Source organism: Panthera tigris, chromosome B4 (genome assembly GCF_018350195.1).
Source record: "Panthera tigris isolate Pti1 chromosome B4, P.tigris_Pti1_mat1.1, whole genome shotgun sequence".
Classification (NCBI taxonomy): Eukaryota; Metazoa; Chordata; class Mammalia; order Carnivora; family Felidae; genus Panthera; species Panthera tigris.
Window position 1 is genome coordinate 43,937,791 of NC_056666.1, and position 72,089 is coordinate 44,009,879.

Genomic DNA, 72,089 nt, shown 5'->3' on the forward strand with positions numbered 1-72,089 from the left:
TTCTAACTTGCCCTTTAGCATTTTCCTCACTGTTCCTTCCTGAATCTAAATGAGTTTAATTAATTTATTTTGATCCTGAACGTGAAAAATTCTAATGTTTCCTTCTCCTAAGAATCAATATTTTTATAGAGTTTTTTTTAAACTTTATTTATTTCTTGAGAGAGATAGAGACAGTGAGAATGGGGCAGGGACAGAGAGGGAGAGTATCCCAAGCAGGCTTCGCACTGCCAGTGCAGAGCCCGACGCAGGGCTCGAACTCATGGAACCGAGAGATCATGCCCTGAGCCGAAATCGAGAGTTGGACGCTCAACTGACTGAGGCACTCGGGTATCCCAAGAGCCAACATTTTAGTCTATAAACAATTCATTAACTAGTTATTGCTTTAGTCCTTCAAGAATTTTTTAAGGACCAAATCAGTGTTTGTTACATATCGGAGGTTAAATTTGGAGCTGAAAAATATTCAAAATGACATAATTTGATCTGTGAGAGGAAATCTATAATCAATCCCAATTTGTTTACCCAAAATGTTTTCTTGGAACCTTTTGTCCCATTTCTTTAGTTATTTAATGCATATGTTTTGCATCTGTGATAAAAGATGTTTTGTTTTGTTTTGTTTTTTACTGTTGACTTTTATCCCCTTAGCATTAATATTTCTCTGAGTGTTAGCCTACTGTAGGATCTTGTGACTCTGGCTTAGGTCAAATTCTTCCTGACATTTTCAACCTCTTTATAAACATATGGATCTGAACGAGATCACGATTGCTTTCCTGTAGCCCTATCTACAGCGGCTTTGGTTGTACTGGGTCAAGCACGCCTCTCTATAGGATGAGCAGAGTCTGGGCCACCATGTGCATCCTACTATTCTTTGAGTTGTATCTTGTGTCACTTGTGGTGTCTGTTCATTATTGCACAATTGGTGCCCAACATGGGATGGAAAATACTGGTTTCCGACATACGGCCTTTCGGAAGTGGAACGACTGTTTTGCAGCCACTTTGGAAGTGGGGTACATCTTCCTTTGGGGGAAAAATGGTAAGCATTCACGGGAATGGGATGGCCAATGATAGATAAGTATGGGAATATAACTTGGGGCTACAAATCATGAAGCAGAGGATCTACTGAAAAAAGTAGAGATTCGAGATAATAAATTTGCTCGAAATCTCAGCTATGGAAATAGTTGGAGGAATCAACAGATACCACATCCACAAGGGGACAGATTTATCCTTCTCAAACCATACAAGCCTTAATGGAAGAAGTAGAACAAAGGGGGATCCTGAAAGTTTATTTCAGGACTTCAGTTGGTGCCTGACTGAATACTCCTGTGTTCTTTGCTTGACTGAAGACTTTCATGTCCTCAATGAGAAGGGGCCACCATAGCTCCAATTAGGCTGGCCACTGCAACCTGAACTAAGTGCCTGTTGTCACTGCCAGGATGTGGATAAATTGAAAAGTGGCGCCCCAGTAGGTGCTGGGTGGAGCTGGGTGGCTCCATTGGTTAAGCGTCCAAGTTCAGCTCAGGTCATTGTCTGACAGTTTGTGGGTTTGAGCCCCACATCGGGCTCTATGCTGACAGTTCAGAGCCTGGAGCCTGCTTCAGATTCTGTGTCTCCCTCTCTCTGTCCTCTTCCCCCTCTCACGCTCTGTCTCTCTCTCTCTCTCTCTCAAAAATAACTAAACGTTAAAAAGTTAAAATAAAAGGGGCACCTACTAAAGACATTGCCTGCTTTTCACTGCATGCCTCCCAAGAACAGCTCACCAAGATGGATGAACACCGTATACAATTATAAGGACAGTAATTTGAGAACATTTTTGTGCTTTAAGATGGCGTCTGGTATTCACACATATCAGAAAAGCCACTCTTCGCTCGTGTTTTTCTATGCTTTCAGTGTATTGCAGCTCTAAAATTATGGGAGGCCGGCTCAGTTCTTATTCATATGCAGACACTCTCCTATCTTTCCTGAAATTTCTTTTAGTGCTACCATAGTGACTTCTAGGCTTTTCTTGAGCATTGAGTTAGGGTAAAGGACCAAAGACTGGCCTTTCCAGAGGGACCTGATCTCTTTTAGAAGTATGCGAACTTATCTGAGTCTGGGAAGCAGGGAGGGGTTAAAGTGTGAGTAACTTTTCCTTTCTTTGTATTTCAGGTATGGATAGGTTGTCCTAATCAGTTCTTTACTATACCTATAGGCAATACTCCTGAGTGAAACCTAGACATCCTTGTGGCTAAAATTTTTTGCTCCTTAGAAGGATATGTTGACTGTTTAGCTTAATGTAAAACTTAAGAAACCTATAAATCATAGCCCACCCTTCCCCCAAATCATTCCTTTTTTGTTTTTTGTAACTGATACTTTGTTACAAGTAACGCATCAGAAAATCGTTGGGTACCTGTCAGAAAGATTGAGCACAGCAGTTGGATCTTTCTGATTAAAGGTAGACTCGTCTGTTTGGGGAACAAACTAAAAGTCTATTTGGCCTTCTCTAATGAAAATAATAGTTCAGGATTCTTGACTGAATTTTAGGCGTTCTTGGTATAGGCATTAAATACAAGGAAGCCCTTCTGGGATTGGATCACACATTTCCTAGTAACAGCTCAAGGCCCATTTGAGTAGAGGAGCCGAATGAATAGTTACACCTCAACTGTGGAGGCCAGGGAGTTTTCAGTGCAGGGAGCGGGGGAGGGAGGTCTTCCCACACCGCTCTCCCCCCTACCTCTATCTTAAAGATACAATCAAGTAAACAGCTAAGATGTCATACAGTTCTTGGGTGCCTCAGCCTGTTGATCTACATTCTTACAGTTTGCGTAACGGAATAACAACACTGAACACGGCCTCTCTTCTCCCGACAGCCACTGCAGAGACTAAGAGCATGAGCCACATTTAAATGACTTGGGAGAAAGTAAACAGAATACAGGCCATTTCTGTTTCTTTTTAAATTTCCAGCTCTCTGAATGTGCCTATAACCAGGAAAAGTTCATATTATGCAAGTAAATCATAAAGTGTAGTATATATAATGTAAGAATTCTTGATTATCTTAAGGTTACAGGAAAAAATCAAATTCTTTATCACTGATCAAGTTTTTCTCAACCGAGACATAATTTATATTTTCTAGTTCATGGCATGAAGCAGAGTTACCAGACCTAAACTCTACTGTCTTTTAGCATGCTGGATGCATCTTCTTATGTTATTAATAAGTTGTGTTATAATTTTCTACTCTTCTGATTAGACAGAGATCTCAAAATTAGAGATAAGATCTATTCACATCACTCTGTCTGCCTGGGACTTTGTAAACATGATATTCACATATAGTGAATATCTGTTACTGACAAGTTATACTGTTTACTTTGCACTTATGTCTTTTTGGTCGTATCATATTTGTCACCTCTCCCACCACACACACACACACACACACACACACACACACACACAGTAGAAAGAGGGAGCAGGGTAAAATCTTTTTTTTTTTTCCTCTGAAATCTAACTTCAAACAAATTCAAAAGATTTAAAAACAGCCATCCACCTTGGTACCAATATTCCCTTCAAGTGAATTATTTATATCTGAAAGTATCATTAAGTTAACAAATGGACATTCGTGTGTATATATATATATATATATATGTATATATTATAAATATATATGTTTCTTTGAAGATAGAAGTCATGAAAGAAGGGAAACCAGAAAACAAAACATACAGCTAAAAGCTATAAAAGGTTATACAACGTTTTGGTGACAACTTAGTTTAATGATCTGTTGAAATCCAGGTTTTACCTGCATAAAAACAAATGGTACATAGTCAAGTATGTGTGGGTGCATGTATTTACATATCTTTATATTTGATAAATATTATTAAATATATTATTAAACATTATTTATACACATACACAAACATATGTTATCATTATATAATAACATATAATATATATACATCTGTGGTTATTTAGGTACCTAAAAATTGAAGATTCAAAATAACCAGGACAGTCGAGGCAAAATAATACACATCATCTTACAATTATGCAGTGACTCTACATTTTGATCTATTCGAGGTACACAAAGCTTAGTGAATCTCAGCTCAGCTAATTAACCTGGAACCTATTTCCCTTGATAATCTCTGTGTTTTCAACTATGTAATTTAAGAAATGATGTAACCAATAACACAGGGTTTATGAAGGTTAAATATGGTAGGTTATGCAAAATATCTAGTCTGGCATACAGTAAATTGAAAAAAATATTTAACTGTTTTATAATCATTAAATATAAAAATTATGCGCAACATATTACGAAAATTTTGTGAATTTGAAGGAACACTAAAGTGTTAGGTATCCTAATCATTGGTGTTATTAAGGAATGAGGAAAATGATACAAATAGAAAAACCAGAATGTTAGAAAGGTTGGAGACTGAGTCTAATAGTTTCTGTAACGGTTTCTGTGCCAACCCCATAATTTTTCTTTCTTCCTTTCTTCTTTCTTTTTTTCCTTTCTTCTTTTCTTTCTTGCCGAATTTATATGCCACCTAAACTATTTACTTGTTTTTGTTTTTGTTTTGAGAGAGAGAGAGAGAAAGTGAGCAGGGGAGAGGCAGACAGAGAAGGAGAGAGAGAATCTTAAGCAGACCGCATGCTGGGTGAAGTGGGGGATGGGTGTCTTCATCTCACAAACTGTGGGACATTCTTGTGTCACATCTTTGGTCAATATGCATGATTTAATTTGTAGCTATCAGTTCAATTGCAACTGTAAAATGATAACTTACTTATCAAAACAACATTGTAGTATCTAAAACCCGTAAGTATTTTTTACAAAAGTTAAAAGGTGAGGTCTGCAGACTGACAGATTTGTCCCCATCTGAGTAATCCCCTGCCTGGTACTCATACGTCTTACTATTCTTAGGAGATTCTTTTACTTCCCCTGTCTTTTCTTTTATAACCAAGTTTCATCAACAGATACCGACCATAGGGCTTAACGATGCAGATATTTTTGTCTAAAGGTCAAGAAGGAGGCTCCGTGCCTGTAAAAATACTTCAGTTTTAGACTTTAGAAGTAACCAACTTGTCACCTTTGGTGTGTTACTTCAGACAACCTCAAGACCCACCCAACAGGCTCACCACAGAGAAACTATTTCCATCCACATGAGGGTTGACAAGCCACAGCTGCAGCCGACAAGCTCCCTGCAACTTTCACGTGAGGTCTTACACTTAAGTCTCCCGTGATGGGACTTATTAATACGAGAGATGTACTTTAAAGGCGGAAATTAAGAAATTTTGCAACAAATTGCATATATTTTTTCATTCTGGTTTCACAAATCCCTCCCTGCCCTTAATAATCACAGCATGTTATTATGTTATCAGATATATATATAAAATATATGTTATCAGATAGGACATTATTCTGAATGCTGCTTCTCCCATGTAGACATCTTACTTTATAAAACAGCTATTAGGCAGTGCCTCATGCAGAGAAAGATCTAAACACTATATCCAAAACTTTCACTATATCCAAAACAGCGTTCTGTTTCTTTCATTTGAATCTGAGTAAACTCATCCTCAACCAGATGCAGAGTTGGTTGCTGCTTTGGTTTTGTTGCTTGTTTATCTATTTTTTAAATGTTTATTTATTTTTGAGAGCGGGGAGGGGCAGAGGGAGAGGAGAAAGAGAATCCCAAACAGGTTCTACGCGGTCAGCACAGAGCCATGCAGAACTGCACACAGGGCTCGATCCCGCGAACCAAGAGACCATGACCTGAGCTGAAATCAAGGGTCAGACACTTAACTGACTGAGCCACCCAGGCATCCCTATTTCTTTTACTTCATGGGAAGAAAGGGGAAACATTCTTGTGTAACATCTTTGGTCAATATCTGTAATTGGATTTGTAACTGTCAGTTAAATTGCAACTGTAAAATCATAACTCACTTGTCAAAACAATAATACAATATCTAAAATCCATAATATAATCGCACAGATACTGGGTAACAAATTGGAGATCAAATGAAAACAATGTATTAAATAATAACTGGAAAAAAATCATTTCTACTAATGGCAAATATTTCCTCGCTTAATGGAGCTACAAGATGATCATCTCTATTACTTGGAGAAGGCCAGAGCAAGACCCTATAAAGAATAATCTTGGTCAACTCTTAGGAAATATCTATTAGTAGAACTGAATGACCAGTAAGAATCTGGCTAGTCAAATTTAAAAATGTCAGAATCTTTAACTCTAGGACAAGAATATTCAAAGGTGGGAGAAATTTAAATTATTTCCTATTTCTAGGTATACTTGTGTGATTTTTACATTGAAGAAAAGACTGGATAAAACAGAATTTCTGGTGTATTAATAAATTTCTACATCAATAAAATAGTAGAAAGCCAAAATATTTCAGTAGGATTAAATATACTGGTCCTGGTAAATGTGTCCTCATACACTTAATAAGACATTTAATTAAACACTAGAATAGGCATGTGATATGTGCTCAATAAATGTTAAAATTTCCCCCTACTAAATCAACTCATTAAAACGAAAATTGGTTGGGGCGCCTGGGTGGCTCAGTCGGTTGAGTGTCCAACTTCAGCTCAGGTCATGATCTCACTCATGAGTTCGAGCTCCACGTCAGGCTCTGTGCTGACAGCTCAGAGCCTGGAATCTGCTTTGGATTCTGTAGCTCCCTCTCTCTCTGTCCTTTCTCCACTCATACTGTCTCTCTTTGCCTCTCAAAAAAAAAAAAAAAAAAAAAAGAATAAATGCGAAAAAAAAATCTTTAATAAAAAAATGAAAATTGGTCAACGAAGGAAAAGTTCTAGTCATTTACCTTGCCTTTTCTTTAACAACCAAACTTCACAGTAACAAAATAAATGGTGGAAATTATTTTCTAAAATATGAAAACAGAGATTATATGATGGTGGTTGCACAAATCTATACACAAGACAACATTGCACGCAGCTATACCCATACACACACACTGATGCAAATAAGTGCATATAAAACTGGTGAAAACTGAATAGTTTATGGATTGCATGAATGTCAATGCCTTGGCTTTGATATTGTACTCTAATTATGTGAGATATTGTCATGGGGGAAACTGAGTCAAAGGTCCAAGGGAACTGGCTGTACTGTATTAATTTGGCAACTTTTTGTCAATTGACATTCACTGCAAAATAAAAAGTGAAAAAAAAAAAGAGGTTAAGAGAAGATAGTATATTTATTGTTTTGATATTAGCACTAGCTACGTTCATTTCCCTTTCTTTCTTAGGTCCCAGCTACGTTGTCCTCTCACTAAAGTTAAATTCTGTTAAATTCTTGAACAAAACATTTATTACACATCAGGAACAGTAAATTCAGAGATGGTGGATGTGCTGTTTTCGATCAAAGCTCATCGAAGTCATTACTCATCTGGTATAACACGGATTCTTGATGAATCTGGACTTGACTTGGTTACAATTAGTACATGAGAAGTTCACTCATCTTTTCACTGGGCTTCAGAGTGAACTTTCACGTGTTGATCAGTGGTGGACTCATTCACAAAGACCTATTCCAAGGGGCAAAACAAGGAAATGAAACAAAAAACCAACAAAACATATTGACAGGGGGCAACGATTTCCCAAATGTCATCTTTCGAAGTTTACCTTCTCAAATTTCCTTTAAATGAATCACCACTATTCATTTTGTTTTGAGTAAAGTTGACCCCGCTCCGGTATTCAAATTGGACCCCAACTGGTTTAAATCAACTGATGTGTCTTATCCACCAGCTGGAGTAGTTTGCACCTGGCCCAGTCAGTGTCAACAAGATGGAAAGGAGTCCTTGGATGACTCTCTCAAGAACTTGAGGAAAATAAGCTAGACACAAAAGAGTTTAGATTGTAGTGTTCAGTTATGTACATTTCAAAACCAGAAAAAAACAAATGATCAGTTAGTTCACCTTAGAGGTCAAAATGGTCTCGGAGGTCAAGCTGGTGGTAATATCTGGAAGGAGAAAGAGAGTAGCAACAAGTCTAAGTGAGGAAAGATTGTGAGGGTGGAGGAAATGTTTTATTTCTTGATGGGGGTTGTAGTTGCAGGTATAGCCACTGATATTTAATTAGGAATTTTGCTTTTATTTCTTTCCAACATGGATGGTAAATTTTATTTTGAAAAGATGGGAAGAAAATACGTGTGTTGGACTTTTTCTGTCTTATTTGGATTTTGGTTGGAGGCATGTCTGTTATCTATTTCTCACTTTGCAGTAGCCACAGTGCTGTATTTCCAAGTCCAATTTATCCTACAAGATCATGCTCAAATTTCAATTTTAATAAGAGTGTTTTCTTTCTGAAGTTGTCTCCTTTCTCTCTTCTGTTCCAGAGTGGACTGGGAATACATTTAAAGGGCTACCTCCTTCAGAACGAAGCACAAATGAGAGGGAACTGGGGTCTCCTTTGATTGTCATAATCTTAGTGTATTTCAGTTAGAGAGTGAGACGAATCAGTATTTTCTCAAATGAAGTATCATACATTTTCCTTTGGGAGATATTGAAGAATACTTCAAAATTAAGCTGAACACTTTCAATTTGATTGTTAGACATTGAGTGAACTTTCAAGTTCTTTTTTATTTTCTTTTTTATTTGAGAGAGAGAGAGAGAATGTGTGAGGGAGGGAGAGTGGCAGAGGGGGAGAGACAGAGACTCTCTATAAAGCTTTTTTTAATGTTTATTTATTTATTTTGAGAGACAGAATGAGCAGGGGAGGGGCAGAGAGAGAGGGAGAGAGAATCCCAAGCAGGCTCTGTGCTGTCAGTGCAGAGCCCAACTCAGGGCTTGAACTCAAGAATGGTGAGATCATGACGTGAGCCAAAGTCAAGAGTTGGATGCTTAACCGACTGAGCCACCCAGGCATCCCATAGAGAGAGATAATCTTAAGGAGGCTCCCCGCTGAGATGCAGCACTCATCCCACAACTCAGGGATCACTCACTGAGCCTAAATCAGGAGTCACATTCTCAACCAACTGAGCCACCCAGGAGCCCCACTGAATGGACTTTTGGATAAATTATCTGGTTATTTATTGTACCCTAAAATACTCATTATAAAACTGACATAAAGTATCTTAACAAATTTCATGAATAGCCTAAAATTCAGGTTTCTGGAGACAGGTTATGAAACTCTCAGGAAAATTTACAACAAATAAAAATAGATCTTTATTAAATAATAAAATACACACACCTGTGTTTCTGTGAAAATAAAATGGCTTCAATCATGAACAAAAATATGGATTCAATGTTCTTACCATGTGATGTTTCATTTAAATAAAGTTATTAGGTTCATGTTTTGTATTTTAGGTGATTGGAGATAAAATAGGCAATCATAACTTTATTACGTGGCTTTAAAATAGAAGAGAATTTCATCCTCATCCATTGTTTTATTCAACAATCAAACTCTTGCTTGAATCAGAACAATTTTAACTCATTTCTACCATTTGTTTAAAATAAGGTAGTGTTTTCACATCTCTGAAATAAGGTGGAACCATATTAGAGGTATGAACGCAAAAATAGTCCATCCTTTTAAGAAAGAAGTTCTTCTTATGGCTGCATTTGAAACTCGTGCTGACCGTACAAACTGTAGGACATGCCCAAGTGCTTTACCCACAAAGTTCTGTTGAATTCAGATGTCCAAGGATGGGATGTCTAACGATTTAGGAAGGAAGCGTTGCTTAATACCTTTGTGTGCTGATGTCTCGTAAGATGAGTACAGTTTGGCGGTGATTCATAATCCATAAGAGAATGGGCAAAGAAAGCGAGAGAGTTAGAGGGAGAGGGAGAGAAATGAGTCATGTGATTACTCATTTATTACAACAGAAAATGATTTGGGAGCAGGAGGTTAAATAGCTGAGTCTGGTGGCATGCATTTACTTTACTCAACATGCGGTGTGCCCAGAGCTGGATAGGCAGAAATAAATAGGTGACAGTTTGTGTATTTGGGCCCGCAGGGACTGGGATTTATTTTACACATTTGACTGTGTTTCTAACTAGCGCATTATGGACTCCCTACCATTTTAGGTCAGACATTCACTTAGCACCTGTTTTCCAGAGGATGGCTCTGTTTTCTCCCATAATCTGTTACATGTCTGGTGGTTCTGCTGCTCTTCTGAAGTCTTTTTTTGAGTTTAACCTGAGGTAACACCAAGGCAATTTGCATTTCATAGCATTTTACTAAAGGTAAAGCCTCAGGCTATGACATTTGAGACAAGAAAACAAAGGAAACAGTATAACAATTCATCTCCACGCAGATTACCAGTATGCTCAAAGGATGAAAACCCCAAATTTCCCATTTTCCAAATGATTTTTAAAGACGTCTTTGATGTTCATATGTTTAAAAAAAAATCCCTCTCATTTTCTTTTATAATAGTCAAAGCGTTTGCATTACACACATATGGTGAGAATTTCCTGTGTTGTGTTTCCGGAAACATTTTAGAAGTGATTTTACTGCTTCTTGTTCATACTATTCATTCACCAATAGAAGATTCAAGAACTGCCCGAATATATCATTTTTCTTTTCTTTTTTTCTGTTAAGTTTCTTCATACATGACTTTTGAATTCTTTAGCATCCAGCTCGGCTCCGTGAACCAACACAACACCATTCTTCTTGATTAAGCACAAATTGTGCTTTGCCAGCGTCGACACTGGAACATTCCTTATGGCAGGTATGTGAGGCCCAAGTCATCGCATTTTTAAAAAAGAAATTAGCCAGAAAGGGTGTCTCATGGACATGGCTAGTATCAGGGCGGTGCTTTTAGGGAAAAAAGTGGATGTTTTTAGGCTTTCCAGGTATCAGCACTTTCCAGTTCTGATTCTTCACCTGTAACCTAGAAATGATTTTTTTGGAGCTTTTCCAGCAGGTTTAAAGAGTGGCTTCTGACAGGGATAGCTCTAAACTCTAATGCGAACTGATAAATTATGAACAACATAACGCTGGTACAGAAGTAACTAGAAAATGCCACATATTAAGGACAATGCTTACAAGTGTTCTTTTAACACTTGTTAAAGTGTTGAGGTTGTGACACCTCAAATCACCTAGATTAATAGTTTGGCACATTGGACTGTTTGTTAGTGACAATACTCTTCGAGAGGATGCTAATGTTAATGCCAAGTCTCCCAATTTTAAATTGTTTTAGCCTACAATGCCCAGAAGCAAGTAAGTTTTGATAGGAGAAAGTGTAATGTTGTTGCAAAAAAAAAAAAATGGTTGTTTATATATTATAATTTAATGTACGGTGAAGTGAATCCAGGTCACTGAAGTATTACCCATGCATTGGTTGGGGAACCCCCTTCCCCAGCCTAGGTCCAGAAGGCTCCTGTGTTCCCTTACCTATAAAATCTCTACAAAGCTGCAAGCAGCCAGACATTTCTTCGGCAGAGAACACATTGAGATGAATAGAAGGGCACATTTCCAAGTCCTATTGTGGGGGTGATCAAGTATGCTGGGTAAAAGACGCTGGGCCTAGCCAAGCTTTCATTGGCTTTCTGACTTAGATACATGCCCGCTTTTATACCTCGAGACAAATAACATTATTAATGGATCTTAAGTTTTCTCACCTACTTAATGGGACTCCTATTATCTTGTGGGTTTTGTTGAGAAAAGCAACACAAGCATCTGTTACGTAAGCCCATAGAGCACAACTTGATGCTACTTGATTTCTTCTTACCCCAAATGCCTAAGCTTCTTTGCTGAATTAGGAAATAAATTGTAAATCCACTTTACTGAGACAGGACTGGTAAAGGAGAAGAGTTAACAGATAATCTCGCTAAAGAATAAATTACACCACGTAAAGCTGTTGCTATTGGCTGGAGTTCTGAATGCGATATTCTCATTCTCCTGTTTCATTGGCGAGATGATTGGGCTACCAAATGAAAGAACTTCTTGGAGTCTCTCTCCCTGTGTTGCTTTTAAGAACTTCACCTCCCGGGTTTGTTTTTTGAGTCATCATTGGACCTCTCCTTTACGACAGCTTCTCAGATCAATCCATGGAATTTGATTTCCGGCATCTTAGGAGTAATCTGCCTTTCCTTGATGGCTACTACGGGGGTTTTGCTGAAACATTGTAAGTTTTCTTTTTTTTATTAATTTTTTAAATGTTTATTTTTTTTTGAGAGAGAGAGAGGGAGCAAGTGTGAGTGGGGGAGGGGCAGAGAGAGAGAGGGGGAGACACAGAATCCGAAGCAGGCTCCAGGCATTGAGCTGTCAGCACAGAGCCTGACGCGGGGCTGGAACTCACCAGCCGTGAGATCATGACCTGAGCCAAAGTGAAGTCGGATGCTTAACTGACTGAGCCACCCAGGGGCCCTGAAAAATTGTAAGTTTTTCCAGACAAGTTTTTATAAAGACCACAACTGTGATGAAACATTTAACTAAAAGGCTTCATTTTTAAAATTTTATTAATAATTTTATTTATTCATTTTATTAATGTGTAATATGTCATTATTTCATAAACTTGCATCTAAAGAAGTAAATGTCTAATCATTTCTTACAGTACTTACTAAACAAAGTATTCAGTCAACAATGCCAACAATGTCTCCAGGACTAACCACAGAAATCCAGAAAGGTAGGTTTCATACTTTGGAAAACTTTAGTGTTGGTAGAGGACAGAATAAGCAGTTTCTTGTTTTTTTCACACAGAACATGATGTACACTTAGTAATACAAGTTTGCCTGATAATTGTAGGATAGTCACATTTCATTATTCTCTAATGTAAAAACTGTTAAATTACATTGAATGTGCATACTTTACCTATTTAAGCAATAAGGAAAATATTAGCCTAAATGACATGTTTTTCCTATATAAGTGCTCATGTTACATTAGTGCTGTAACAAATCAAAACTAGATTACGGTAAATACTACAGTTAATCCTAATCGCCTGCCGGTTTGCTCATAACCCATACTTTTACATCTCTTTGACTTTGCTTCTGCTTCTTACCTGACTCACAATAGAGTGCACATGTTTCTGCAATTTTAGTCCCTACTTATCCAGGGAAAGCCAGCTCAAAGTCCAATTTTTTAGGTATTTTTTCCAAACGCTCTCCAAACTGTCTCACCATCTTCTGTGATCATGTAACACTTAATTTACCTTTTTTTCTTCCCTTAGCATTTTTGCATCCCTAATGAGATTCTGACATATCACGTTGTGTAAGGTGAAAGTATAGGAGAAATTGATCTGATACACACATATGTTGCAATATGTTACTACCATAACATTAAGTAGTACCTCTATCATGTCACATAATTACCATTTCTTTTTTTGTGGAGAAAACATTCAAGATCTACTTTTTTTTTTTTTTAGCAACTTACAAGTATATAATACAGTATTTCTAACTATGACCTTAACTCTGTGCATTAGATCTCCCAGACTTATTCACCTTCTAACTGGAAGTTTATCCCCTTTGACCAACATCTCTCCATTTACCCCACTCTCCAGCTCCTGGGAACCACTACCTTTCTCCCCTACCTACACTTCGGCACCACTCATTTGAAAAAGATTTGAGTGCCTACCCTGTGTCTTGACTTTCATCACCGAGGATAGCAAATGTTCAAGACGCTATCACTGTCCAACTGTAGGAGTAGACTTCAAGCTAATTGTTTCATTTATCTTTATTTTGAGAATAAGATATCCCAAACACTGGAATTTTCTCCCAATGTGCCATATTCTTTTCTGACTCAGGAAATAGTTTCCTTAAATACCTCTTTCATCTAGTTCACACAGCGGAGCTCAATTATGAGTCACATCCTCGAAAGCTCTTCTAGCCACCCTGCAATTTACACTCTGCTACCCAATATTCTAACATACTTACTTATTCTCTTGCATACTTACCTAAGTTATCATGAAGTATAATTGACAAATGATTGGAAATGACAGAGTTCCGACTCTATCTCTAGAATATAATCGCTTTTAGGAAAAAAGGTTAAATCTGACTTGTTTGCATTAACGTCCCCTGAACTAAGGTAGGCATAGTAGATTCTCGAAGAATATTTGTGGGAAATGGTGCATAAGTAACAAATGATTTTTGGGTGGGTAAATAGCATTGAAAAAATTGAATGTCATTACGTATGTTTTGGTTTTTTTCTCCTAGAAGCTGACTGTTGTTCTTGCCAAGAAAAGTGGATTGGGAACCAATGCAACTGCTACTTCTTTTCTACTGAATTAAAAACTTGGGAAGAGAGTCGTGATTTCTGTGCTTCTCAGAATTCCAGTCTACTTCAGATGCAAAACACAGATGAATTGGCATGTATTTAATTCTGGTTTCCTACATTTTTTTTTTGATGTATGAAAATATGCTAAGTAAGCGGTATACTTAGATTTATCTTGAAGTGGGTAGTAAATGGATGGTTATATTTGAACTAATGACTTAAATAATTCGCGACACCTTGAACCAATCATTATAAAACCTACATAAAATTGATTTATATCATAGGAATAAATATCAAGTTAGAGTACAGATAAAGTACAAGGAACTTTTTGGAGAGAATTCAAAGAACAAATAAAGGCCATTATTTTTATGCAAAGACTAATAAAACAAGTTTGTAAGTTTTAGTTTGTAAATTGAATTTATAATTTCTTTTGTAATATATGTCTTTTGTCATCATTCCGAGATATAATGTGCAATAAGTACGGAAAGTATGATAAAAAAATTACTCAATTTAAGAAAAGGTGAAAAACTTCTCAAGCTGCATGAAGAATCTGTTCCGAATATAAGTTGAGTCAAGTATATCTATGAAATTTACTTCTCAAGATACTGTTGATGTGGGATTGAATTTGATTGTAAATCTTCTGTGAAGGAGGTGTTCCAGGAAAACTCTAACTTTTTTTCTAACGTTTTTTATTCCTTTGAGAAGGAATATTTAATGGTATTTGTTTATCAATCACAAATGAATGGGCCTGATAAGGAAGAAAATATGAGGCAAGTGCCTATACTTTTTAAACTGGACACTAAGAATGATCTCAGTTTGTGTGATTAGAAGTGTCAATCTGATGCTGCCACTTTGTTAAAAGTACATTATTCCCAGAGTAGATTCAGATTAGATTAATGTGTTTGTCTCTGTTTTCAATCAGCATTTTATGAGGTCCAGTACAAGCTTTTACTGGATTGGGCTCCGTTACAGTGAAAAACATCGTGCCTGGTTGTGGGAAAACAACTCCAATGTCTCCCAAGATCTGTAAGTTTCTGGCAGTCAAGGTCTTTTTAGTTCTTTGTGCGTTTATCTGTAGATCTCACCAGAGAATGTGACATTCGGGAACACTGTAGCAAGGATAACCTGTCTAAGGCATGCAAATACAGAAAAGAGAGGAGATATAACAGAACGTGAATTTTAGCTCCATCTAGAACATTCAAATTTATGCTCAAATGTCATGAGGTTAGTGTATTTGTGACCATGAAACAGCTTTCAGCATTTTTCTTTTTTTCTGCCTTGTGTAAGCATTCGGATGTGTATGTGCATCTACAGGTGTTCACATTCACAGAGCTGTCCAGGGAAAATAGTATATCTATTATTTTCTATTCTCTTATTAAGCCCGATATTCTCAGCATCCTCCCATATTTCAAATATTCTGAGCTTATTTTCTGTATATTTGTAAGCTTTGGATCTCATTTTCATTCATAAGTATGGGTTTTGCAGCATCAGACAGTGACAAATTTTATGCTTGGATTTGTTTTCCTGGACTACATTAGCCAGTACATCTCTAAACAAAATAGAAGCAAAGTATATTGTATATCAAAACCATTAATAACAACAGCAGAAAGAGAAAATCTTTGGCCTCAATGCTGTTGATTATAGGGACAACAACAGTTTTTGTAATATTGTGCTCTGGAATCGTGAAAACGGGGCTTCTGAGTAAAAAAAAATGGGCTCATTATGTTAATATCGCATTCAAGTGCTTTTAAAAGTTCTGTCATTTAATTAAAAACACTACTCCTGAATATTATTCCCTTTTCTAATATGCTAACATTTTATTTTTTGTTACAGATTGCCATTAATTCAAGATTTAAATACAAAGAAATGCGTAGTGTATAGCCCAAACCTAAGAGCTTTGGATGAACCCTGTGGAAGTACATATCGTTTTATATGTAAGCAACAGCTGAGGCGCCCGGGTGGCTCAGTCGGTTGAGCCTCCGACTTCGGCTCAGGTCATGATCTTGCCGTTTGTGAGTTTGAGCCCCGTGTCAGGCTCTGTGCTGACAGCCCAGAGCCTGGAGCCTGCTTCAAATTCTGGGTCTCCCTCTCTCTCTGCCCCTCCCCTACTCATGCTCTGTCTGTCTGTCTGTCTCTCTCTCTCTCTCTCTCTGTCAAAAATAAATAATCATTAAAAAAATTTTACATGTAAGCAACAGCCTATTTAGGTGTTTCTTGGAGTGGAAGGGGTGGGTAATGAAGGTTCAGCAGTACTAAGAATATGACTTTACCTCTTGTATTGTTGCTAATTATCTGCCTTAGGGATCTGTAAAATGTTTCAAGTCATGTCTTATGACACAATTTCCATATATTTGAAATCCTGTGTTTTAACACTGATGAAATTCCCTATGACTCAGCAATTGCACTACTCGGTTCTTGTCCAAGGGATACAGGTTTCGAAGGGACTGTTTCGAAGGGACACGTGCACCCCAATGTTTAGAGCAGGGCTGTAGACAATAGCCCAAGCATGGAAAGAGCCCAAATGTCCATTGACAGGTGAATGGATAAAGAAGACGTGGTATATATGCCCAGTGGAGTATTACCCAGCAGTCAAAAAGAATGAAATCTTGCCATTTGCGACGATGTGATGGAACTAGAAGGTGTTATGCTAAGCGAAATTAGCCAGAGAAAGACAAATATCATATGACTTCATTCATATGAGGAATTTAAGATACAAAATGGATGAACATAAGGGAAGGGAAGCAAAAATAATATAAAACAAGGAGGGGGACAAAACATAAGAGACTCTTAAATACAGAGGACAAACAGGCTTGCTGGAGAGATTGGGTGGGGGGGATGGGCTAAATGGGCAAGGGGCGTTACGGAAAACACTTGCTGGGATGAGCACTGGGTGTTGTATACAGGGGATGAATCAGTGGAATCTACTCCTGAAATCATTATTGCACTATATGCTAACTAACTTGGATGTAAATTTAAATAAATAAATAAATAAATAAATAAATAAATAATAAAATTGATGAAATTTGTGCACCTATACCTGAAATTATAAAGCATCAAGGTCTAGAAAAGAATATTTTGATTTAATACATATGTTCAATATTACATGTAATATATTTTTATGTGTATATTCTGGTAAATTTTCTCTGTAGAAATTCAAATAAAATAATTCATGTCAAATGATATATATCACTGTCATTTCAGTTCTTTGTAAGGTACACTGAATTGGAAAGTCCTATCTTCACCTTACTTTTCTGGAACTTAGTTCTTTCTGGATATCTATATATCTATTTGTTTTAATTTAGAGCTTAGAGTGTCATATGACATCTTTCTCATGTGTATCATCCGACTTTAGAAGGGAACATATTTGTGTTTCTTCTCTTGATGGTCTTGAGCTCTGCAGAACAATTTTGAATCTTTGTCCAAATAGGTGATTCCCTATTTGGGAATCTATGGCTTTTAGATTTTGCAAGGGTAAATAGAATCTAAGCCCTGATCACATAAATTTGCAATACTCATTTTTTCACTCTACAATCTCCCTTGCCTTATGCTTATCCATCAGTAAAAAGTCACTCAGGTGTACATTGAAGATATTAATCTTTAATAAATCCCAAACCTTTTCCCTAAAAGTTGTGTCAAATATTGAACAATTCCCTTTCTCTGTGGGGGAGGAACAAACCACTTAACTGTGGGGATTCTGAGTGTGCCAAAGAAGGGGTGAGAACATAATAAGGCCACGTATCTATGACCTGGATGGGGTTTTCCTAATCTCACACATATAAAAAGACAATTCTCTTTTGTAAAACTATTGTACGTACATCTTAAAAATTTTATACTGACATGTCTCTTTGCTTTCTATTTTTATATTTCAATTGAATTATAATAATTAAGAACCTCAAGTTGATTTTTAATACAGTCAGGGAGAGAAAAGGGCCTTGTGTGTTTTAGTTCTTAAAATATAAATATAATAAGACAACAAAGTGAACTTTTCACATTCTCATATGAAGATTAGGAGAAGTGTGCTTAAGTTATATTATGAAAAAGACAAGATGATATAAATCAAACATGTAACTTGGACTAGGAGAACACACACTGCCCTCTCTGGGTATTTAAAATGTTTGGGCTTTGTTTTCCATGTAAATTCAAAAAATTCAATTACATTAAAAATAGCATAGATAAGCTAATAATGAAAATCACTAGTTTTCTGTCCCAATATCCCACCTTCCTCTCCTTCTCCCATAAGGCAATTTCCTCTGGGTTTTTTGTTTGCTTTTCTACTTAGAGTGGTTTTCTCTGTAGTGAAGCAAGGATAGTCTACTTTTTATACTTTTGTCCAGGATGAATCTGTGAAGTGCCTAGAGCTCAATTTGCCTTTTTACTGAGAACTCACATATATTCATTATGATTTCAAGCGCAATGAGGAAACAGAAGGTGCTAGATATGATGGATGGGATCTAATTTCAGAGAGTAATCTATGTCAAGAATTGTCTCTATTGAGATGGGAAAATTCCTGTAGCCTCCCGATTATAGCTCAGGTGTTCTTTTCAAACCCGATATCATTTTCGGGCCTTATGATGGAAAGGAGAGTGCTAGTCCCCCACAGTAGTATGTCTTTCTCATAGCATCATCCTATCATATTGGTGACACTGAGTCTATGACCGTCAGGCACACACTTTATCTATCTATCATATCTATCTATCTATCTATCTATCTATCACCTATCTATCATCATCATCTAGCTATCTATTTTTACTTTAGAGAGAGAGAGAGGACAAATAGGGGAGAGGGGCAGAGAGAGAGAGAGAGAGGGAGAATCTTAAGCAGGTTTCCCATTCAGCTCAGAGCACAATGCAGGGCTCCATCCCAAGACGCTGGGATTATGACCCAAGCCCAAATCAAGAGTCGGACGCTCAGCTGATTGAGCCACCCAGTTGCCCCAACCACATTTCATTTTTACTATTCTTCCTCCCACTTTTACCTGCAGGCTGCTTTCCTTCGTCCTGAAAATATCTTTGTCATCACTGGGATAGGAAAGACTTCTTTTATGTAAAGGTCTTTCTACCAAACATCTCTTTTCCCTTCTAACATGTAATTTCTGATATATTTGGAGGGGGGGAGACACATTATTTTACTTTTGTTCTCTGTTTTTTTGTTATGAAATGGGCTAATGCACATGGATGGATCTAGCTGAATAAATATCTCAGGGTTGAATGTAAAACTAATGAAAGAGGGCGAGGAAATGTTCAAAACAAAACCCCACAAAATAACAATATAATATGCCAAGAGTCAGCTTATCCTTCCTTAATTTTATCTTGGTACCTAGGTGTATTGCCCTCAATATGTGTAATACATGTTACATATTGTTGCATATCAAATTATGGTAGATTTAGAAACTTGAAATAGCATATGTTTGTATGTCATAGTATCTATGGGTCAGGAGCTGGGCCTGGCTTAGTCCTTAGTTCAGTGCTTCACAAGGCTGGAATCAAGGTCTTGGCCAGGCTGCATTCTTATCTGAAACTCAGAGTCCTTTTCCAACTTTATTCAAGCTGGTGGCAGAATTTAGTTCTTTTCTGTTGTAGGACTTAGGACTTAGACCCTCACCCCCCAGTGGCTGCCCCCTCCATAGACAGTCACTCCGGGAATGCTTACTTCTTCAGGCCAGAAGGTGCCCACTCCTCTCTCTTTCTCACCTCTGGAGGCTTTTTTTTTTAAGTATTCAACTAATTAGGTCAGGTGTACCTACAATATTCTCTTTTGACTAACTAAAAATTGACTAATTTGTAACCTTAATCACACCTGAAAAATAGCCAAATCTTTCCATTTAGTGTAATCTAATCACAGAGCAACCCCCCCATCACCTTCATAAATCCCACTGAAACTCGAGGGCAGGGGACTGTATAGACATACACCAGGTCATGGGAATTTGAGAGTCATCTGTCTACCATACGAACATTCCCTAAAATATACATTGTAAGTGCTGCTACATAGTTTATTGCATTTAAACATTACCTTTTGATTCCTGGTGAGATAACCAGGAATCGAATTCATAAAAGTGAGGACAAATAATACTTTTTAAAAATTTTTTTCCAATATATTAATTCTTAATTCCTCCATTACTGACATTTAAGTTACCTATTAAAGACGGAGTTTTTGTATAGCTGGCTTGAGACAGCTCTTTGCTTATCTTCAGAGATACTTAAGAGTTGGTGGTTTTTCGTTTGTTTTGTTTTGTTTGAAATGGGCTCCACATGGGGTCTGTACTCAGAACCCTGAGATCAAGACCTGAGCTGAGATCAAAGGTTGGATGTTTGACCCACTGAGATGCCCAGGTGCCCCTAAAAGTTGGTTTTTGACTCTTAGCCATGATTAGGGCAGTGAGTTAGCTACCTAACTAAATAACTAAGTTAGTTAACAGAAAAACTAACAGAAAAAAAAACTTATGGTAAGTTTTTTTTAAGTTCAAACTTCCTGTGTAGCACCTAGAACCAATTTGTTTATTTATAACTTATACTTGAGATAATTGGTTAGATATCCTGTCTCCGCTATGTAACCAGACTCTGCAGTAAACTTCTGCCTGAGCTCTCCTAAAACCAAGTTTTGTCACATAAATACCAGCACAAATATCAGCAGTTTCATTTGGGTATGAATCATACCTTTGTGGAAGTAAGAACACTGGGGAGTTTGGTCCTGCATGTTTTTTTCGTCCCAAATTCTTACTTGAATTCCCTCCTGTTGTATTATATCATTTGCCTTTTTTAAAAGCTTTATATGGGTATGCTAATTGAAGCCTTATGATTTCTTTCAGTTACCTAAATCTTTGGGATATCTCAATCCCCGTTTTCATTTCCACAATTTTAGGCCTTTTGAATTTTTTCTCTTTATATCTTAGTGCAGGAGTTAGAAAACTTTCTCTGAAGAACTGGGTCGTAAATATTTTCAACTTTGTGAACGAGTCTCTGTGGAACTATTCAAGTCTGCCATTGTGGTGCAAAAGAAGGCATTGATAATACATAAATGAATGGTTTGGCTGTGTTACAAAAGAACTTCATTTCCAAAAACAGATGGTGGGATAAATTTGGTCTAACAGGCCATAGATTGCAAACCCTTGCCAAAGTGTCCAAAAGGAAAATATGTAGGCACCAATCCTACTTTCCTTCTTGCCTTATCACATCTTATTAGTAGTAAATGTACTTCTAAAATTTGCCGTATAGAACCAGTTGTGTCTTGGGGTGCTTGGGTGGCTCAGTTGGCTAAGCATCCCACTTGTGATTTCGGCTCAGGTCATGATCTCACGATTTGTGAGTTCAAGCCTCACATGGGGCTCTGTGCTGACAGTGCAGAGCCTGCTTGGGATTCTCTCTCTCTCTCTTTTTCTCCCTCTCTTTCTTCCCTGCCCACACTTGTGCGCTCTCTCTCTCAGAGTAAAATGAATAAACTTAAAGAAAACAGTTGTGTCTGATATTATGCGTTCATTTTAAAAGGTGAAAATCCATAAAGTATGTGTGTTAGCCAAACTACAAGGTATCTGCCAGTGATACTCAGCTTCTGGTGTACCTACTTTTACATAATTTCCTTCTACACTGTACCAGGGTTGATCTGGGTCATCAATGGAATACAGCAGAAATGAAAATATGCCACTTCTAAGGCTAGATCATATAAGATAGTATGGCTTCTTCTCTTCTCTCTCCCCTATCACTTGATCTGGGGGAAGCCAGCTACTGTATGATGAGAAACTCTGCTGATAGGACCATATGACAAGGAACTGAAGCCTCTTATGGACAGCCAGCAAGCAAGTGAAGTCCAACTGCAAGTAATGAGACCTCTTCTTTAACAGCCTCTGACTCTCCAGCCCTAGACAAGCCTTCAGAGGACACAGGCCCAGCCAGCCTCTTGATGGAAACCTCACGAGACACCATGAGCCAGATTCGTTCTTCTGGGTTGTTCAAAGATTCCTAACCCTCAGAAATTGTGTGATATAATACCTGTTTATTTCTAAGCTACAAAGTGTTGGGATAATGCATTACATGGCAATAGATGATTCAGATTTTGGCACTCAGAAGAGAGGAAATACCATAAAGAAAAAAATAAGCTGAGTGCTTGAACCATGGCAGTGGATAGAAGCTGAAAGGTCTAGAAAGACTGAAGGCTTCTACTGAAGGCTTACAGGGACATGAGAAACATGTTAGAAAAAGGAGATGATGATGACTGCCAGGCTACCCTACCGTCACTGTTCTCACTGAGGCTGGATTATACTGGGTGTCATCAGCACTCTGAAATAGGCTAGACAGAATCCGGTCATTTGGGTGGCCCCGGGAAAAGTTAGGGCATTTAGACACTCAGTCTACCCCCTCCCTCCACAGGGAAAGCTGAGAACTGGGAGTTTCCTCCTGATTGAATAGATTTGAACCAGGGGTAAACATTATGACAAGAGGGTGTCTCAGTTTTTCCTGCTGGCTTCCAAGTGGGTAGTTTTGCATTCACCCAGGCTGCATGAAACCTCTCAGTTTTAGAATTTCTCACAAAGGGATTTTGCCTGTGAATTGTTATTGAATTGGTGGTTGGAAGTAGGGTCTGGGATTTCCTATTTTGCCATCTTACTGATGTCATGTGGTTAATTTTTTCCCCTAGAAGTATAAATAAAAATAAGCATATTATAGATTTATAATTTACATGCATTTATATATATATATATATGGCCTTAAGTGATATAAAATAGAGATTAATTCACTCTATCTCTAACATATCTAAATCAGATTTGAATTACACTCAAATGCAGTTTAACTGGATTTAAATGGACACAAATATCACCCTGTGTGAGTGTAAGAATTACGGCTGGATCCATCTCATGACTGGGAGAGGGATTGCCATTGTAAACAGTGCCATAAAACAGCTTCTTATCGCACTAGCTAGGGCTTTTAATATTCTCTAATTACCTGCTGAGGTTTTCTGAACAATATTCTTCGAGATGCTTCTAGCTCCTACAAAGCCTATGTTGCAGGGGCGCCCGGGGGGCTCACTCGGTTGATCGGCTGACCTCCGCTCAGGTCATGATCTCACGGCTTGTGAGTTCGAGCTCACGGCTCGTGAGTTCGAGCCCCACGTTGGGCTCTGTGCTGACAGCTCAGAGCCTGGAGCCTGTTTCGGATTCTTTGTCTCTCTTTCTCTCTCTCTGCCCCTCCCCCACCCTCACACATGCACTCTCTCTCTAAAAAACAGAAACAAAACAGACAAAAACATTAAATAAATGACACAGAGGTACCGCGAGAGAGCCAATGCGTACATGGAGAACTTAGTGACTTCAGGTTAACATTTTAGAATTGCTTATTCACTGAAAACGTAGGAGTCTCCGTGCAGGCTGTTACTGGATGAGAATATGAGGTGCATTTTAGAGGAAGGATCTAAAAGAAAGGGTGGTTTCATAAACACACTGGCTAAGCCTCCAGTTTCATACTGCAAGGACACTGCCTGATTTCAAACACCCCCATCCCTCCCACAGATACATAAAATCAATAAGAAAAGCCAATGCAACCACGCAAGACCCATGCCCTTTCAGCATCGGATGGTTCAGAGCACCACCACTTTCAAATCAGCTGTACGTAGAGAAAAGAAATTTAACAGGGCTCTTTCTCCAGCCTACTACTTAATGCAAATGGTGCAGCGCCCGGGGGATTCGTCCTTAAAATATTCTATGAAAAAGACAACAGAAGATGTGGATGAAGCACAGACACCATCAATCCAGGAAGATTAAACTGCACTCATAAATTCCAGGGCACTTCACGTAGTTTGGGACTTGGTCGTTCATAAGGGGTTTGGAACGTAAGACATGTGAGAAACTTGGAAAAACACTTTTTTTTTTCCTGTTGAGAGAAAGAAAATAAAGAAGAGGCGATGCCTCTTAGAGATGTGACTGAAAGTAAAAAAGAAGAAGAAGAAGAATTCTGAGGATTTAAGGATCCCGAAGAAAGGAGAAAGAAAAAAGACCTGTCTTTGCCTGCCCCTCCCCACCGCACCTTGCACGTCGACATCCAAAAAGGAAACTGCACGGAAAAGCACAGAGCGGACAGAAGAGGGAGCTCTCTAACTAGGAAACTTAATCATTAAATGAATAAAAATGGAAAAAAAAAAACAAAAAAAAAAAACAAAAAAAAAAAACCAGACTACATCTACATGAAACCTCTATAACAATTCAAGGATGTGATTAAAGGATTGTTTTTTTTTTTACCTACAAAAAGTCAATATCTGAAAAAAGAAAACAACCACAAAACTGATAAAAACGGTAGTGCCACCCTGCACATTAACTACAATATCCTCACACGGTCATAAAAGAGAACAGAAATACAAAAAAAAAAAAAAAAAAGGGTGAAATGAAGCAGAAGTCGATGAAACTCAGAAAAGCAGTAGATTGCCCAAAGTAAAGTGATGAACAGAGATTTATAAGGCAAACGGAAGCAATAAGAACGCAGGTGCTGTGAACCTTGCTCAGAGGTCTGAACAGAGGCAAAGAATCACGTCTAAAGAGGATTCCGTGAAGCCAAAAAAAGACACTTTCTAGTCTTAAAGGATACATGCTACTCTGAAGATTGAACAGTTATGAGTCTATTCAGTAACAGTGACTAGATCATATAAAAATGACAATAAATGCAAGAAGAAATAGTAGCACATTGATAGAAGGTGATTTTAACCGGCCGCCCTTAATATAAGGCAGCAAGTTTGAACACAAAAATAGGTTAAGCTACAGATGCTCTAAATGATTCAGGGTGCTACTCTTTCTCTGCACGTTTTTACCTGACCCTGCATTAGGATTGTTAGACTTGCGCTTTTTCAGCTATTATGGGCTACGGTTGTTTGTTAAAACAGCAAATTGGGGCGCCTGGGTGACTCAGTCGGTTAAGCGCCAGACTCTAAATCAGTATGGTAGGTATTTTAGATATGCATTGACTACTATATAGTGATAGTACAAAATATGCCTTCTTTTTAACCGCATTTGAAACCTCCACAAATATTGGATATCTAACATTTGGAAAAAGTAGAAATGTATGGATACTTTCTTATCTGGATGAAGTACATACATATATTTATGCATGTGTATGTATATATGTACATGTATCTATGTGTTTGTGAGGATTCTAAAGGTTTTACTTTGCAGAAAAAGTCCTAAGGTATTTCATTGGAATTATCTGCACTCCTTATTAACAGTGTGCTGGTGGTATAGCCAATGTACCTAGGCTAAAAACTATAGATAGAAAGATATATAATACACACACACACACACACACACACACACACACACACACATATTTAGATGCTCTAAATAATATATGTTTAATAATATATATAATATATATTCTTTAATATATATTAATTAAATATATGTTAATTAATATATTGTATATATTATATATATTTAATAATAAATATCTGTAATATAAATATATATATTTAACAATAAATATCTATAATATAAATATATATTTAATAATAAATATCTATAATATATATTTAATAATAAATGTATATAATATATAATATAATTTTATTAAATATATATTTATATTATAGATATTTATTATTAAATATATATAATATATACAATATATTAATTGATATATTAAATTAATTAATATATATTAAAGAATATATATTATATATAATATACACAATATATTAATATATATTAAATTAATATATATTAAAGAATATATATTTTATATTTATATATATTTAGAGCAATCTAAATATATATATTCATATTATATATATTTAGAGCAATCTAAATATATATATATATATACTCTTTGTATTTGCACATGTATGATAATATACCTAAATAATATGAGAAAATTGATGATAAACCTAACTCCTCTAATAATAAGAAATAAAAATAAGTTAACAGGTTGTGGAGTTAATATGCAAAAATAAACAACATTCCTTTACACAAATAAAACCAGTAAGAAGACATGATGAATGAAAAACCCTATTTACACTAATGACAAATAAGATGAAATATCTGGGAATAATTTAACAAGGACTATTCAAAAATCTATACAAAAAAATGTAAAACATTCCTGGGAGACAAAAAATATACTTTAAAAAGGTAAGGACATCTATTTTGGGTTAAGATCTTTTCTTTTTTTTTAATTTTTTAATGTTTATTTATTTTTGAGAGAGAGAGAGAGACGGGGGGAGAGAGAGAGAGAGAGAGAGAGAGAGAGAATGACCAGGGGAGGGGCAGAGAGAGAGGGAGACACAGAATCCAAAGCAGGATGCAGGTTCTGTGTTGACGCGGGGCTGGAACTCACAAGCCATGAGATTGTGAGCCGAAGTGGGACGCTCCACTGACTGACTCACCAGGCACCCCTAGGATCTTTTCTTAAATTGATTTATAAATTTGAAGTGATCCAAATAAGGATCCAATGACTGGTGGATCTGGGCAAGTTGACACTGAAGTTCATATGGAAAAATAAACAGGAAATGCAAATAGCTATAAGGAAATGCTAGACCTACTAATTGTTGAAACATGCCTCAAAAGTCTCCGGTTAAAATAGTGTGGTTGGTAATGACACACAAAGAGATCAAAAGAATAGAACCCAGAAATAGTCACAACTACATATAGAAATTTAGATTATGAGAAAGGTAGTGTTCTTAAATAGGATAGATGTTGGTGAAAAACCAACATTACGATCAACAAAGTTCTAGTATAGAAAAAGCATGCTCTTAGCATGGGCATCGCTCTTCACGACCGTGAACTTCTGGTTATGTGAGTCCACATTCTAACAACATTGAGTTATTTAGGGGGAAAAGCCAATATCAAGTATTTTTCATAGGAACAATTGAATATAAATGGCTTATATATCATAAATCAGTTTTATGTGAAAGAAACCCAGGCCTCTTCCAGCCCCTTGCTCCTCCATTAATTCAGTATTGGCATATTTATTGGCTGTGGAGACTCTCGTGAGATCTTCTGTTTTCCCACACACATCCACAAAGTTATATGTGCAGCTAGAACTCACTCAGAGTACAGCCTTCACTAGCATTAAGAGAAGTGTATATTTCCAAAAAAGTAGTTTTATTAGTGACAATGGCAAAGTAGTTCAGATTTAAAGGCTCTAGGGGCTTAGACAAAGCCGAATTTGAATTCTTACTTGAATTCTTATTATATTTGAGGCCTCAAGCAAATGATTTTATTTTTAAAGCCTTAATTTTCTCATTGACACAATGGGACTATCCACTTGGTGAATTTGCTGAGAAATAATGAAAACATTTTGCATTCTTTAGAATGCATTCAAATAACTACAACAAGCAATGAATGGCAACAAAAACTTAAAAGAAACCGAAACAAATTAAATCTATGTCAAATTAGTAATACTATTGTACAGAAAAAAGAAATATAAGTGACTAAAATACAGTGGTTTCTTACTGTTTTTTTTTAATGTAAAACCAGTGTATTCTATAGAAAAAAAACATTTGCAAGCAGTCAAAAACAGTATGTGGCAGTCTTTTCAGTTATCATATTGGTAAAGACATTTTGAAATTATTTTATGCATGATGTAGAAAAAAGTAAATAAGCAGTTGCATTGGTATCACAAGAATTCAGTGTACAAAAAAGATCCAACTAGAAAAATAAAAGTATTTAGGATTAAAAGCCCATCATTTTAAACTTGAATTGAAATACAGAAGTATGGCCTTTAAAATGACACATGTATTTCTTAGCGAGATACACCAAAAGTTATAGAAACAATGGCCTTCCAGTCTAATAAACACCACCAGTCTCTACATTACCATTTCAAATATTAACGGTTATTAATGGCAATCAGGATTCCTTGGAGAAGTAAGTAACTTCAGACAGAGCAGGAAGCATTAGACACACACACACACACACACACACACACACCCCATTAGGATAATTTGTTGTGCCAGATCACAAAAGAAGCTATAAAACAAAACTTAGATGGAAATAGTGTGTAAAGGACTCAGGAATCAACTCAAAGGTGTTTCCACTGGCAATTTCAAATTTTGAAATGATAATGACAGGTTTAAACAGAAATATGGTAATGATTGCTATAGATGGAAAAAAATCAAATGTCAAAGATTGCTTGAATTTGTAATTTTATGTGAAAAATTATGGTCACAATGAAAGATTATCAGAGACAAAACTGATTAGCCTGAAAATTCAGAAAATTTAGTAAAAATCAAACATTTATTCTGCCTTCTGTTTGTGAATTTCATTTCAAAGAATTTGAAGAGTTCACAAACGAAGTTTTTGGGGGACAATCCCACCCAGTAAATGCAGAAAGAATGATAGGACTAGAAAACTTCTATTTTCCAAACCTTAATAATATAATGGAGCTAGGCAGGAAGCATCAACTGATTTTAAAACCATTAGGCAAAACTTTGATGAGGAAACTTCTATTACAAGGACCAGGCTGATGGCATCTGAATCCATGAAATAATCTGTTATGTAACACATGGGGCAACTCAGGATTATTTACCACCCTGGGAGATAAAATATTGGCAACAAAACCGCATCATGAAGGTTTCTTTGACCAAAAACAAACAGAGAGAACCTGAATATAATCAATCCTCTATATGGACTATCAGTTAACAGGAAATTTAGGGAGTAGAGGAACAGTTAAACAATACTCAGAGGAAGGAATCACGGTAATATAGAATGTAAGGCTTTAAGAAAAACAAATGACTATTTTCTTTGACAAATCATGGCATGAATAAAACAGAGAGGAAGTGTGAAAAAAAGTATAAAAAATAAAGATAATCAGTTTCACAACTGAATATAATTTAGAAATTCATATAAAAGGCATACATTTTAAAATCTCCATATATACAGAAATTAAAGATAAACTATTCATTGCTAGGATATTTTAGCTAAAAATATCAGCTATTTAGAAATAAATGATAGTGAAATTATTGTGTACCAAAAGGTCTGGGAAGTTAGTAAATCAAGAGACCGATTTAAAATGATAGGAACAGGGGCACCTGGGTGGCTCAGTCGGTTAAGCATCCAACTTCGGCTCAGGTCATGATCTCACGGTCCCTGAGTTCGAGCCCCGCGTCGGGCTCTGTGCTGACAGCTCAGAGCCTGGAGCCCGTTTCAGATTCTGTGTCTCCCTCTCTCTCTGCCCCTCCCCTGTTCATGCTCTCTCTCTGTCTCAAAAATAAATAAAAGTTAAAAAAAATTTAAAATGATAGGAGCAGATTAAGTACAATAAAGTAAGTCAATTGTCCTTACAATTCAAATCAAGTAAAAGGAAGGAGGTAATAAATACAAGAATGAGTTAGATTATGATGGTTATGATAAGTAAACAGTATGGAGAACTCACAAAGCAACAGGTTGGTTCTTTTGAAAGGCTGACAAAACAAACAAACACTTGGCAAAATTTGTAAAAGAAAAAACGTTAGAAGGCACAGATAAATATTTTTAGGCATTATAAGGGGACACATATAGAGATCTAGAAATGAAATAGTTTAGAAAGCTAAAAGAAAACTGATAATTTTAGTGCAAACAAATTTGACAGTGTTGACGTTTTGTTAAGAGAAATGTTTAGGTTAAGGCAGCTTATTCCAAGCTTGAATATTTTTAAAACCATGAAAATATTATTCTTTTTTAAATTTTTAACGTTTATTTATTTGAGAGAAAGAGAGAGAGAGAGGAGAAGGAGGGGCAGAGAGAGGGAGACAGAGGATCCAAAGCAGGTTCTACCCTCACAGCAGGGATGCGGGACTCCAGCTCATGAAATGAACCGTGAGATCAGGACCTGAGCCGAAATTGGTAGTCGGCTGCTTAACCATCTGAGCCACCCAGGCGCCCCGAAAACATTATTTTTTTAAACTCTTTCCATAAAGAGAAGCAGAGGACTTCAGGAAGATTTCTTTGAAAATTTCATGGTTATATTTTTCAATTTTATATAAGCCGTTTTGGAAAATAGAAAAAGCATTTCTAAATACATTTCATAGGCTAGCTTAACATTGACAAGGATAAAATTGATATTAAAGACAGAGATAGTTTAATACTACATTGAATAAGCTTGATTTCACATTTCTGCCTCTTTATAACTATATAAAATATTATGGATTTTAAAAATACAATTGATACATAAAGCAAATCTACAATACAAATGAGTAGCACAATAAGGTTAGTTAACAAATCCAGCAGTTCACATAATTATCATTTTATTGTTGTGGTGGGGGTGAGAACATTTCACTCTCTGTGATTTAAATATTTAATAATAAAATCTTAAAACAAACTTGACTAAATGCTAAGCTTTGTTAATTATGATTGGTGCGTATTACTTTACACAAGTATGTAAAAACTAATTTGGGCCAACACATTTCTCAGCCCTTGATTGACTATGTAGAAAATAAACAATTTTGGGGGGTGCCTGGGTGGCTCAGTCGGTTGAGCATCCGACTTCAGCTCGGGTCATGATCTCGCAGTTGGCGAGCTCGAGCCCTGTGTTGGGCTCTGTGCTGACAGCTCGGAGCTTGGAGCCTGCCTCTGATTCCGTGTCTCCCCCCTTCTCTGCCTCTCCCCCGCTCATGCTCTGTCTCTCTCGGTCTCAGAAATAAAGATAAGCATTAAAAAAAATTTAAGAAAATGATTTTTTTATGACATTTTATCATAATTTTCCATGAAAACGCTGTTCAATCCATGGCTTCATGCCTGTCACAAAACACACAAATGGCAAGTGCACTTAGAATAAAAACCAAAATTATAACGGGTGCACAAAGGTCCACACCTCTGGATTTAGCCTCTGCTTCTCTCTCCTCCCCTTCTTAAGCTCCTTGTCTTCTTCATCATTCTGCTGTTATCAAAATAGAATTTTTTTTTGGTAACTTTTTTCGGTTTGTGTATAGTAGACACACGATGTTACGTTCGCTTCAGGTATGGAAGCAGCCTAAATGTCCACCAATAGACAGATGGATAAGGAAGACATGGTAGATATATATGGACATATACGATGGAATATCACACAGCCCTTAAAAAGGATGAGATTGTGCCATTTGTTGACAACATTGAAGGATCTGGAGAATATTCTGGTAAGTGAAATAAGTCAGGCTGAGAAAGACAAATACTATTGGATTTCACTCATATGTGGAATCTAAAACAGACGAATGAATGAACAAATAAAACGCAGAACCAGACCTATCAATACAAAGTGGCTTCCTTTAGAGTCACAGACTCTTCCAACTGCTGCTCACTTGCACGTTATTATTCCATTTGCCAAGAGTTCTGTCATCCTACTGGTTTGCCGAGAAACATCTTGGTCGCTCCACGGGTTTCACACTCAAATGCCATTTTTGCCTCGAAGCCTAGAAAGTCCGCTTCAAACTCAATTCTTCATTTTCTGTATTTTGCAGCAGTCAGCGCAGTACTAGGGGGAGTAATTCAATTTCTACCAAAATGTGCTGTATTCAAATAGTAGTGCCATTTTGAAATTTTGAGGGTGTATCTGTTGACCTTTCAACCCTTATTTTGAAAATGTTTCAATATAGTAAATTTCACGAACCCTCATATACCCTTCACCCAGTTTAGATTTATTTGATTTTCAAAATTTCTTAAAGCCTTCTTAGTGTAAATTTTTGTGTACATTTAATAAACTCGTAGTTTGAAATTTAGTTCAACCCTGGGTTTCATCAACAGTTTATTAAATGTAAAAATGAATCTGTTCGTTACCCAAAATTTTGCAAAAATTAAACAAAACATTCTTATGGAAGATAAGTTTTTTAACTATTGGCCTTTATTCCCCTGCAAGGTTATTTTTGTGTCAGGTCATAGATGGAAAAATAATACAATAATTATTGGTGGAATTTTCTGCTGGAAGTTTTTTCCACAGCACATTTGGCAAAAAGCTTCTCTGTGTTTGAATCTTTTGTATTTTATACATCATCAGCTTTTACACAATCCTCTGCATGCAGATGTATGTGTTTGGAGTTAAACAGTTTTCTGTATAAGCTTTAAAATTTGATCCATAAACTGCACAGGTTCCATTCTGCATGTCAACCATAGTTAGTCTAGATTAGAGAGAAAGACAAATTATATTCATGACTTACTTTATGAATACATAAATATAAAAAATGCAATAAAATTTATTTAAAAATAAGTATTAAAGTAATATCATTTCAGGATGTTTTAGGACCATGCTTGGTATCTCTTAGTTAAAAGATATGCAGAATATAGCCAACTCGGTTATAAAAAGTAGTTTCATTCTAGTATAGGTCACTATTTTGTCTACATTGGAAATTTGTCATTTTAGGGAGTCTAGGCTCTCTTGGTATATGTACCTGAGCGAAATGAAAGGTTTTTGAAAAAGTTTTGTGTTTATATTTATTTTAAAAAGTTTTGTTTTTATTTTGAAAGAGAGACAGTGGGGAGGGGCAGAGAGAGGGGAAGACAGAGAATCCCAGGCAGGCTCCGTGCTGTCAGCACGAAGCCTAATGCAGGACTGGATCGCGCCAAAACATGAGATCATGACTTGAGTTGAGATCAAGAGTCTAGCACTTAACTGAATGAGCCACCCAGGAGCCCTGAAATGAAAGTTTTTAAATGTTTTTTTAAACAAATAAATTAGAAATGAAGTTAGAATTCAATGAGGTCAGCAGATATCATGTTTTATGCAAAAACAAACAATCTTCTTTAGATATGTGCAACTTTACCTGGTAAGGAAATAAAAATAAATTGTAAAATTCTTATATATGTGTATATATACATACATATATAATATTATTTAATATATAATATACATATGTATTAAATACACACATATGTGTATATGTTTAGGTGTATATAAATATATATATGTGTTTATAACATAAACTTAAACATATATATATGCATGTGTGTGTGTGTAGGCATTCCATCTAGAGATAGTTCTATCTGTGTATCTATTTTGCCTTGGAATCTGGTGATTGCTTTCTGCTAGGAACAGGTGAGAAATAGAAGGCTGAGCAAAGAGTGATGATGAATTGATGTGAATCAGAACAATAAAAAAAAAGAAAGACTGTGGTCTGATAGTAAGTATTTAAAAGGACAAGAGGAGATGGGGAGCCTGGGTGTCTCAGCCAGTTAAGTGACGGACTTTGGCTCAGGTCATGATCTCAAGGTTCATAGGTTCGAGCCCCGCATCGGGCTCTGTGCTGACAGCTCAGAGCCTGGAGCCTGCTTCAGATTCTATGACTCCCTGTCTCTCTACCCCTCCCCAGGCTCACATTCTGTCTCTCTCTTTCAAAAACAAACATTAAAATTTTTTGAAAACAATAAAAAAAGGACAAGAGAAGAAACTCAGCCTATATAGAAACCACTACCTACTATAAGAGAAAAAACAATTAAGAAATTTTTAGTAACTGCTCTTAGTTGGTCTCAATCTATGCACATTAGACTTTCACTTTTAAATCGGACTTTGTTTTTCTATTCCTTTCAGCTTCTGTGTCTGTTTTCCCATACCATTCCCATCGCATGTCCACCACAGCATAACTCTGGATTTTACTTGTTTAAAACCATATCTCTGACTGAAGTGTGAAAGTCTTGATGGAGTTCTGTACTATTCATCCCTGTAGTTATCTCTGTATGGTTTCTGGAAATTGAGTAATGCTCAACAAATACTTATCACATGCACAAAACGAAACTTAATATGCTAGTTGTTTTGCTTTGGCTTCCAAAACAAACATTTGCACTTGCAGAGTGATAAATGTTGAGATAAGGTGATACAAAATTTTATTAGTATTTCCAGAGAATAAACTTTTTTTTTGCCAAAAATGAAATCCAGCCATACAGAAATGAGATCACCCCAGATCAATTCTAAGGTAAACTGGGACATCCAAATTCTAAATATATAATGAATAGTCCCTGACAATGAATATAAGGGGACATTTGAAAGAAAAAGATGACAGTAAGAGGTCATTCATTGATCACTGCCAACTAAGCGTTAAAGAAGCAAAGTAAACTTCAAAATCAGTGAGAAGAGATTCTTTAAAGTCAGTTAATGATAATTCTGGCTGTAGTGTAAGAAAGGGATTTATTTGACTCTCTACCACAATTACTCGTTTTATAGCGTAAGTGAATTATTACACATTCTAAGATTCTGTTCCTTACCCACAAAATTAGGTTAAAAATGACCTCTGTTAGATGTTTTTTAAGAGTCTTCAATGAGAAGATACATATAAAGTGCTTAAAACTGTCTGACAGAAAGAACCGAATTGACCTGACATTAGCAAGGATGTTGTTGTGATGTTTTCGTTACTCCAGAATTAGAGGTTCAAATAAGTAAAGTATACTTGAAGTAACGAATTAAAAACTTTTAGAGTCCAAAAAACTTCTGTTTCCTCTGTGATATCACGAGACTTAAGGGCAGCAGACCTGACAAACCTCTTCGGTTTTATTTCTGAGATTTGTGCTAACATGGTGAAATTACCAAGCCAGGTATCCTAAGTGATAGAAGTGACCTTTTAAGCGAGCTACCCTAGCATTCATGCAAAAGAGTAAGCCTGTATTCATAAACTCTGTGAGCGCTAGGATGTTGTCACGTGGTCCTGCTATGCCCAGTTGAGCTGTATAATCAAGTGGTTAAAAAAGCAGGCTATAGAAACGGAATACATAGGATACTGGAGAGTCCACAAAGAGCCAGACGGCTGGAGTTCACAGGACATAGGACTTGAGATGAGAGAGGTGAACAAATAAAGAGATCTGAGGATATGCAGAAGATCTCACTTGCGTATTTAAGAGTATTGATTAATGCATGTGTGTAAGAAAACTTTCCTGGTGCTTGCACAGGGTCTAAAATCGTACCCGTCTTCACCAGCCATATTGCAAAACTTCAAATTTCAAAAGGCTTTGGGTAGATTACTTAAAAGTGTCTTTGCTTGGTAGTGGGGCATAATTCATTGTAGACTGAGCATTCTAGTAATGCTTAAAAGCAAGGCCAAACCAGATCAAGCTGTTTCCAAGTAACTTATTTGTGTCCTGGGGAAAAAAAAGAGCTCATGAATAATTTTAGAGACAAAAAATATGTAGCACTAAACAAGGGTGAAATTCACAGTGTATGAAATTTAATAGAAAAGTAACTGTAAGCGAAGGCACAAAATAATGTGACCATAAGGAGGAGAAAAATCCATCCATTAAAACTGATCCAGAACGAACACAGATGTTAGAATGAACAGACAAGGATATTGTGATAGGTTTTTGGTTTTTTGGTTTTTGGTTTTTTTTAATGCTTATTCATTATTGAAAGACAGAGAGAGACGGAGCACGAGCAGGGGAGGGGCAGAGAAAGAGGGAGGCACGGAATCTGAAGTAAGTTCCAGGCTCTGAGCTGACAGCAGGGAGCCCAATGTGAGGCTTGAACTACAAACAGTGAGATCATGACCTGAGCTGACATTGGACGATCAACCGACTGAGCCTCGCGGGCGCCCCAGATATCATGACAGTTTTGATGACTGAATTCCATATATTCAAAAAAGTTAAAGAAATACATGGAAGATTCATGAAATAGCAGCCAAATCAAACTTCCGAAATGAAAAGGTCAGTGTCTAAGATGAACTATACACTTGAAAGGGTAGTGAAAATTAGATATTGCAGGAAAAAAGATTTAAAAAATTGAATTCAGGACAATAGAGAATATCCACAATGAAACACAAAGAAAACAAGTGAAAAGAACACCAGTTCATCACAATTCTAACTTGCTTAATGGATCTGTAATTGTCCTGTGTCTGGGGAAGAGAAAAGAGAAATGAAGAAGGGGAAACACTTGAAGAAATAATGGTAGTTAAATTTTCTAATTGTGCTTGAAAATTATAAACTCACAGATCCGAGAGCCTCAACAAAACGCGAGCACAAGAAATATGAAAAAACTTACCCAGGGCATATTATGGACAAATTCCTCAAATCCTGTTATAAAGAAAAATCATTAAAGCAGTCAGAAGGAGGGAAAATGATGTATTATGGGCTGACTAAATGGATTAAAAACAAGATACAGCAATATGCTGCCTATAAGAGACGTACTTTAGCTTTGAGGGCACACATAGGCCAAAAGTGAACAGATGGAGAGTCATATTCCATGCAAATGATAACCAAAACAGAGCAGGTGGGGCTATAGTTATGGCAGTCAAAATAGACTTTAAGTCAAAATCAGTCACACAAGACAAAGGAGGTCACTATGTTGTAGCAAAGGGGTCAATTAATCAAGGGGATAAAACAAGTTTAAATAACGGACCGTAACAAGTGTCTCCCATAATGCAGAGCAACTGGAACTCTCACACCCTGCTAGTGGGAGGGTAAAATGGCACAGTCATTTTGGGTAGTAGTTTGGCAGTTTCTTAAAAGGTCAAAGGCATACCTATTATCCAACCATTCCACTCCTAGATATTTATGTAAGAGAAAAGAAAGCCTATGGTCATACAAAGACTTGTACACAAATATTCATAACAAGTGGCTTTATTGTTCATGGTCAACAACTGGAAGTTACCCAAATATCCATCAGCAGGCGAAAGGATAGACAAATTGAACTACACCCATAAATAAGATATCTCTCAAGAATAAAAAGAAATTAGTTCTTAATACATGCTTTAAGGTGGCTGGATCTCAAAATAATTATGCCGAGTGAAAAAGCCAGACATAACAGCAGTGCCTCCATTGATACTAAGTTCTATAAATTGCAGACTAATCTATAGTGACAGAAAGCAGACTAGTTGCCTGGGGACGGAAAGAGGTAGGTAGAAAGGGGGAGAAAGGAGGCGCGTCTGCGTGGCTCAGTCAGTTAAGCGTCCGACTCTTGATTTGGGCTCAGGTCATGATCTCATGGTTCGTGAGATGGAGCGCCAGTCTGAGCTCTCCACTGACAGCACAGAGCCTGCTTCGGATTCTCTCCCTCCTTCTTTCTCTGCCTCTGCTCTGTTTACGTGTGTGCTCTCTCTCTCTTACACACAATAAATAAATAAACATTAAAAAAAAGAAAGGAGTAGGAAGGAAAGATTACAAGGGTGCAAAGGAAAGTTTGGCAGGTGATAAATGTTGATTATCTTGATGTTATTAATGGTTTTGTGGATGTATAAATTTCTCAGAATTTATCAAATTGCACATTTCAAATATATGCAGTTTCTTGAATGTAATTGTATCTCAACAATTCAGGTAAAACCTGAAAGAATGAATATATGTGATACTTAACCTCTCTGCTTTAGTCTCCTTATCTGTAAACAGGGTGTAGTATTAGACTTACCTTGCACTGCACTTGGCACATTGAAATTAATGTTACTCATTGTTGTGGTATTGGCTGCTCGGCTCCACAATATCCTAAATTTAGGCCCTCAGGGCTTTCTGCTGAAACTATTAGAATATGGGAACATCCTGGGATTTTGTGAAGTAACGTGATCATTGAAAGACCACAGGGCTAGTTTAGGGACAAACCCCCGAAGAGACACCTATTGGTATAAACTTACTGGTCGGGTAAGAGAATGCTGCCATCTTCCCATTGCCATGATCCATTTGGAGGAGTTTGTATTAGTCCCATCCAATGATAAGACTTCACCAATTTTAGGAAATCCTGGTTGAAACCACAAATAGAACCAGTGCTAAGAATTTTAGTTAATTCAAGGCCATAATCATGTAATCATTTTTTCCTCACACTCAGGGAAATGGATTCTGTCCTCTAGCCTAATTCTGACTTAAACAACACCATACCTAATACCTACAAAATGCTTTCTTATTTTTAATGCAGAAAGACTTAGGGTAGACATATCTGGGTTAGTGCCCCTCTTATGTTTCAGGTAATAGTCCAGTGATTAGGAGTAAATAGAGGAAGGGAAATTAAAATAAATACTCAACCTGGTGTTCTCTGCTGTATATCTTCAAGAGACTGGAATTTTGAGACACACAAGAGGCTTGGCTTTGGTACCAGCTTTTGCTTTCATTAAAAAATTGGTAGCAGGTATTTCTATAACATATCCAGTTTTTAGGACATGGGCCACAATAACTTTCTAGAAAGGGGGAATATATTATTAATTCTGTACAGGTCTGAGCATTATAGCAGATTCTGCCTAGACAAATTAAATACCTTTTATTCCAACTCTAACATTTCAGATGAGCCAATCTGATCATCTCCAATGACATGGCCCCACACATTTGTATATATACACAGATGCCAAAGACTAAGTATTTTCTGCTTTTTAGGAGCACTCCTTCATTATTAAAAGATGAACAAATAAAATAAAAATGTTGGAACGCTACGGATTACGGACAAGAATTCATCATTTTCTTATACATGCTCTTGTTAACACTGTGGGATACATGCCTATACCCAATTATACAGAGATACATGTAATTTGTGCTTCAAAATATTAGAAGACTTTCACTTACCTTGTAAAGGAAGTGGAGCTTCTTGGTGGAATAATGCTATTAAAATAATCATTGAGAGGATTAAGAGGTACAAACTTCCAGTTGTAAAATAAGTATGTTATAAAGATGACAAGTAGAGCACAGGGAGGATAGTCAATAATATTGTAATGACCTTGTATAGTGACAGATGGAGATTATGCCCTCCGCAGTGGGCATTGAGTAATGTATACAAGTGTCGAATCATTACCTTGTACACCTAAAACCTTGTATGTGAGACATATTTCAATAACAAAAAACCATAATTAGTAAAAGGGTTTGTGTTGTTAGTAACTTACAGTTCTAGCAAAAGTAGTTGACAAATTTCTAGACGGATAGCAAAAATATAAGGACATGTCCAATATTATTAGTTTTTGTTGCTGTGCATCTGAATGCTAATCAAAGTAATGCATTGCAACCATTAGGTCAAGAACGCTCTATGTAGGCCAATGCACACATGAAAAGATGCTCAACCTCAGTCCTCATTAGGGAAATACAAATCAAAACCACACTGAGATACCACCTCACACTGGTCAGGGTAGCTAAAATGAACAAATCAGGAGACTATAGATGCTGGTGAGGACGTGGAGAAACGGGAACCCTCTTGCACTGTTGGTGGGAATGCAAACTGGTGCAGCCACTCTGGAAAACAGTGTGGAGGTTCCTCAAAAAATTAAAAATAGATCTACCCTATGACCCAGCAATAGCACTGCTAGGAGTTTACCCAAGGGAGACAGGAGTACTGACGCATAGGGGCACTTGTACCCCAATGTTTATAGCAGCACTTTCAACAATAGCCAAATTATGGAAAGAGCCTAAGTGTCCATCAATTGATGAATGGATAAAGAAATTGTGGTTTATATATACAATGGAATACTACTTGGCAATGAGAAAGAATGAAATCTGGCCTTTTGTAGCAACGTGGATGGAACTGGAGAGTGTTACGCTAAGTGAAATAAGCCATACAGAGAAAGACAGATACCATATGTTTTCACTCTTATGTGGATCCTGAGAAACTTAACAGAAGACCATGGGGGAGGGGAAGGAAAAAAGAGAGAGAGAGAGAGAGAGAGAGAGAGAGAGAGAGAGAGACAAACCATAAGAGACTCTTAAAAACTGAGAATAAATTGAGGGTTGATGGGGGGGTGGGAGGGAAGGGAAAGTGGGTGATGGGCATTGAGGAGGGCACCTGTTGGGATGAGCACTGGGTGTTGTATGGAAACCAATTTGACAATAAATTTTCATATTAAAAAAAAAAGAATGCTCCATCTACTTCTCTACTGTCACTTACAATGTATGATTATGGCACCGCATATCATTACCATAATAATGAAGTGGATCCCCAGAGCTATAGCAATGGAATGGACTAGGAAAAACGGAGATGCTGTAAGAAACAAAAGAAAACAAACAAGCAAACAAACAAACAAAAAAAGAGTGAGAAAGATGAGAAAATAAGGATTAAACATTTTTGGTATGCTCATGTTTAATATAAACATTAGATTTTTTTTTAATAGGAAGGGTGGTATCAGTACTTTTACCCTAATTATTTTTCCCAGAACAAGTAACATAGGTACTTTGCAAATGATTAAAAAAAGACAGACTATAGAAATGCATACATATTCCCTCCTGCTTCTCCACAAAAGTCCCCCAGTTTCCTCCTTAGTATAAATCATGGTTATAATTTTTGAACTTTTTCATGTAGATACAGACAGTTCCCTTCAATCCCTTTTTAAAAACACACCTTTAAGAAACTGCACAAAATATCCCGTGAGTTTTTTTCACTTAAGGAAATATCTTGGAGATTATTCCACGTCATGTCTTGTAAAGTTGTCAAATTTTTATACATAGCTTCTTGCATTGTCTTTCATTGGTATATGGACAAAAATCTCCTGACAGTCTTTAATTTTTTTCCCAATGTGTATTTAAATTGTTTCTTAGTTTTGCTATTAGATATCACAAGATGAATACATTTTTACATAATTGCACATCGTTTTGAGTTCTTCTCTGGGAGAAGTCCCCCATATGATTTCACTCATATGTGGAATTTAAGAAACAAAATAAATGAACATAGAGGGGAAAAAAGAAACACACCAAGAATCGGACTCTTAACTACAGAGAATAAACTGATAGTTACCAGAGGGGAGATGGGTGAGGACGTGCTAAATAGGTAATGGGGATTAAGGAACACACTTGTGATGAGCACTGAATATTACATGGAAGTGATGAATCCCTAAATTCCAAACCGGAAACTAATATTACACTCTATGTTAATTAACTGGAATTTAGATGAAAACTTGAAAAGAAACTCAAGAAACTACAGTCTCAATTGTCATTATTATGTTAATGATAATCTCATCATTTGCAGAGCATGAAAAAAATCCCAAACTGAACAGTTTCTGCTTAACTGTATTATATATTCCAATAGTATAGTAGAGTGAATTTCATTTCTGCTTTCCTCCTGAAGGTAAAATAAACTGAATGTTTGCCACTGATCTAATCATACGGATTCCACAATTCCCCTCAACATACCGAGAGCAGACAAATAGATGCGACGTGGAACTTACGGTTTTCTCTATATTTGCTTGTGTTTAATACACGCCTTCTCTTTGGTCGTGTGGAAATACCATTATATACCAGCTCAGAGTTGGAATTACGGACTGCGTCCATGGCTAGATGAAAACAATTCAGGCCAATAGGAGTCATAGCCTTTCTGCCACTTGGGTCACACATTTTCACAACTTCACTTGCCATTCTATTCATGTCCCTTTTCAATAACATCAAGTTACTTTTGTTTTATACTACTTCATGATTATGATTTTTGTGCTTTTAAGATGATTAAAATTAGATTTATTCTATGGCAAAATCTCTCTAGCAAGATCTTCCGTTCTATTAAAATAAGTCAATTCTTAATGTGCAATGAAATCAAACATTATAATAATGACAGTGTAGGAGTGCCTGGGTGTCAGTTAAGTGTCCGACTCTTGGTTTTGGCTCAGATAATGATCTCACATTTCGTGAGGGGCACAGAGCTGGCCTGGGATTGTCTCTCGCTTTCTTCTCACCCTTCCCCACTCACTTGCAGGTGCGCGCTCTCTCTCTCTCTCTCTCTCTCTCTCCCTCTCTCTCAAAATAAATACATAAATTTAAAAAAATTAAAATAAAATAAAGACAGTGTATAATAAGAAAGACAGGGGCCTAAGGAGTTAGATATGTGTTTAACTCATGGAGCCACATTTGCTAAGTTAACAACAAAGAAAGAAAGAAAGAAAGAAAGAAAGAAAGAAAGAAAGAAAGAAAGAAAGAAAAAGAAGGAAAGAAAGAAAGAAAGAAAGAAAGAGAGGAAGGAAGGAAGGAAGTAAGAAGAAATGATAAGAAAAAAGAGAAAAGGAAAGAACAAAGGACATCAGTACAATTAGTTATGGATATTTTAAAAAGTGAAAGTAAGTAATATGCATTTAGTATCAATAATGTTCATCATGTAGTAAACACTTACTAAATGCCTAGTTTTTGTTTAAAGTGAAGGATATACAATGAATAAAATAATAAGGCATCACATTTTAAGATAAAGACACATAAAGAATCTTGTCCCTGAACAAAACAAGTAAAAAATCATTTTGCTCTCTTCCTGAGATAGCAGTCATTACCTTTTACAAATGGAATGTTAATACTAATTATCTTTTATACTTAAAATTATACTGAAGCATTTTTTGTACATACCATATGTAATTTAATTATCAAACATGTGAAGAGGGTAGGTATTATTTTGTGGATGAAGAAATTGAATGTTACAGGTGGCCAAAATCATATTGCTTATTTATTTTTTTTTTAATTTTTTTTAACGTTTATTTATTTTTGAGACAGAGAGAGACAGAGCATGAATGGGGGAGGGTCAGAGAGAGGGAGACACAGAATCTGAAACAGGCTCCGGGCTCTGAGCTGTCAGCACAGGGGCCCGATGCGGGGCTCGAACTCATGAACCGCGAGATCGTGACCTGAGCCGAAGTCGGCGCTCAACCGACTGAGCCACCCAGGCGCCCCTCATGTTGCTTATTTAATATAATGCTAGAAATAGAAATCTACTAAGGTCAATATAGCGTGTTTTATATCTCTACTCGATAGAAAAAGGAAACTTAAGTGCGTAGAAGCTGTGGATTGCCCTCAGATATCAAAGCTAGAGACTGGTGAAAGTCTGTGGAACATTCTTCCAGCTCTAAATCATTATGCTGTCACTATTTCAGGCTGCCTCAGATTGTGAAAGATTTTACTTTAGGTAGTTAATAAAAAAAAAAAAAAAGGAGGAAAAATTTTTCAAGTTTTTGAAAACTTTATTTAAAATATAACATGAACATAATATGAAATGGACATAAGTGAATCAGAGTAATTTGCTTTCTTCTTTTTAGTGTTCATTTATTTATTTTGAGAGACAGAACATGAGGAGGGGAGAGGTAGAGAGAGAGAGGCAGAGACAGAATTCCAACCAGGCTCTGCACAGTCAACATAGAGACTGATGTGGGGTCGAATTCAAGAACTGTGAAATCATGACCTGAACCAAAACCAAGAGTCAGCCGCTTAACTGAATGAGCCACCCAGGCACCCCTGGAGTAATTTGCTTTCTTATGCCTTGTGTGCTTGTATCAAATTCTAGGTATCGTAGCAATTACAGAGGGGCACCTGGATGGCTCAGTCAGTCAAGCGACCCACTCCAGCTCAGGGCGTGGTCTTGCGGTTCATGAGTTCGAGCCGCACGTCCAGCTCTGTGCTGACAGCTCAGAGCCTGGAGCCTGCTTCAGATTCTGTGTCTCTCTCTGCCCCTCCATTGTTCGTGCTCTCTCTCTTTCTTTCAAAAATAAACATTAAAAAATTATTAAAAAATTATATACAAGTCAGGGTGCCTGGGTGATTTAGTCGGTTAAGTCTCTGGCTCTTGACTTCAGCTCATGTCATGATCTCATGGTTTGTGGGTTTGAGGCCCATGTCAGGCTCTGCGCTGACAGTACAGAGTCTGCTTGGGATTCTCTCTCTCCATCTCTCTCTCTCTGTCCCTGGTATACTCTCTCTCTCTCTCATAATAAGTAAATAAAAAAAATTATACACAAACCAAACTGCACATTTAAGTGGAAAGTACATACCCATGTTGTGACAAGCCCACCGATCTCGGACCAGATTCATTGTATAATTATGACTGTTTCTTTACCCCAGTGGTGATCAAAAAAACTTCGTTTTACAAAGGAATCCTGAATAAAATAAAATTGGGCATTTTTTCTTGTTTTCTTTCCTTAGGGTGAGATGACATATCTTCATTAGGAAAATGAGGATGTAACAGTATTTTTACCGTTCGTATAAAGGAAAAAAATGAAAATAAGAGTTCATACAAAGCCAGGTAAATAAACCAGGTAAAATTAATTTTTTAAACTTCTCTTGGTTACAAAATAATAAATAATTATTTCAAAAAAATAACGGGCGTTTTAATTCACCTACGTTAAGATACGTAATCAGAAATATTTTTTATCACTGATATCGAATGACAACACACATAATTTTCTATCTATAGTTATTTTATGTTGTTAATTCAACACGAATTCAACTTCTGTCCATATCATCACCACCACCATCATCATCACCTATAAGTTGTCATCACCATCATTAGCAAAAATAATCTCATATTTATATAGTAACATCTTATACTGTCTAGAAGAACCCTCAGGAAAAAAATGGCTATTTAATAATTATGTATCATGCGTACATTAAAAAAAGCCATTTCATATTTGATCACAGTAGTTGGAAGTAACAACTATGTTTTTCATTTTGCAAATAAAGCTGTGTATCACAGAAGGTTAAGTGCCCGGCACCAGCCCAGAAAACTCAGGTGTGAGAATTCAAGTTGAAATTCCATTCTTTAATCCCAAAAGTAGATTCATTCTTGGAGTTTTGTTTGATGATACCACTCCATCTTTACAGCAACACCATAACTTACTCTTCAGTAAGTTTATCCTCTCTACTCATCATTGAATACAGGAAAAAAGGGTATATACCTCAGAAGTAAGACGCATTCTCTACCCTCCACAATTCTATTCAAACAGTTAAAAAGCAGTTATAATTCCCTTATGGTGTAAATCATTTTGGAAACTTTCTTGATTTTGAAATCTCAAGAATTTCTCATTTCTCGACTAATAGTTGTCAGAAACACAAACACACACAAGAAACACACCTGATCCAAGAAGGAAGATCTTGATTCTTGTGGATAAAAGCCTCCTAGACAACTGAAAAATTGAGACATGTCCTGGGTTACCAATTTAGAATGAAAACTAGAGATGTCACCTTTGATCCCTGAGGGAGATATGACAGATGTTATTTTAATCTCACCTTGTGAAAAAACACAAAACAACCACAGTATTTCCGCCTTATCACAGCACAGAAAATTCTGCTAACAGATGAAATAAATGTGAGGTGTGAACACGATTTTATGACTTAAAATGATTAATCCAGTGACAAGAAGTTCCCCAGAGTTAAGAGAGTTATGATGGGATTACATAATCTCTTTCTGAATTAAAAGTGAAAAATTGTTCTAAAATATGGCCGTAAGTACTGTGTGAAAACAAATAAGAAAATTAAATTAACTTCTTAATCATCCTGTGCACATGCTGTTATAAATTTGAATGGAACCAAGTATGCGATATATTTCATGTAAATTGGAACTATAGAAAGATATCTTTCATATTATATGTATAAGTATATGCACACACATAAATGCATACATGTGAATAGACATATATGTGTACATACATAACCTTTTAATTATAAAAATATAAAGTGTGTACAAAATAAAAATTCTATGATGAAACATCATATGTCTAGCTCAAACAATTATCAATTTGTAGCCAATATGATTTCATTTATGATATACGTGGTGTCTCAGATCCATCTCTGTTCCTAATAAATAAGTCCTTTTCTCTATTTTCCTTAAACGTCACTCATTGTATTACTCTCTATTATTCAGAACAATAGCACCAAATCGTATGCCAGAATAGCAACACAATCAACTAATGTCTTAATATCCTGGTTTTTAGCTACTCATAATTTTTGTTACATTACGAAATGATAAAAGGAACTGTCACAGCCAAAAGGAGCTTAAAGAGACGTAATGACTAAATGTAATATGGTATCCTTGCTGGGCTAATGAAACAGAAAAAAGATATTAGGTAAAAACTAAGGAAACATGAAAAAAGTATGTTCTTTATTTAAAATATGTCGGTATCAGTTCATTCATTGTGACAAATGGGTCATAATGTCAGCTGTTAATACAGGAAACTGGAGATGGGGTATATGGAAACTCTCTGTACTATATTTGCAATTTTTCTATAAATTTAAGACTATCATAAAATAAAGGGTTTATTTAAAAGCAGGTACTTGGGCTTCTTTATAATGTTATAATAATAGTTATTATTTCATTAGTATAATACACATGGGACGCTTTAAATAAACAAAAAGACACTGGAGAGGAATATCTGAAAAAACAGTCACTCCCATTAACTCTTCACTGAATATGAGCTCATGAAAACAAACTTCAATCAGTGCATCTAAGTCCATTCAATCAGAGATCATGATGAGGCAATAATCTTTAGCTAATAAAACAATAGGACATTGTAACAAGCTATGTACAATATGTATCGCATACAATTAACATACACAAGCACGGATTCCACAAACTTTGATAAAGCTAGAAAAATAATGAAATCAGTAGGTTATTTGAAATCTTCCCATATGGTCAACACAAATGCCAAATAGTTTTACAGGAGAGAAATAATAAACTTTCAAGAAAAAGGCATTATAACTTACACAAACTCTTCTAGATGGTGTGGAAAAAAGGAATAGTTGTTATTTCTTTCACTACAAGTGGAATTATCTTGGTGCCTAAATTAGGTGAGAATATGCTAAGAAAGGAAAAAGAAAAGTCAATCTCATTTATGAAAATTGCTGCAAAATCCTAAAACAGCACTAAACCAAAACGAACAGTGTATAATACTCATATAGTTGATCAAATTGAGTTTATTTCAGGAGTGTAATAGTTTTCCTTTGAAAGAAAAATCATTAAATGTAATTTGCTATAAACAATAGATTAAAGAAATAGAATATGATTACATCAAGGTGGAAAGCACATTTGCTGTAATTCAACACCTTTTCATGATAAAAACAATCATTAGCAGACATATGAGAGGATTTATATCAATATCGTTCTTAACTTTGAGATATTAATAGTCTTTTGGAAAATCATAAAACAAAGCAGTCTCTAACATCCCTTCTTTTCAATGTTATTGTGGAGATTTTTCAGCACATTTAAGACCACCATAGGAAATTAAACAGATAAGGCCTTAAATTTATTTATTTATTTTTTTCTGATGATATATTTATTGTCAGGGAGGAAGATCTTCCTCTGCTATGGTCCTTCTAGTTGAACTTAGAATCAAATTGACATGAGACAGACTAACAGGAGAAAATCAAATTTAATAGGCGTCGGTATGGGAAATCCACACAGATATGAAAGTCCAAAGGCAATCAGGCAACATAAAGCTCATATGAAGTTAAGGAGAAGGGGAGGGCCTGAGGATACAGAAGGAAGAAAGCTTAGCAAGAAGGTAAAAGGAGATGCTTGGAATAACAACAACAAAGGCTGCCCTGTTATGCAGTTAAGTTCCTTAAGTAAAGGGAAGTCTCTGTTAATAGCTCGCTCCTTTCCAAAGTAAATGGATGCTAAGCACATACTCCTCATCTGTCATGTTGGAACATTTATTGAGAATTTGCTGAACAACAGTGATCATGTGGTGACATGTAAAATTCAAAAGGATGCGACATAATCTTCAGAAAGCATACTTTCTAATAAATGAAATTAAACTCACAAAAATGTGTACAGAAATGTTCATCTGACTACAAAAAATATACGTATGGGCTTCATATGGACATTATTTATCTGGCCTCTTAAAGCTATTGGAGAAAGAAAGTACCAGTGCTTTGCAAACAGCCTGGGTTCAAGTCATTTAAGAGCACCCATCACCACTTCAACAAACTACTGGGAAATTACTTTTGTTAAATGAGAATAACCATCCTCCAAGCCCCAGTCCACTGGTCTTGACGTACATGGCCAAGCGTGTATTAAGCTCTTCCTGTGTATCCTAAGCAGAGGAGGTGTTGAGCCACAGTGCAACTTTGTGGTGAGAAACTGTCCTCTCGGCAGGATGCTTACCTCAAGATGTGACACTGAACCTGGATGTGGTCAGAGGTATTTACTGGGCAGTTGCCCAAAAATGAAAGTATAAGGTATGTGGTCAGGACCAGATGGAACTTTTGTAGTCTTGACTTTCCTGTAAACATTTTTGAACTGATCAGAGACAGGTCCAAAAGACAAATTCTAAAGTCAACAAAAACAAGAAAGTAAATCAAACAAGACAGAGAAAGAGAGCTGAGTCTGGATGCTAATGGACATATTGAAGTAAAAATATCTGAAATATAGAGAACACGCTGATGGTTACCAGAGGGAAGGTGGATGGAGGGATGGGTGAAATAGGTGAAGAGGGTTAAGAATACGCTCATCATGATGAGCACTGAGTAATATATAGAATTGTTGAATCACTCACTATATTGTACACTTGATACTAATATAACACTGTATGTTAACAATACTGAAAGCTTTTTTTAAATTAAAAAATGTTTATTTTTGAGAGTGAGAGAGAGAGACAGAATGAGAGCAGGGGAGGGACAGAGAGAGGGGGAGACCCAGAATCTGAAGCAGGCTCCAGGCTCTGAGCTGTCAGCACAGAGCCCGATGCAGGGCTGGAACGCACAAACTGCCAGATCATGACCTGAGCGGAAGTTGGATGCTTAACCAACTGAACCACCATGTGCCCCTGCCTTATGGGATTTCTATTCTTCCTGCAGGTGGTCATAACGTAGTACATGAGTCTCTTCGGCACACTTAGCATACACTCTGGTATCTTCTATGCCCCAAATCACATTCCTGAGTGCCTTTCTCTTAGAGTCATACTAACAGGACCAAATCTATTGATTTTTATTTTGTTAAGTTTCAAGAAAAGCCCACATAGCCTAGATCATCTTGAAGTAAAATTAAATAATTTCATGAAAGTCTATAAATTCTTATCCTGACATTAGTCCTAAGCATCCAAATACCCTCTGACCTCTTACCTTTAAGCCAATCTTGTATCTCTTAGTCCTGGTTTTTGCTATACTTGCCCTATAAATGACTTAATTTGTACTTTAACATTTACTTTAATTTTGCCTTATAATTTAATTTGATATTTAATTTAATTTTCTGTGAATGCCGTTGCATTTGATTTTATTATTGTAAGTAATTACACAATATATTTTCCTGTATTCATTTTATGTTGTTTTTAAGGTCTGGTAAACAACTAGCTTTTTCACACAAATTTTTTACTAAGATTTAAAGGGACAGTAAGTTATGAAGTAGCCATATATGCTAACTGTGTTCAACTTGATCCAACACAGGAGTAATATTTTTTTAAGTTTATTTTTTTATTTTGAGAGAGAGAATGGAAGCAGGGGAGAGAGAGAGAGAGAGAGAGAGAGAGAGAGAGAGAGAGAGATTGAATCCCAAGCAGGGATTCCCAAGAATCCCAAACAACTGACAATGTGGAGCCCAATGTGGGGCTCAAACTCATGAACCACGAGACCATGACCTGAGCCAAAACCACAAGAGTCAGAATCTTTACCGACTGAACCACGCAGGTGCCCCCACAGGAGTAATATTTTTAAGTGGAAAAGCGTATTTGTTCATTTATTATTTTTACATTCAAGTATTTTATAGTCAAATAGTGCCTGCATTACAATGTTCTCATGGCATAACTATGCCTTTGCTTCGGAAAAGCATATGGAGATCTTGTGTGAAAAGGTATGTGGAGTTATTTCTAGAGAATGTATTGTAAGTCCTGGAGGGTGAATGGGACAATAGCGGAAACGTCAGCAATGTTCTGGTCTCCAGGCTGTCAAACGCGATAGCATTATGGGACACAGAGCCCCATGACCCCCAGAGGACAGTGAAGATACAAAACCTGCTGTAACTCCCTGACACTCCTTGAAACTAACAGGTACTTCCTGCATGCCTTCACATAGCCACCAGGTGTATGTCTGGTTAATGTCTGAAGACCCTTTGTGTTCTTTTTCCATGCTTCGATATTCTTTGATACATATAGCTAATAAAATATGAAATAAAGGCTATATGCATTCTACTGTTGCTGTTGCTCTCTCACAGAGGCAGCCCTGCACGTCCGCTCAGTCTGGTGTCTGAAAACTTCTTCTTTAGTGGGCGGCAACAAAGATGCATGTGTATATATACACACATATATATATTACATATATATGTTATATATATTACATATATACATATATATTACATATATACATATATATTACATACATATGTTATATATATTACATATATACATATATATTACATAATACATATATATTACATATATATATTACATATACACACATATATACTATATATAATATTAATATATACATATATACATATATACACACATATATACTATATATAATATTGCATATATATACATATATACATATATACACATATATGCTATATATAATATTACATTAAAATAAATATATATATAAAATATATTAAAAAGGCATATATACATACATATGCATATTTGGGGGATTCTATACTAAAGTAGCAATTACTACATGGAAAGTTATTGAGAAAGCCAATTAGGGAAGATTAGTTGCCTTGGCCAGGAATCAAAAGGAAATAAAAAGCAAATGAAACACTCAAAACCAGTATATCAGTCAAGAGAGGTGAGGTTATCATGCAGTAACAAATAATTTCAGAATATTGGGTCTTATTACATCAACAAAAAAAAAGGTATCTGCAGCAAAAGAACTTTGTTTCTTACTTATACCATATAGGTGTCACCCAGATCACTTTCACCTCTGGACACGGTTTTTTTAAGTAGCCTCAATCTGGAACATTGATGGTTCTTGTGTCAGAGAGAAAGGAGCTACAGAAAGCCATGAAATTTCCTCTTAGTATTTCTTCTCAGAAGTGCCCAACTTGAGCCCAACAGCATGAAGATATATAATCCTCTCACCAGGAACATTAATATTCCATAGCAATTCAACTGAATTTATTGGTTACAAATTCAGCTAGCCTCATTAAATTGAGTAGGCAAGTCGAACAAAGAAAACATTAGAAGCATATAACAATGAACAAAAAAATTTATTTACATAAATATTTCAGAAATAAATACTGTCTATATAAGGATATATAATATATTAATAATTATATTATTATTAATAATAATATATATATATATATTACATACACAGTTGATCCTTGAACAACACAGTTGGAACTACAAGGGTCCACTCATATGTGGATATTTGACAATACAATACTGCGAATGTATTTTCTCTTCCTTATGATTTTCTTAATAATATTTTCTTTTTTCTAGCTTAATTTATAATAAGAATACAACATATAAGATGTATAACATACAAAATGTGTGTTAATTGACCATTTATGTCATTGGTAAGGCTTCCAGTCAACAGGAGGCTATGAGTAGTTAATGTGGGGGGAAATCAAGATTCTATGAAGATTTTTGATGGCAGTGGGGGTCAACACCTTTAATGCCTACATGGTTCAAGGGCCAACTAGATGATAGACAGATAGATAGATGATAGATAGATAGGTAGATAGATAGACGGATAGATTGATCTCAGAAATAAATGCTAGCAAGGCCAAGACAATTTAAAAGCTGTGAAAAGTCAGCATCAGGAAGACAAGGAGGTTGTGTCGTGCCTCTAGACTACACCATATGCATCAGTATTGGTTTCATGTGAGAAACGTGGTGAAAATGACTATTCCAGGTACAAAAATTGTGAACGTGTTATGAAAATCTTCCTTGGGACATCGATTTCTTAGATCTGAGTATTTTCAAAACCCAAACAGCCAAAACAGCCGATGTCAGGACTAAAACTACAAATCCGGAGAGAATGTAGAAGTTATGTCATTAGAAGCGATCCACACTCAATGTATTATTAGAGGTCCAGACTTACAGAGATCAATGCGAAACGGATAACTCATGGGGTTTGAGTGTGGAAGTAAAAGTACTTCAAGCAAGACCTGGTAAGTTTAGTTGAAAGCTCTTTACAAAGTTTCTAAACTTTGCAGAAAAAGCAACATATCTAAGAGGAGAGAATATTAAAGGCTTATTATTATCCCTGCTACGTACGCATTTAACTGTATAAAAAAGATTTCTTAATAAAAGTTAAGATTACCTAGCAAAATGAAAAATTAGCATTTAAAAATAGCAGTTACCCCCAAAAAAGGTTAAGTCAGGATATCTTCCTGTTGTTGAGGTATCATTAGGTTCGCCGTTACCTTTGGAGCCAATGATCCCTGGCCTCTAAGAAAATCATTCTGCATATGGTAACCTCTAAGGGCGAGGAATTTTGTTTTATTATGAAGATGATGATGATCCCAGTGATGATGATGGTGATTATGTGGATGAAAGATTAGTGTTTTGATGATTTTATGCACTCATACACTTTTGAAGGTTTAAAAATAACAAACATAAGATTTTTGTTTGTTTTGGTTATTTGAGTACAGCTGATACACAATGTTACATTAGTTTCAGGTGTAAAACAGTGATCTGACAAGTTTATACGTTACATTATGCTCACCACAACTGTAGTTACCATCTGTCGTGTTTCTAAATCCAATTTTTTGTGGTTGGAAAATATTACATCTATTTCAGGGAAAGGCGACTTGAGCCGAATCTCCCTAAGAATACTAACTTAATCCAGGCAACATACTTTATGGTGAGAAGAAACAAAGTAAGAATTTGGTGTAGATGAATTATTTTCTTAATTATTTTTAGTCTTTTATATTACATAAGTGTTCATTTCGAAGTTTAATTATTCTAGATTCATAATTTGTTTTGTCTTTGTGCCTTCTGTGCCTGTCTTCTTTGGAATTATTTGAATACTTTTTTTAGAATTCCGTTTCAATTAATATATTGGCTTCCTGGGAGCCTGGGTGGCTCAGTTGGTTAAGCCTCCGACTTGGGTTCAGGTCATGATCTCGTGGTTTGTGGGTTCAAGCCCTGCATCACGCTCTCTGTTGTCAGCTCAGAGCCTGCTTCAGATCCTCTGTCTCCCTCTCTCTCTGCCCTTCCCCCTTTCTCACTGTCTCTTTCAAAATAAATAAATTAACACTAAAAATATATATGTATTGGCTTCCAGACTATATCTGTTTACATTATATTCTAAACAGATTGCTTAGAATGGTTGTTCTAAAGATTACAGTACACACTCCTAACTTTTCAGAGTCTTTTTAGAATTATTTTTCTACAACTTAAGAAATCCTGTAACAAACAGGTTTATTGATCACCTCCCCAACCCATTACGGTATAAGTTGTTGTATTACATCCTACATATATTGTAAACACTGAAGGCAATGTTATAAAATTTGCTTTGAATAGTCATGCATACAGCAAGAATTAACAGAAGATTGTCTTTAATACTTACCCAGATATTTATAATTTCTCATGCTCTTCTTACCTTCCTAAATACCCAATTTTCTATCTGGTACCAAAGAATTTCCTTCCTTCGCCACTCGTAATGCAGTTCTGTTGGTGATGAATGTTCCCAGTCATGTTTGAAAATGTCTTAATTTACCTTCATTCTGGAAGGCTATCAATGATATAGGATTCTGGATTGGCAGATTACTTTTTCTTCAGGTGAATATTCCATTATTTCTTATTTTCATTACTCATAATGAATTTCTGGCATATATGTATCATTATTCTCTGGTTGCTTTCAAGATTTTGTTTTTCTCCCTTTGAGAAGAATGAGTACAATGTACCCACTTGTGATTTAGATGATCTCATTTGGGTTTTGCTGCGCTTCCTGAGTTTAACTTTGTTTCTCAACAAATTTGGAATTAGTTTCAGCTATTATTTCTTCAAATATTTTTCTGCCACATGTTTTCCTCTCCTTGTAAGATCCTAATTACAGGTGTCATAGCTTTTGATATTATCACATTGAACTCTCTTGTAAAATTATTTTTGCTCCCCTAAAGATTGCATTATTACTCTTATCTAATTCGGAATAATTGGGCAGGAGAGGGGCAAAGCTAGATATTTACATGTTGCCTTAGGAGAAACAACAAGGAAACAATGGTTGTAATTAAGGGAAGAGCCTCAGAAAATGCAGGGCAGAGCAACACTTTTTAAATGTCTTATTTTATCCATAACTTTGCACCCATTAGTTACCAGAAAACAAAATTTTCGGATTAGTGAATTTGGCACACAAGATTGAACAGACACAAGTCTGTTCTTTTTGCATTTTCTCTGGAACTGGCTGCCTGCAAAGAATACGCTTTCTTCTCTGCCCCGACAACAGTAACATTTAAAAGGGCTCCCCCTCTTCCTCTGATTTCAGTACTGAAATGAGTACTGTTTCACTCTGGGATCCAGAATAACAAGTCCATTATGTTCAACGCCTAATATGCGTTCTCAGAAAATCACAGAGAACACTACCGTTTTGATTTTTATATCCCTGGCTTCTGCAGGACTCTTTCTATTCTGAATTCACTCTTGATTAACACCCTCTTAATATCCTTCCACATTTATATATCTCCAGTGATTTTGGTGGATCCCCTAACCTGAGCTCACGCTACCAAATGGTTTCCATGGATTCTTATGAGTACTTGTAAGACTTGAGGCACCTTTTTATGCACGTATTTAGACATGTAAAAAATACTCTGGGAAAAAATTGGGAGGTATTCCACCTCAGAATGTATTAAGCAGATTCTCTCTAACCTTTCTCTATTCTTAATGGTAAGAGATGCATATGTATGGATGGGATACTCCAACATTGGAAAGAAGAGGGCACATCAGTTTCCTCTTCCCCTAGGATCCCGTAGGCTTCTTAAATCTATGAATCGAATTAGGCTATCTTGTCCAACCTTGAGAATTCCTTTCAAATTTCTTCAGTTCCAGAAAAAGATGGCTTTAAAATACATCCAAAACAACAACTGTGGAAGGAAACAAGGGTTCTTCATCACCGAGAAAAGGAACAGTAAATGTGACTTGATTTCAAAATGCGACTGCCTGCCCAGTAAAAAAAACTGACTCTTGTTTAGTGTTCATACGTGGCATGTTGAGTTTCTCAAAAACTTTGTTTAACATGCAAATATCTTTGATGTATATGATTGAGTTGGTTAAATGAGGCAATATTTTTGGTGCCGTATTAAACTAATATATTGATGGCAGACATTTGGATGGGTGAAAAGAGGAAGGCAGAGTTTGAGACTTTGAGTCCTCTCGGAACCAGAGTTTACTGAATATTTGGGAAGCAAAATACGAAAAGAGGACATACAGCAAGAACTCGGTGTGGTTATACTTTATTTAAAGAATCTTTAGGCATTACATTATTTATTCCTCAGATCAGCCCTATTAGGTGGCTACAATTGCAGTCCTATCAGATGATGGAACATCCTCCTATCAGATGATGGAACTGAAGACTAAAGACTAAAGACTTAAGTAAAAATGACTGAGGTCTAGTGAATGCTTGAGTGCCAACAGGTGCTTTCAAATACCCTTCAAGTAACTCTCTGAATAAAATACTATTTCTGTCATATGTTACTGGAGAGGAAACTGAGCCAGAGTAGTTATATAACTGAGTCACAGGACTAAGAGTGTGCCTTCTGAAAGCACATTGAAATGACTTGGTTTCATTGCCAACGTTCTTAACCTTTATGCTCTACTGCTTACTCCCCATTTTACATTGATCAAGGACCCTGGTGAAAGCATCTATATGATGATGTTTACCACTATACAAAACTACCTTATGAGAATATTGGGTACAGAGGAAACAAAAATCTAGAAAGGAAGTTGCTTAAAGTACTAAGTGTTTTAACTATTTTCCAATATTTTCTTTACAAACATGCTTACCTATTTCATAAAATATGACAAAAATATTCCTATACCTATAATAGTAGATTAGGTTATATTTCAGTGATCTACATTTCTTCCATCTGACTGTTTTGAAAGGAGATATACTTTGCAGAAACTTAGTGACAGTTTTGGTCATGTGACTTCTTTTCACAACATAATGTGAGTGAGAAAGGGACACCTTACAAGTTTAGGGCCCAAGAATTAAGAAGCACACATCTGCTGGGGTGCCTGGGTGACTCAGTTAAGCATCCAACTTTGGCTCAGGTCATGATCTGGTGATTTGTGAGTTCAACCCCATGTTGGGCTCTGTGCTGACAGCTCGGAGCCTGGAGCCTGCTTCGGATTCTGTGTCTCCCTCTCTCTCTACTCCTCCCCCACTTGTGCTCTCTCTCTCTCTCTCTCAAAAATAAACATTAAAGAAAAGAAGTACATATCTGCTGACTCCTCTGAGAGCTACTAATCTCTGTTATAAAAGGTCATATACCAGGTATCCACTCCTCTAAGAATAAAATATATAAAAAAGATCTGAGCTGAATCTGTATGGAGTCAAGTTCATGTTTACCCAGCCTACATCAACTGAAACACCCTCAAACTCTAAATGGTTGAGTGAAAAATAAGTTTAAATTCTTTGTAAACATCAACGCAATCTTGAGTTTTTTGTAACACGACTTCAGCGATTACTTACAGCTGTCATTTACATGTTGTATGAAATTAATTTTAAATACTCATATAATTTTTCTACATGAGTATAGGGACTAAATACAGAGAGTATAAGGAAGGCTACATTCAGAGAGATGAATGTATATGAAACAGTAAGTTATTTGGCAAACAATAATCAAAGGTAAATCCTTTCCCTCTTGTGAGCGAGCTAGGGTAGAAATATCTCTAAATGATTATCAAATTACTCAAGGTTCTCCCCAATTCTGTCAATAACCAGCTGCTTGACCCACAGAAAACTCTTTACACTTCTAATTCTTGTTTTCTTTATTAGTCAACACTATTTTCCCCATTAAAGTATTTCCTAGGCATTGTAGTAACGAGTGGCAAAAGTTAGGATCTGGAGCATTTAAGAAAACAGGATATGTTCCACACTATGTACAATCCAGGTGAGGAGAACAACACACAAGAAAACATGTCAAAGGACACCGGTTATTAGCCGATGAAGATACCAGTCTTTACCAAAAAATGAAACTGATCACTAAAAACGCTGCACTAAAACGGATTCAGAAGCTACAGCTTGGTTCCATTCTCTGAGGAAGTGGGCAGATCTGAATGGCTCTTAGCAACCCTGTGGTTGTTGCATGATAACCCTGAGTGCCCATTAACAATTTAGTACTCTCAGCTCCAAATCTACCCTCCGTGTTCCGTTCTCAGATAATGGAGTTACATCCTGTAAACTTCTCACCCTCATCATCTCACACGATGTTGGCTTTTGTCGGTAAAAGACAATGGAGAGACGGTGCAGCAGAAAGGCCTCTTCTTCCTAGTTTCATGGTGTTTTCCCTCCTCTGGCCACCGTGGCTTGGTTGCCAGCCGCATGCTTGCAGGAAGTCCTGTGTATGCAGCCTGGAAGAAGTTTTGGTGGCCTGTCCATCAGTTTCCTGCCCTCAGCTCTGTGCCTCCTAACACTCTGGTGTGGGTTCTTCTTGCCTGCCGGTCACAGCCTGAGATCTATCCTCACCAGTGGACTGTGGAGCTGCTCTCTCCCAGGCCAATCCAGTAAGCATGTCTGCCATGAAGCTGTGTGTAGCAACAATGTCTTTAGTGACATCTAAATCCTGTCTTCGGAGAGTAAGCCTGGCTTCCCAGTGATTGCTCCTTTCGGTACTCTCCTTTAACTCTGACATATTCTTTTATTTAAAATTCTTTTTACTGTTTATTTATTTTTGAGTGAGACACAGACAGAGAGCCAGCAGGGAGGGATAGAGAGAGAGGGGGGGACACAGAATCTGAAGCAGGCTCCAGGCTCTGAGCGACCAGCACAGAACCCGACATGGGGCTCGAACCCACAAACTGTGAGATCATGACCTGAGCTGAAGTTGGAGGCTCAACCAATTGAGCCAATTGGTTGGAGGTTCAACCAATTGAGCCAGGCACCCCTCACTCTAAGTTATTCTTACAAATTTTTTTTTTCATCTTAGTGGTCTTTCCTCTTAGTAGGCTTTCCCTTACAAATAGAGAATAATTGTATACATCAAACTTCCTTTGGTTTCTGTCTCTTGATTGAATTCTGACTGATAACCTTGCCACTCTGCATTGTTCAACCCTCCTTTGCGACCCCTTTAAGGGCTAGGACAAATCAATTAATTTGGAAATATGATTGGAATTGTTTACTTTATTGAGAGCTTTACAGTAACAGTGCTTGATATTATGATTTGGAATTTATAATTTATTTTAATAAAAAGCAAAAGCTTAAGGAATATATATTATGTACCTTGAGAACATATTTTTTACATTAATATAACTAAAGATTGAAGAACACCAAGGGTGAATCTTCAGGTACACTTTGGACTTGGGTGATTATGATGCATCACTGTGGATTCGTCCTTGGTAACAAATGGACCGTTCTAGTGAGTGACCTTGATAATGGGAGAGGCCATGCATGTGTACAGACAGAGACAATGTAGGAAACCTCTGTACCTTCCTCTGAGTTTTGTTGTGAACCTAATATTGGTCAAACAAAGAATATCTTAAAAGTATTCTGAGAAAATAATTGGATGGCGTATGAAGAAATGTGAGATATGCTCTTTATAGATGGTGAGATAGCGTTATACCAAAATGAGGTAACTAAAGTGCCTGGTGCTTACAAACATATGGTCTTGTGATTAAGCAGGATTCAAAATAGCTCTTCTTTAATTTAAAATTGAAATATGGACAATTCTGGTCACTCTCTGAAGATACTGGCAACCTGAAATACAGAGAATTATATCGCATTAATCTTAACAATATATACAATAATCTTTTGATGGATAAACTATTTCGATTAATAGTTATGCATCGAACTGCAAATATTTTCCCTATCATTTTTCTATGGAAACACTTCAACAATTGTGTCTATAAAATTGTCCACATATTTCTGGTTTTCTTTCTAAGATTAATTCCTCAAAGGCATAAAAAACATAAGTTCTTAGGAAACTTACACTTTGGAAGAGACAGTTGAGCCTCTTGACCACACAGATGAATTTTTATTGCTTCTGTGGCAACCTCTAATCCACGAAGTAGGAATGAATAAATTCAACAAATACTATGAGAAAATAAATTTTATTAGAAAAGCTCTTGTATTCATTTGGACTTTGTAGTACCAAATGAAGTTAATTCTTTCCTACTTTGTAAAATCTTTCAAATTATAATATAATGTTACGCACTGGACACATTATAAAAGTCTCTTAGCAGGATTAAGTGAGAAGGACATGCTGACGAAGGTCATAATTTTGGGGTTCTGATTATTGACAAAAGGTTAATGATAATTTGTGAAATATTCACGTTGGAAAAAATCCTAGAGATTCAAGTAGGAAGCAGCACATGTGTCATTTTCTTGCCTGGGATGCTCCCATGCCTCCCCACCTGTTGACCCTAGCTCAGCGATCAAGAAGAATCACAGTTTTTACAGTTCGAGAAGCTGCAAAAAAACAGTGGTATTGGTGCCACAGGGGCAGACTTGATTAGCGGTGGGTTGGGGGCAAACTAGCCTATTGATTTTCAGCTCCCAGTGCTGATTTCATTAGGTAATGTTGAAGAAAACCCATACTCTTACTAGTCAGAGGTTTTGGTCTTTGTGTCAAGCTCTGTGACCCCCATAAATATAATGGGAAGGTAGTTCTGTAAAAATACAACAGAAGAGTTGACATCAGCTCTCCACACACTCTTGGCTGATGGAAAAGAATATGCACACATGGAGAGGAGGCCAAGACGAACCCAGGAGAAAGTAAGAACAGAAAGAGACTTGAGAACTCATAGTAAAGTTATGAGCTGTCCCCTCCCACATTCACACATGTGCACAAACACACACACATGCACACACATCACATGGCAGAGGGGGAATCCTCCTGATTTGCAGTATTTGAATGCAGTCTTTTGTTTGTTTATTATTATTATTTATTATTTTTAAAATATAATTTATTGTCAAGATTCATCACTTACATACAATACCCGGTGCTCATCCCAACAAGTGCCCTCCTCGATGCCCATCACCCATTTTGCTTGCTACCCCACCCCCATCCATCAACCTTCAGTTTGTTCTCTGTATTTAAGACTGTCTTATGGTTTGTCTCTCTCTCTGTTTGTAACATTTTTTTCCCTTTCCCTTCCCCCATGGTCTTCTGTTAAGTTTCTCAAATTCCACAGATGAGTAAAAAACATATGATATCTGTCTTTCTCTGCCTGACTTATTTCACTTAGCATAATACCCTCCAGTTCCATCGACATTGTTACAAATGGCAGGATTTCACTCTTTTTCATTGCCGACTAGTGTTTCATTGTATATATAAACCACATCTTTATCCACTCATCAGTTGATGGACATTCAGCCTCTTTCCATAATTTGGCTATTGTTGTAGAGCTGCTATAAACATTGGGGAATGCGGTCTTTAAAAAAAAATTGGTATTTGCACTCAGATATCACCTCACGCCAGTCAGAGTGGCCAAAATGAATAAATCAGGAGACTAGATGCTGGAGAGGATGTGGAGAAACGGGAACCCTCTTGCACTGCTGGTGGGAATGCAAACTGGTGCAGCCACTCTGGAGAACAGTGTGGAGGTTCCTCAAAAAATTAAAACTAGACCTACCCTATGACCCAGCAATAGCACTGCTAGGAATCTACCCAAGGGATACAGGAGTACTGATGCATAGGGGCACTTGTACCCCAATGTTTATAGCAGCACTCTCAACAATAGCCAAATTATGGAAAGAGCCGAAATGTCCATCAACTGATGAATGGATAAAGAAATTGTGGTTTATATACACAATGGAGTACTACATGGCAATGAGAAAGAATGAAATATGGCCCTTTGTAGCAACATGGATGGAACTGGAGAGTGTGATGCTAAGTGAAATAAGCCATACAGAGAAAGAGAGATACCATATGTGTTCACTCTTATGTGGATCCTGAGAAACTTAACAGGAACCCATGGGGAGGGGAAGGAAAAAAAAGAGGTTAGAGTGGGAGAGAGCCAAAGCATAAGAGACTCTTAAAAACTGAGAACAAACTGAGGGTTGATGGGGGGTGGGAGGGAGGGGAGGGTGGGTGATGGGTATTGAGGAGGGCACCTTTTGGGATGAGCACTGGGTGTTGTATGGAAACCAATTTGACAATAAACTTCATATATTGAAAAAAAATTTAAAAAAATTAAAAAAATTAAAAAAATTGGTATTTGACATTTAAGTTACAAAATTACAAGGGCAATCCCTAGGAAGATAGGCTGAAAAATAAAAATCAACAAAAAGAATCTGGAAAACCTGAACAAAAATATCAGCAGGCAGACTTTAGAGGAGAAGATTCTGCAGTAACGTTTATGCAAATTATAAAAATAATAAATCTAAAAAAAATAGAATGTATGTTTGCTAAAGTATATTTCAAAGAATGTCTACTTGAAAAATCAAAACACATGAAAAGAAGTTGGAAAATGTCTTCTATAGTAAGAGAATTCATAGGCCATTAGAAACCACTAATGGGATAAGATGTTACATTTATCAGAAGAAAGTATTTTCAAATAATATTCGTAAATATATGTAAATTATAATGAAAAGTTACTTCAAATAATTAAATGAACAATGTGATGGCAGCAACAGAGCAAGTCGGTGATACCAACAGTGAAATAAAACTATATGAATAAACCACAGAGACATTTTGAGTGTATAAATCCATACCTGTAGTGAAAAATTCACTAAATTTTCTCTGCAGAAAATTTGAGATGCCGTAGGCAAAACTGATGAGATGGTGGTTACGGTAACAGAATTTATTCATCCCATAGGATGAGAGAGAAAAAAAAGAGAAAATTTAACAGGGTTCAGAGACCTTCAAAACAGGATCAGGAAAACCAGCTTAGGTCTAAATAGAATCTGACAGGAACAACAGAGTCAGAAAAAAAAAAAAAAAAGAACAACAACCGTAAATCACAATGAATGAACAACTTATTAGATATAGTTTAATAAATATTTGTGGACACCAGAGGCTTAGCAAACTGCTAATAGCATGAACGCATACAAATCCACATCTCATGACATAATGAAATGACCGAGGGACACTTGCAAACATAGACCAAGAAATAATCTTGAGGTAACAGGGTGGATTAAGATGTGTTTTAAGTCAGTGTGAAAATCAGGGAATGGGTGACATATTTTCCACCTCAATCAGCCTCGGACCACATCATGTACCACAGAATCCATATCTGCTCTGCACACAATTTCAGACTGAAGTGGGACACCATCAGCAAGAGGAAAGAATAGGAAGCCCCGGGCCCTGAATCTCCTATGGAAACAATAATTTAAAGATATATTCAGACACAAACCCATGTATATTCAGCTCATCATTTTTTTAAGGGTGCCAAGACCATTCAGTAGGGAAAGAACAGTATCTGTCACAAATGGTGTGGGAACCTGGCTATCCATATGTAAAAGAATGAAGTTGCCTGCTTACATTTCCACCATATACTAAAGTTAACTCAAAAAGGACTAAGGACCTAAACATAAATGTAAAACTATGTAAATGCATGAAGAAAACCTGGGGGGAAAGTAAACAACATTGTGTTTGGCAATGATTTCTCGGGTATGCCACCCAAACCACAGACTACAAAGGAAAAGTCCATTGTAGAGAAACAGGCTACATCAAACTAAAACATTTCTATGCGTCAGAGGGTGTGATCAACAGAATGAATAGTGGCAAAAACACTTGCAAATCATACATCAAACAAGGGATCCATTTCCAAAATATATAAGGAAACTTACAAGTCAGTAACAACAACAAAAACCAAATCACACAGTTAAAAAATGAGCAAAGAAATTGAATAGATTTATCTCCAAAGAAAATATACAAATGGTCAAAAAGCATATGAAAAGATGCTCAATAGCACTAATAATCCGAGAAATGCAAATCAAAACCACGATGAGATAGCACCTCATTCTCACTAGGTTGGATAGAATCAAAAAAGTTTTGGTGAGAAGGTGGAAAAGAGGAGCCTTGCATACTGTTGTTGGGAACATAAATTGGTCAGCTGTTATGAAGGAGGGTATGGAGCTTCTTCAAGAAATTAAAAATACAATTACCAACTGAATCAGTAATCCCACATGTTGCAAAATATCTAAAGGAATTGAAAGCAAGACCTCAAAGAGATGTGTACATCCATCCTCACTGAAGCATTATTCACAAAAGCCAAGTGGTAGAAGCAGTCCAAATGTCTACTGATGGATGGATGGATCAAGAAAACGTGCTATACACATAACAGTGTATTTATCCAGCCTTAAAAAAGAAGGAAATCTAACCAATTCTATAATATGGATGAAACTCCAGGACATTATGCTAAGTGAAACAAGCCAGTCACATGAACGCAAAAAAGAAAAAAAAAAGTGTATGATTCCACTTACATGAAGTGTCTAAAGTAGTCAGATTAGTAGAAACAGTGAGTAGAATGGCAATTGCTAACGGTTGAAGGGAAAGTGGAGAAGGTAATTATTGTTTAATGAGTATAGAGTCCCAGTTTTACAAGGTAGAAGTTCTAGATATAGTTAGCGCCCCTAGCATGGGTGCTTAGAGTTGCTTAAGATGTATGATCTAGTTAAATGCAATGTAAGATGTGAGATAGCATGTGATTCCCACTGTGTGAAAATACGGAAGAAACAAAACTACAGGGAACATAAATAGATCAGTGGTTGACAGGGTTTAGGGGGAAGGAAGTTTGGATAGGTAGAGCACAGAGGACTTTGAAGGCAGTGAAACTATTCTGTATAACTCCATAATGGTTGATACACGTCATTATATATTTCTCCAAACTCATAAAATGCACAACATCAGGAGTACACCTTAAAGTAAACTATGGTCTTTGGGTGACAAAGATGTGTCAAGATAGGTGTATCAATTGAAGCAAACGAACCACCCCACTGAGGGATGCTGAAAGTGAGAAAGTCTCTGCATTACTGGTGCACAGACACATAGATAGTAGAGGAATACAGAAAATCTCTATACTTTGTCTGAGTTTTGCTGTGAGCCTAAAACTGCTCCAAGAAAACAGTCTATTTTTGTTAACATGGATAATGTAGTCAGTTTTACGTTATGTGCATTTTTTTGCCACAACTTAAAAAAAAATAAAATAAAAAGGCAAACAAAAGAAAGGAGGTGATCTTGACAGAAGCAAGAAAAAAAAAACTACTCATTACATTTAGTAAAATAATGATATGATTAATAGATGAGTTCTTACCAGAAACAATAAAGGATGAAAGATAGGGAAGGTCAAATTCAGAGCTGAAAGTACTGAAAAAAAAAAAAAAACAAAAAAGCAAGAAACAAACCAACTCCCTACACACACACACACACAAACCCAAAACAAAACAAAATAAAAACACTTGTCAAACAAGAATTATAAATTCGCAAAACGAATTTTCAAAAAAGAAGTTGCATAAAGACCCCACAACGAACACAAAATCTAAGACAATTTCCTCTTAGTACACCTGCCCTCTAAAAATGTTCTTTAAGCTACAAGTAAATGATGCCAGTTGGTAATGCATATCTACAAGACGGAATATGATCGCCAGCAATGCTAAATATATTCGTATATTTTAAAAACCTGTGTGTATGTTTTCCTCTCTGAATTGCTTCGACAGATGAGATTATTTAAAGCAATCATTATAACACTGTTGGTGGGATCTATACCACGTATGTTATTTTTTTAGCATTTGTTAATTTCTGTGGCGCAAAGTCACCAAGAGGGCGTCATTTCAAGTCTCCAGTGGGAAATCAGTGTTTGGAATCCGAAGGTAGCTGGCTTCAGTACAACCTTGTAAGAACAGGTTTCCGGCTCTCTCTGAAAGTAGAGCGTCCCTATGAAAATGTTCCTAAGCCGAAATGGTGGACACTAAAGAAGTAAATAGCATTAATTCATGTGGAAAAATTGTTGAATATTCCCTGATCCCCAAAACATTCCCCACCAAAATAAATAACCCCCAAATAACCTCCCTTACGTTTTTCTGATATAAGACACACCTTGCGAATGGATATGAAAAATACATTGAACACAGATGCTCAAAAACACAATTGAAAGCTATGCTTGGTACTGAACTCAGATGCTGAGTATAGTTTCTGAGGAATGAAATTGACAGGGCCAATCTTGCTGCTTGGGGGTGTGAGCTGCCTCTAACAGTAAAACTAGTAGCGAGCACAATTTTTGCTTTTCACCTTTTCTCCTACACACGTTAATCCCCTTCAGATTCTGTTGTTCAGCAAAAAACTGGTACTAACGTAGGTCTTTCACAAAATCAAACTGACATAAGGCAAATTTTCCTGAAGGTGTGTTTATTATTTTATTAAGAGCATGGGGGAGGGGGCACAGAGGGAGGGAGAGAGAGAATCCCAAGCAGGCTACCCACTGTCAGGGCAGAGCGGGACTCAAGGCTTCATATCTCATGGACCATGTGATCACAACCTGAGCCAAAATCAAGAGTTGGACTTTTAACCAACTGAGCCACGCAGGTGCCGCAGGCATAATGCAAATTTTTGAACAGCTGAGGAATACCTGTAATACTTAGGAGGGGGAAAAGGAGCTATGTTTGTGTTAATATAACATATTTTAATGGAAATTAGAATTAATTTGAAGTAGATGGCGATCAGCTAATGATATATGCGTAAAGAGTGCTATCAGCAACATAGAAGATGAGCAAATCCCAATAAAAGCAATAAGAACAATAATTATACAACTCCAAACTGAGAACTGCTCAGGGAACACTCTAGACCACAGAAAAACAGCACACACCGGGTGTAGTTCAAAAATCCAGGATGGTCCCATAGAACATAAAGGAAGCATTTTACCTGCATCACCCAACCCTGCAGCTGAGAGCCACTTGGCACCTGGAGGAATCCCCCCAGGGGGAGTCACCTCATGGACAGAAGGGGAGCAGGAGAACCAATAATCTTCAACGATGTGGACATCTGCAGCTTTTGCAACAAAAGTGTCCCACCGATACTGATCCTGATCCCACTAGTTGGAGCAGCCCAGAGTGCTCTCTCTGTATCTCCTCCCAGAGCCTGGGGCTGTTGCTATGGTCAGACTTGCCTTCGGGGACACCAATTGCTGCTTTTAGGGACTGGGTACCACAGCGCCTCCCTTATACAAGACTAGAGCTGGTCTGATTTTTGCCCTCTCCTGGTCCCAGGTTGGGGCTCTGTCTCAACATTACCAGGGCAGACTCTGCTGCCCTGAACCCTGCCCTCAGCTCCTAAGAATACTTTAACTGCCACTCTAGGTGCAAGTTGCTGCTGTCCTGGATTCTACCCATAGTGTTCCATGCCATGACTCTGTATCTTCATGTAAAGGGTCCTCCTGCTGCTCTGAACCCCATCCCCATTCGATGCCTAGATTCTGGACTGCCATTGCTAACACGAGGTTGCTATTGTTTGAAAACTTGACATCACCCACAGCAACTCCAGCCTCTGACCCATCCTTGCTAGGGCTTGTCATCCTAAGTTCCGTGGTCACCGCTACATAGCTTCTGTCAACCAGAGTCAGAGCGATGAGCACCTGAGACCCAGATACAGTTTCCGTGGCATATCTGCAAGTGTCTCCACCTTGGACCCCAGTGCCACAGCCACAGTAAGTGAACCTGTGCACTGAGACCTTGTGGCGATGGTAGTTCTATCTGTGCCCGACCTTGGATGACAGTTCCAGTACTGCTCTGAGGGCTCTGAGGCCAGCATGCAGTACCTGATACCAGAAAGATCATCTCGACAAGATCTTCTTCCCAAACATAAGGCAGGAGGGAGTGGGATAATATTTTTAAGGTGGTCAAAGGGGGAAAAAAAAACCCAGCCAACCAAGAATGCCTTACTCAGCAAAGCTGTCATTCGAAAACGAAGAAGAGATAAAAGCTTTCCCAGCCTCTCAAAGGATGGTGTGTCAATGGTTCAGCTTGCCCCGGATGGCAGAGGACAGCAGCACCATGACTCTCGTGGTCGTCTCTAGACCACCATGTGTCAGAACCAGTTTTAAGTATTTGATATGTCTAACTGAAATGCTAAAGGGAATTCTTGAAGCTGAAACAGACGAAAATTAGAAACAATGAAACATATAAACATATAGAATCACTGGTAGAGGCAAAAGGAACAATACCCTTGACATTGGTGTAGACGATGGTTTCTTGGATACCAAAACCACAGGCAACAAAAACTAAAATAAGAAAAGTGGGACTGCATTAAGCCAAAGAGCATCTTTTCAGCAAGGAAAGAACCAAGCAAGTGAAAGAACAATGTAGAGAGCAGAAGAAAATATCTGTAAACAAATATCAGATAAGGGAGTAATATCCATTTATATAAAGAACTCTTACAATGTAATAAAAGCAAAGAACACAATCCAATTCAAAAAATGGGCAAAGGACTTGAGTAGATATTTTTTGAAAGACATACAAATGGCAAGCAGATACAGGTAAGGTGCATAAGGTCACTAATCATCAGGGAAATGCAAATCAAAACCACCAGCTGGGGGCGCCTGGGTGGCTCAGTCGGTTAAGCATCTGACTTCAGCTCAGGTCACGATCTCGCGGTCCGTGAGTTCAAGGCCCGCGTTGGGCTCTGGGCTGATGGCTCAGAGCCTGGAGCCTGCTTCGGATTCTGTATCTCCCTCTCTCTCTGCCCCTCCCCCGCTCATGCTCTGTCTCTCTCTGTCTCAAAAATAAATAAACGTTAAAAAAATTAAAAAAAAATTTAAAACCCCCAGCTGATGTCACCTCATGCCTGTTAGAATGGTTTAAGTATCTGCCAACAGATTATAGTTAAAGAAGGTATCACATATATACAATATACAAATTCATACACACTGAATATAAATTATTCAGCTGTGAGAAAGAAAGAAATCTTGCCATTTGTGGCAAATGGATAAAACTTGAAGGCATTATTGTAAGAGATAAAAGCCAGACAAGGAATGCAAAAACTGTATGGTCTCACATGTGGAATTGAAAAAATTGAACCTGTAAAATTTAAGGATAGAATGTTGTTTACAAGGGGAAGGGGTGGGGAATTCTGGAGATATTTAAGAGTACAAAGTACAACTATAGATAAATAAGTTCTGGAGATCTAATGTACAGCATAGTGATTGTAGTCAGCATTACTGTATTATAACCTTCAGAGTTGCTAAGACTAAATCTTAGCTGTTCTGAACACCCACAAAAAAACCCCCAAGATGGTAAATATGTGACATGAGAAAGGTGTTATCTAACATTACCTTAGCAATTATACTGCAATACATAAATGTATCAAATGAACACATTGTATGCCTTAAATTTATGCAATGTTATATGTCAATTTTACCTAATAAAAACAAACAAAGGATGTGTTTGTTTCTTACAGGTACTAAAGAAATTAGTTAAGAATATAGTTAAGACATCCATAGTGGAATTAAAATGGAGCAATAAAGGGGCGCCTGGGTGGCGCAGTCGGTTAAGCGTCCGACTTCAGCCAGGTCACGATCTCGCGGTCCGTGAGTTCGAGCCCCGCGTCGGGCTCTGGGCTGATGGCTCGGAGCCTGGAGCCTGTTTCCGATTCTGTGTCTCCCTCTCTCTCTGCCCCTCCCCCGTTCATGCTCTGTCTCTCTGTCCCAAAAATAAATAAACGTTGAAAAAAAAAATTTTTTAAATGGAGCAATAAAATAACATATGTTTAATACAAAAGATGCCAGGTAAGGTGGAAGAAGAAACTAATACATAGACATAAAGTGAAGGGCAAAATGGCAGGCCTGAATTCAACTATCCCAATAACGACATTCTGTGAATTAGATAAATATTCCAATCAAAAGACAGAAATTGCCATCCTGGCTAAAAAAGTAAGATCCATCTACATGCTCTCTGTAACAGACACACTTTACATTCAAAGGCACCAATAGGTGAAAGTAAAAGGATAGCAAAGGATAGACCTTACAAACAGGAATCCCATAAGTGAGCAGGGATGGCTATTCTAGTATCAGACAAAGTAGCTGTTAAAACACAAAGTATTAGTAGAAATTAAAAGAAACATTTCAAAATGTTAAGGGTGTCAATATAAGAGAAAAATAAAACAATTATAAATGTATATTAGTCACCTGATAACAGAACCCTCAAACACATGAAATGGAAACTAACAGAATTATAAGTATAGCTGAAGATTTAAATCTCTTCCCTCAGTAAGTGATAGAACAGCTAGTCACAAAAGCAGGAGGACTATGGAAGACTGTCAAAACACTAGGAACCGTCTTGACAACTGACATATATAGAAAGTGTTCTAGGTCATAAATAAGGAACTTAGTTTTAAGGGCTGGAAAAATCAAGGTATATTCTCTGAAGACAAAGGAATCAACGAGAAGCAACGACAGAAAGAAATTTGGAGAATTTCCAAACATGTGGAAAGCGATTCACTTCTGAAAAATTTATAGTTCATAGATACAGTCTTTGAAAATATCTGGTACTGGATGATGGAAATTACCTTGTCTGGATGATAATGTATAAAAATTTGGGGGGGGGTTAGAACAAAAGTAGTGTTTAGAGACTTTCTGTACCTTTGTCACCTATATCCAAAAAGAAGAATTCTATAAAATGCATGATCAGAGTAGTTTCCCTCTCAAGAAGCTATAAAGACAAGAGCCAGCTAAAGTTATAGAAGGAAGAAATGATAAACATATTTAGCTGAAAGTTGATTCTGAATTTATGTGTATTAGCATAACTAAGGTAGGTCTAAATGAATCAATACCCAAATATCCAAGAGCACCGGCAATAGAATGGATGAATACATTATAGCAAAATCAGACAATGGGATGGCAAGGACTATGAACAATTTGCAACTGCATGCAACTTTTGGATGAATCACACAAGTTTAGTTTAACCTGAAAGATCCAGTACTAAAGTATGCATAGCGTATGGTTCCATTTCTATAAAGTGTTAAGTACAGATAAGAACATGAAAGGGACGTTTTGCACTGTTGCTGAAGTTCATTATCTGATTCCATGCAACGGTGACACTTGAAAATCCAGCCGTCTGTTGGCATGTATACCATGTGCATCCATAAAAGAATATTATGAAAAGAGGCAAATATACTTAAAACCAGACACAAAATTGAAAAAAAAAAATCCTACCGAACATGACACGCGAAAATCAAAACAAAAAGAAAGAAAAATATCAGAATTGCCTTATATCTTCTAATACAAGTTACCTGTAATTCAGAAAACTTTTCACACTCGGTTACAGAGTATTTAGAAGTTTATGAATAAAAAAAATGTAATGCCAATTAAAAAACAAAAAGATAACCTTGTAGGGTAGAAAGAAAGGGGTTATAGAAATATGTATTAAGTACATTTTGATGGGAATACTAAAAAAGAACCTAAATTGCACGTCAGTGGCAATCATAAATAGATTCTGACAATATATAAAAATAATGGACAATCACATAAGTAGATTTATTGAAGTAATGCCATGTTGGATTTACGTTTGAAGTTCCATAGATTTTATCTGTCACATTAGCAGGATAAAAAAGATCAAATGATGTGATTTCTCGGATGCAGAAGGCAAATGATAAAACTAATATTCATTCTTCATTTTAAAAATATCCATAGAGGGGCACCTGGGTGGCTCAGCTGGTTAAGTGTCTAACTCTTGATTTTGACTCAGGTCATGATCTCACAGTTCATGAGATTTGAGTCCTGCATTAAGCTCTGCATTGAACAGCGAGGAGTCTGCTTGGAATCTCTCTCTCCCTCTCCCTCTCACACTCTGTCTCTCAAAATAAATAAATATACTTAATATAGATATATAGATATAGGTATATACCTATATAAGTATATACCTATATCTCTATATATTTCTTTAGAAAGATAGAAAATAATAGGAAACATCCATGAAAGATCTAGAATAGATATGATAACTCTGAAAAAGTACTGATATAAACTCACTGTTTAAAAAAATGATGGTTTTTAACATATGAAATTGACATAAAATATATATAATGAGATTAATGGAACAGATTAGAGAGTGGAAAATTTATATCCACACGTATATGGAGTGCACATTTCAACAGAGATGTAAGGTCATTCATGGGATAAAGTATAGTCTTCTCAACAAATGTTTGGGAAGCAATGGGATATTAAAATTATTAATAAATATATACTTTACACTACGTACACAAATATAAAAATGGCTCATACATAGGTGTGAAAGATAAAATTTCAAGATGATGTAACAGAAAAAAACACATGGCCTAAAGTTGGGCAGAGATTTCTTAGAACACCAGCCACATGAACCATAAAAGAACAAAGTGATAAAGTGTAGTTCATCAGGATAATTTCTCTATTTGAAGAGAAAAGAAAGACAAGTCAGCGTCTTGGGAAGAAATATTTACAAATCATACATCCAATAAAAGAGTTGCTGTCAGGATACATAAAAAAATTCTCAAAATGTAATAACAAAGAGTAAAAATATGTGCAAAATATTTCAATAGAAACTTCACCGAAAAACATATATGGAGGGCAAAGAGAATACGAAACAATGCTCAACACTATTAGCCTGGGAACATTCAAATTAAAACCACTACAGACCAGACTTCCTGTTCTGGAAAGATAGAGAGGGTAGAATTTTCTCTATTCCTCTCACCAAATACAGCTACTACCCTGGGCATTAAACGGAAAACAATAGAAGAAGACTCAGAAAGGTGATGAGAAAGCTGACCGAACCAGGCACTGGAGACCTGAGGAATGACATGGCAGCGAGCTCCCTGGAAATTTTCTTTACCTCACATATCCCAGACTGGTGCCAGAGAGGCTGGAAAACCACAGACACCAATAGGTATACACAAAAGTCCCCAATCGCAGGGTACCTGGGTGGCTCAGTCAGTTGAGCATCTGACTTCAGCTCCAGTCGTGATCTCACAGTTCATAGGTTCAAGCCCCGAGTCAGGCTCTGGGCTGACAGCTCAGAGCCTGGAGCCTGCTTCGGATTCTGTGTCTCCCTCTCTCTCTGCCCCTCCCCTGGAGGGCATGCCAGAACGGCAAAAGTTTTAGACACTAACTGCATATTCCGATCAAAAACAATTGACAAACCCACAAAAATATCACCCAGGCATGCAGGGGAAATCAACACGTTGTCTGGTGAAGGAAAACTAAGAACATTTGTCACCAGGGGCACCTGGGTGGCTCAAGTCAGTTAAGTGTACCACTCTTGGTTTCTGCTCAGGTTCTGACCTCACAGTTTTGTAAGTTCAAATCCTGCAACTGGTTCTGTGCTGGTAGTGTGGAGCCTGCTTGGGATTCTCTCTCTTTCTCTCTCTCTGTCTGTCTGTCTGTCTCTCTCTCTCTCTCTCCGCCCTCTCCCCCAAATTGTGCTGTCTCTGACTCTCTCGAAATAAATAAGCTTAAAATAAAT

The 72,089-nt window shown here is 36.8% G+C and overlaps 3 protein-coding genes across 3 annotated transcripts in view; 1 reads left to right on the forward strand and 2 right to left on the reverse strand.

The window, feature by feature from the left end:
- Positions 1 to 10,417: 10,417 nt before the first annotated feature.
- Positions 10,418 to 16,139, forward strand: KLRD1 (killer cell lectin like receptor D1). The gene is made up of 6 exons (XM_007094203.3): positions 10,418 to 10,649; positions 11,955 to 12,047; positions 12,477 to 12,548; positions 14,071 to 14,222; positions 15,051 to 15,154; positions 15,962 to 16,139. The coding sequence occupies exons 1-6, from the start codon at positions 10,643 to 10,645 to the stop codon at positions 16,101 to 16,103; spliced, it is 570 nt and encodes a 189-aa protein (XP_007094265.2). The 5' UTR covers positions 10,418 to 10,642; the 3' UTR covers positions 16,104 to 16,139.
- Positions 16,140 to 31,855: 15,716 nt separating this feature from the next.
- LOC122240073 (NKG2-D type II integral membrane protein) lies at positions 31,856 to 44,785 on the reverse strand. The gene is made up of 8 exons (XM_042990792.1): positions 44,710 to 44,785; positions 43,631 to 43,735; positions 41,066 to 41,170; positions 39,793 to 39,885; positions 38,487 to 38,522; positions 37,956 to 38,107; positions 37,571 to 37,674; positions 31,856 to 32,155 (listed from the first exon to the last, which is right to left on the reverse strand). The coding sequence occupies exons 2-8, from the start codon at positions 43,668 to 43,670 to the stop codon at positions 32,038 to 32,040; spliced, it is 648 nt and encodes a 215-aa protein (XP_042846726.1). The 5' UTR covers positions 43,671 to 43,735; positions 44,710 to 44,785; the 3' UTR covers positions 31,856 to 32,037.
- A 13,867-nt stretch (positions 44,786 to 58,652) lies between these two features.
- Positions 58,653 to 72,089, reverse strand: part of LOC102967083 (NKG2-A/NKG2-B type II integral membrane protein-like) — a 17,279-nt gene continuing 3,842 nt past the window's right edge. Inside the window, exon 5 of the mRNA XM_042993676.1 lies at positions 58,653 to 58,760. Coding sequence (XP_042849610.1) covers positions 58,653 to 58,760 — 108 coding nt within the window. The remainder of the gene's footprint in view (positions 58,761 to 72,089) is intronic.

Coding starts and splice junctions, on each gene's coding strand:
- KLRD1 (XM_007094203.3), top strand. Junction 12,048..12,476: donor GGGGGTTTTGCTGAAACATT/GTAAGTTTTCTT, acceptor CATTTCTTACAG/TACTTACTAAACAAAGTATT. Junction 12,549..14,070: donor AACCACAGAAATCCAGAAAG/GTAGGTTTCATA, acceptor TTTTTCTCCTAG/AAGCTGACTGTTGTTCTTGC.
- LOC122240073 (XM_042990792.1), bottom strand. CDS start 43,670: ATGAATCTGGTCCGAGATCGGTGGGCTTGTCACAACATGG. Junction 39,886..41,065: donor AAGCAAATATAGAGAAAACC/GTAAGTTCCACG, acceptor TGTTTCTTACAG/CATCTCCGTTTTTCCTAGTC. Junction 37,675..37,955: donor TATACAGCAGAGAACACCAG/GTTGAGTATTTA, acceptor GGTTTCAACCAG/GATTTCCTAAAATTGGTGAA.